Source organism: Coenobita brevimanus, chromosome 104, assembly GCF_032717465.1.
Source record: "Coenobita brevimanus isolate Jiangsu-jjx chromosome 104, ASM3271746v2, whole genome shotgun sequence".
Classification (NCBI taxonomy): Eukaryota; Metazoa; Arthropoda; class Malacostraca; order Decapoda; family Coenobitidae; genus Coenobita; species Coenobita brevimanus.
Genome location: NC_137057.1, coordinates 4039680 through 4111768, shown reverse-complemented (window position 1 = coordinate 4111768; position 72089 = coordinate 4039680).

The window sequence follows — 72089 nt, the reverse complement described above, 5'->3', positions numbered from 1 at the left end:
ATAGCAGTGCTTTAAGTACACAGAAATTAAAGAGTGAGATGAAAGTAAATTAACACAATCTACGTGTGAAAAAACAGGCCTGTGATACTTACAGGAAAAAAAAAAAATATGTATGCTGTACATATATACTAACGTAAGAACATCCACAACACCTGAGATAGTGCAGATATAGCAATGGCACTGGGATCGGTAGGATAACAATGATTCTCTTCAGTCCGTTAACGCCTATTATGTTGTATTCTTGGTAGTTTAAGTCACTTATTCAGTTGAGGATGAATATATATATATAATCAACAAAGGTTAGCGGGTAGACTATAGCACCAGTCGAAAAGGGCGGCACATCCACGATGGATGAAAAGTTGATGACAGTGAGAGCTGGAGCTTCCATTTTATCAGCCCTCGGAATTAGCTTCTGACCATCCCCTTCTCTTGAGCATTTTCAGTGTTTCAGTAACACAACATGCTCTCCAGTACAAGTTCCTTTATCTGTCAACACCAAATTTCATGCACAGTACACACAACACTTCCTTTTCAAAATTTTAAAAATGGCACAGAATAAGGAGGCCTCGGGGTCCCGAGGGGGGGGGGCGGGGACCATAAATGCCACCATCCGCCCCTCTCCCGGTGACAACTCAGCGAGATGCTTGGAATCACTGTATGACTAACTTCATTTATGCAACATTTGCGGTCTTTCCTCTAACTTTCTCTCTGTCGAACACCATCTCTCCTCCTCTTAACCTCATCTTCTCTTCCTGACAGAGACTCAGCTGTCTGAGGCAACAGAGAGTAAACCCTTTTCTGTTTCCTCCTACTTTCTCTAAACCTCTCTTCCTTTTATTCATCAATGATCTTCTAAGCTGTACTTCTAACCATGTCCACTCGTACACTGATGATTCCACCCTTCGCCTTTCCATTTGGTTCCCGCAACGTCCATCTCAGCTGTCACTGCAACAAGCAAGGGATGAGGCTATGGCACACCTAATGTCTGACTTGGCTCGTATCTCTGACTGGGGTAAAAATAATGTTGTTTTTAATGCATCAAAGACTTAGTTCTTACACCTATGAACCCGACAAAATCTTCCACAGTAGTACCCTCTACTGTATAATAATATCCAACTCAAGCCTTCATCATTCTTGAACATGCTTGGGGTTTCATTCACTGGGGATTTATCTTGGAAATATCATATTACATCTCTTGTAAAGTCTGCTTCCAAAAGATTAGGTGTGCTAAGCTGACTCCGTCCCTTTTTTTTACCCTTTCACAGTTGTTTACCATATACACGGGCTTTATTCGCCCCTGTGTAGAGTACAACTCTAATGTGTGGGGATTCTCCCCACATACAGCTCTTCTCAATAGGGTGGAGTTAAATGCTTTTCGTCTCATTAACTCTGCTCTTACTGGCTCCCTTCAACCTCTGTCTCTTCACCACACTGTTGCATCTTTATCTCTTGTCTATCATTACTTCCATGGTCATTGCTCCTCTGGACTGTCTGCTTGCATCGCTCCACCTCTACGACGGGTGCTTAGCTCCCGTCTAGCAATAAACTCATCCCTTTTATGTTCAAATCTCTAATGGAAGAGTTAACCGTTACTGCCAGTCCGTTATTTATGCAGCAGGTCAACTCTGGAATTGTCTCCCTCTGACTGTATTTCCTACTTCCTATCATCTCCAGTCTTTCAAGCGCAGTGTGTCGAGGCATATCGACATGAACGGATCTTGAATTTGGCTCTCTTTTGTATTGTTTTTTTTTTTTTTCTTGGAAGGAACTGTTATGCGGGCTGCTAGCCTTTGGTTCCTTCTTCCTTGCATACAAAAAAAAAAATCTTTGTTTCTATTTTAAACCAGTACCAGCGTCTTCTTCATTTCTCAGTTCTTCAGGTAGTCATATAACTGATCTTTTATCGGCCTCAGTGTCCAGGTTGGCTTCATTTCACTTACTAAACCAGTGATGTTTACGTTAACAGATTGATGCTTACGTTTCATTAACGGGTGGCAGCGCTTGTTTTTCTACTCTGTCTGTCTGTCTCTCTCTCTCTCTCTCTCTCTCTCTCTCTCTCTCTCTCTCATTCTAGCAGATTAATGCTTGCGCCTCCATCATTTCATTACATGGTTTAGTTAAGTAATGGGCTCTTGCACACATATACCACGTCTTTCTTGGGCAGTCGAGGTTGTGTCATCTCTCACCTAATTAACTAATATAATATAAAATCCACCATAACATGAGGCCTTCCTCGATATGTGAATGAGTTATGTGTATTTTTCAGCCCGTTATTATATGCTGAAAATCATCTTAGTCCACAATATCAACCCCTGCATGATCCAAATTAATGCTTTTGTTGTGTATATTTTCGTCAGATAATTACTCATCTTTGTTTGTATATATCTGCTGATTACGTCGGTCTGAAAGTAAGGGGCGGATGGGAAGACACCAGATTGCCAAGGCTTCTTTTTTATGCCCTTAATTTTCTACAAGGCGCGGTTCATTCACTTTCACCGTAATTTAATTTTCCTTGCACGTAATGATACATTCGCCACAGTTTTACGGCAGCCTCCCAGAGTTATGGGTGAAATTTAGCGTGCGTTTGAAGTTAAATTACTGCTGCACAATCCACGCACCATCTCAATTCAAGTTATTTATCCTTCTCTCATTTTATTATTCTTCCAATACAATGGTCCGTGTGTGTGTATGTGTGTGTGTGTGTGTGTTTAACCAAAATGCCTCGGCAGTTTTAACAATGTTTACGAATCTAGGCAGAAGAGTTGAGGGGAAAGCAATGAGTAAACCTCAGGCTTGGGTACAGGAGTTTAGCGAAAAGGAACGTCAACTTAACATTTTTTTTTTTTTTTTTTTTTTTGGGGGGGGGGGTCAAACATGGTGAAAGGATTAAAGATGAAGCAAGAAGGAACGCTTTCAGTTTTGAGGACAAACAGACAAAAGTAAAGATCGTGGAGGAAGGTCAAACCCCGACCCTTGTGTCTGTGTGAGATCAAAATAACTAAAACAGTTTTGAACTTATTTGGATTCAACTTAGTGGATATGATGACCAGTTGGTTTTTAAACCAACAGGCCACAGATAGAGATCATATGGTAGGCCATGTGAAACAGTTTGTACCTGATTTGGATCAACCTTTTTGGAAGGATTCAGATTAAGACAAGGAAAAGGAGATTCAGTTTTGAAAACAGTCAGTCAATGATCAGAGTTACAGAGAAAGGTCAAATATCAAGGTCACTGAGCAAAGTCAAGATTAGGTAATTAACCTAGGTGGAAGGCCGAAGGTTTAGGAAAGAATCAAGTAACTCTATTCAGAGTTGGAAGTCAAGGTCACAGGACAAAGTCATATAGTAGGCCGGGGTGAGTGTTGAACTCTCATGTGCTCCTTTTTGCTTTATTCTTGGTATAGACAGATTAATTTATTTTAGTTATGAGGAGACTTACCGAACTGAAAGGTATAGATATAGCCTACATTAATCTCTTCACTTGCAGATGTCTTTCTCAAGGTAAGTCTGTTGGTTGAAAGAACAAAAACAGGAAGACATCATAGTTTTAAAGAGAGAGAGGATTACTATGTTCTCAGAAACGAGCCATATCGACCCAGACAAGTGAGCATCCTGAACAGGAGCAGGTTTTAGCAGATATACTGTTTACAGTGACTGTGGCAAACAGAACCTGAGAACTCAGTGTAAGATAGAAGTGTTAATAGTTGGGAAACACAACAGTGAATTATAGACCCTGCATAAGTTAGACTACGGCAAAGTAACAATAACAATTGACATGTGTTAAGCAGAACTCTTTCTTCTTCGTCCTGGAAGTAGGGTCCTCTTTTGCTGATGACGATTTCTACATGTCATTGCTTCCTTCCATCAGGCAATTTGATTAAAGTGCAACAGAACTTTTTGTACTGAAGAGATTCATGAAGTCCAGTTCCAAAGGCCTTTCCTAAACCCAATATATTCGCTTACGAATAAAAAATACATATGAAATACGCGATTGTAGTGAATATATGAACTCGTAGCAGAAGTAGCATGTGGCGGTGACAGTGTGACTCGAGGCAGCAGGAATTGTTGGGTGTAAATTTGAGAGGACGTGCGTCTCAGCATTCTGTTGAGTCGTGTGGCTCTGCCTGTAGAACTGGGATGAGTGGAGGTTGAATTCCATTTTTACTTATTTTCTTGTCTTTCTCTTCGAGCATACTATTTTCAGCGGTCCTCATTTAGGTTTTTATTTCATTCTGTAAACCCCCTATCATTTTTTCCACAGTTTACCCAGTATTTTCCACTGCTCCTCAAACCTCATCTCTGTTTTAAAGAAACATGGGTTATCTGGACTTCACAATATATATAGTTCTGTCATTATATATATTTTTGTTTATTCGATTCCTCTTGCCAGAAATTTATTTTGATTGTTCGTTTTATTAGAAATTTAAATATTCATCTCCATTTCCAGTTCACAATCATGAATTTTTCCTCAACTTCTTAGCACTGTTCATTATTAATGGATTAAACAATAATGGGTTTGCATACAGTGATTATAATATTTTAAAGGACACACAAAAAATCAAACATATGACTGCAACAGAGCAGAGAAGAAAGCATTCATCTTTATAAAGGGTTTATGCTTCAGAACTAAAATGCAAAATATGTAAGTACTTCCAGAATGGTGGTGGTAAAAAAAAAAAAAAAAAAAAAAAGGGAAACGGTGAGTTAACTGAAGACAAATAATGAAAACACGAGAAACAAAAAGTGCATGTTTGAAAAGATGGAAATAGGAAGGAGGAAAAGATGTGAAAAATACGAAATCGTAATAAAAGAAACAGAACTTAGTTTATATATATATATATATTGTTACATAGCCTATGATTTCATCATCCTTTGTGTAATTCTAACGTACAGTATGCTGCATGTTTGATAACGAGCGTGTTCTACCTCACTCCCCCCTTCAACCCTTATAGTAGAGTAAGTCGTTCTTTCTGTTGTTCAGAGCAGGAGTGTCAACTCTTTGTCCCCTGTGGCTTCATTTGCGCGTCCTTCTTACAAGTTGTATCAAGCTCTGCCGGCCCCTATATAATGAGCTCAGTCTCTACATTAATTGCCACATAGATCTACTCCTCATTTTGTTCACATCTCTGTCCTCCCCTGTACAGTTGTTATTATTGTGAGTGCTCAGGAAGTCTCCAACCATCTAGCAGCTGTGTAATTTGAGTATAAGTGTTATTACATTTTTTCTTGTACTGTATAGCATAATGTGTTAATTTGTAGGCCTAGTGAGGTTTTTGTGATTAATGTGTTTTTATGTCAGTCATTTTTGATAATATTTTGTATCTGTAATAATTTATCTTGCATTAACTGAGCATTATCCAGTGTATTGTCATTTTATCAGGGCTGACTTAGATAAATTTACTCTTGCTAATTTCGTGTTAATAGAGGCTATTGCAGTTAACCATATATTTAACCTGTTTTTTGCCATTACATTATCCTTATGAGTCCTGAATGTTTTGTTGTTAGTTTGAGCATTAAACTTTAACTTGTAATTTTACCTCTTTTGTTTTGAACCTGGAACTTTACGGGACAGTAATGATTTTTAGTATTCTCAATTAAAGTGTACATTATCTTTCTCTGTTCCGCAACATAAATTTGGCGACCTCTTATCAGGATATTCAGGATATTATCATAAGGATATTGCTTGATATTTTGTGACTGTGATTTATTCATGATGTCAACTATTACCACACTTGATGAAGCCAAAGATTTTTTGTCAAATGTGCAAACAGTCTGTGATGTAGAAAACAGAACAAAGAATGAACTTTAAGCTTGTTGCTCAACAATTGGGAATTGTTGTTCGCTCTCATCATTCTAAAGATCAAATTGTTGACATGATTAATGAGAGCTTGTTTAATGTAACTCCTCCAAATGAGCAAACGCAGATTGAATTAGCTAAGTTACAGCTAGCCCTGCAGGAGGCCCGTGCTAAGGAGGCTGAGGCACAAGTTGAACTTGCTAGGATTCAGGCAGACCATGAGTATCGCATGAAACAATGTAGAACTGGATCATCTAGCTCTGATCATTCTGATGTGGCTAAAAATGTTAAACTTGTCCCTCCTTTTATTGAATCTGATTTAACAAAGTATTTTCAGTTGTTTGAGAGGGTAGCTACAGGTTTTAATTGGCCCAAAAATTATTGGCCAGTACTCCTTCAAACTGTTCTCACCGGTAAAGCTCAAGTAACTTATGCATCTTTGCCTCAGGATCAATCTGATAATTATGATGTAGTTAAGAGCTTGATTCTTAAGGCCTATGAGCTTGTTCCTGAAGCCTATAGAGTAAAATTTAGGACAACTTACAAGCAAGATAAGCAATCCCATGTTGAGTATGCAAAAATCAAAGAAGATCTGTTAGAGCAGTGGTTAAATTCTAAGAATGTGGATTCTGATTTTGACAAATTTAAGCAGATGATTTTGCTGGAGGACTTCAAAAAGTGTATTAGTAAAGATGTAAGCCTATATCTTGATGAGAAAAGAATAGATAATTTGTCTGATGCTGCAGTTTTAGCTGATGAATATGTTCTCACTCACAAGAGATATTCTAAAGAAAAAGGGAAACCTGAGAGTAAGTACGTTGCCTCTTCTCAGAGTACGGGTAACAGGAAAGAGAATAAAGATGATTTTTCTCAGGAAGTAAATACCAGCTTCACCTCTAGATTTCAGAAAAGTAAATGTACTTATTGTAGTAAGCTTGGTCATACTACGGAGAAATGTTTCAGGAGACAGAGTGATGTGAACAAAAAGGAGTCTTTAAATATTCAGTCAATTGGTCTAGTGTCCACCCTTGAGAGTTCCCAGAATTCTTTAACTGAGTTAACTGAACCTGCTTTGAGGGGTAACTTAAATTCTCATGATGGAGCTCCTCTTATGAGCAGTAACGTGGGTGACACTCTCAAGAGTTCATCTGCTAATTTCCTGTCTGATGGTTTTGTCAGTCCTCTGGACAGTAATGACAGGAAGTCAGTTAAAATATATCGTGATACAGGTGCTTGCCAATCCCTTATGTTGACCAGTGTTCTAGGCTCTAATGTTAATTCCTCTGATGAAACTATAATCTTACAAGGTGTAGGGAATAATTACTTCTCTGTCCCTCTGTGCAGAGTGAATTTAGAGTCTGGTTTTGTTAATGGTTCCGTTATGGTTGGGTTGGTTGAGACACTCCCAATGTCAGGTGTAACTTTCTTACTTGGAAATGATATTGGTGGAAGTCAAGTGTGTCCAGCTCCTCAGTTGTCTAGTGAGCAAGTGGCTGCGTCCCAGGATTTTGATGTCCCTGATGTGTTCCCTGCATGTGCTGTCACTAGGGCTAAGTCTAAAGTTACTGGTGACTTAAAGGATAATGATGATGATGATGTTATCCTAGCTGACACTTTTCTTGCTAATTTGGACCACTCACCAGATGAGGCAGTACCCCGTAGTGTTGATAATTTGTCTCGTCAAGAGTTGATTGAGTTGCAGGTTGCTGACCCTGAGTTGAAAGGTCTAGCTAACTCTGCTTCCAGTGAGAAAGAGTCAGCCGGTGCTTCTACTTGTTATTATATAAAATCAGGAGTACTTATGAGGAAGTGGAGACCCCCAACAGCATCAGCCGACTGTGAATGGGAGGTTGTACATCAAGTTGTCATCCCTCGTATTTGTAGGCAGGATATCATTAGAGTGGCTCATGATTCCAGTTTGGCAGGACACCTTGGAGTGAGGAAGACTGTGGCACGCATTTTGAAACACTTGTACTGGCCAGGTATCTTCAGGGATGTTTCCTGGTATTGTAAGTCTTGTCACACCTGTCAAGTTGTGGGGAAGTGTAATCAGACCGAAAAGGTTGCACCTCTAGTTCCCATTCCTCCTTTTGAGGCGCCATTCACCGGTGTGTTGGTGGATATTGTGGGCCCTCTTCCTAAGACTTCTTCAGGATTTTCTTATGTGTTGACCCTGATTGATATGGCTACTCGTTATCCTGAAGCCATTCCACTTAGAAATATCTCAGCAAAAAACGTGGTTAAGGAAATGCTAGGGTTCTTCACAAACTTTGGTCTGCCCAAGGAGGTACAGTCAGACCGGGGAAGAAATTTCATGTCAAATGTTTTCAAGCAGTCTCTGAAAGAGTTGGGCATCACCCAGATCACGTCTTCAGCTTACCATCCCCAGACCCAAGGAGCGTTGGAGAGATATCATCAAACACTCAAATCGATGCTCAAGAAATACTGTTTGGAACATCAGAAAGACTGGGATAAAGGTCTTCCATTCGTTGTGTTTGCCGCAAGAGAATCTCCAAATGAATCACTGGGCTTCTCACCTTTTGAACTAATGTTTGGCCATGAAGTGAGAGGACCCTTAAGCTACTCAAGGAATGCTGGCTGTCGGAGGAAGATGATGTCAACCTGCTGGAGTATGTGATGAAGTTCAAAGAACGGCTGTCCACTGCTTTACAGCTGGCGAGAGAGAATTTAGGAGCTGCTCAGGAGAAGATGAAGACTTGGTATGATAAGAAGTCCAGGTTACGCCACTTTCAGCCAGGAGATCAGGTTTTGATTCTGCTACCGGTGCATGGGCAACCTCTTCAAGCCTAGTTTAGTGGTCCTTATTTCGTGGAGAAGAAACTCAGTGATGTCAGCTATGTCATCGCCACACCAGATCGTAGAAAGAACAAGCAACCTTGTCACATCAACATGCTAAAGTTATATCACAGGCGGGACGAAAATAACCCAGTCTACACTGTAGCTGTTCCACCCGAGTCTGCAAGTGAAGTTCTCCCATGCAGCATGAGCCTGAGTGATAGTTTGGGGAAGAATCCTGATATCATGAATGATCTCCAGACTAAGCTTTCTCATCTACCTCCCGAGGAAAGGCAGGAGTTTTCGGCATTACTGCAGGAGTACCCGCAAGTGTTCCGTGCCACTCCAGGAAGAACCACTGTGTTGATGCATGATGTCGATGTTGGAGATGCAAAGCCAATTAAATTGCCTCCTTACCGTGTGAACCCAGTGAAAGTTCCTCTCATCCAGAATGAGCTTGGCTACCTGTTGGACCACAAGATGATTGAGCCCTGTCAGAGAGAGTGGAGATCTCCTGTCACTCTAGTCCCTAAGCCAGATGGGTCACAGAGGCTTTGCATCGACTACAGACGTGTTAATCAGATAACCAAAACAGACACTTACCCTCTCCCTCGTGTGGAAGATTGCATAGACAAGATCGGAAAGGCTAGGTACATAAGTAAGTTTGATTTGTTAAAGGGATACTGGCAAGTACCTATGACTGAACGTGCTAGGGAGATCTCATGTTTTGTAACACTAGGAAAGACTTTTGCATGTTCTGTAATGCCATATGGTATGAAGAATGCACCAGCCACTTTTCAGAAGCTCATGAATGTTGTAACAGAGGGTTTGGCAGGGTGTGTTGTTTATATTGATGATGTATTAATCTTCAGTGACAACTGGAAAGATCACCTATGCCATGTCAGTAAATTTCTTGAGCGTTTGGTTCATGCTAATCTTGTAGCTAATTTATCAAAGTGTGAGTTTGGTCAAGCTAAAGTTCAGTACCTTGGGTACGTAATTGGTGATAGACATGTTGCACCAGCAGCAGCTAAGGTTCAGGTTATAAGTGATCTTCCCAGATCTAAAAGTAGGAAAGAGCTACGAAGATTTTTGGGAATGGTAGGTTATTACAGGAGATTTGTTCTTAACTTTTCAATTCTTGTATCACCACTTACAGACCTACTGAAAAAGGGAGTTAAATTTGTCTGGACCGATAACTGTGAATCCTCTCTCAACAAACTTAAAGCTATCCTATTAAGTCAGCCAGTGCTCGCTACTCCAAATTTTGCTAAGCCTTTTAAGATGGCTGTTGATGCAAGTGATACAGGAGCTGGGGCTGTTTTGCTGCAAGAGGATGAACAGGGTATTGAACACCCTGTATCTTATTACAGTAAGAAGTTCACTCCACCTCAAAAGAACTACTCAACTATTGAGAAAGAGCTTTTGGCCTTGATTTTGGGTTTACAGCATTTTTCATTTTATTTGTGTTCTGGTTTTGACCCCATAGTCATTTATACCGATCATAACCCACTGAAATTCCTTAGTAAGTTTAAAGATAAAAATCAGAGATTGACAAGATGGAGTCTACTTCTTCAGGAGTATTCATTAGACATACAACATGTCAAGGGGAAAGAAAATGTTATTGCAGATTGCTTATCTAGACTTTAGACAGATTGTTTTAGATTAATAAGAAATTTCTTTTGTAAATTTCTTTTTCTTTGTGGGGAGGTGTTACATAGGCTATGATTTCATCATCCTTTGTGTAATTCTAACGTACCGTATGCTGCACGTTTGATCACGAGCGTGTTCTACCTTACTCCCCCCTTCAACCCTTATAGTAAAGTCGTTCTTTCTGTTGTTCAGAGCAGGATTGTCAACTCTTTGTCCCCTGTGGCTTCATTTGCGCGTCCTTCTTACAAGTTGTATCAAGCTCTGCCGGCCCCTATATAATGAGCTCAGTCTCTACATTAATTGCCACTTAGATCTACTCCTCATTTTGTTCACATCTCTGTCCTCCCCTGTACAGTTGTTATTATTGTGAGTGCTCAGGAAGTCTCCAACCATCTAGCAGCTGTGTAATTTGAGTATAAGTGTTATTACATTTTTTCTTGTACTGTATAGCATAATGTGTTGATTTGTAGGCCTAGTGAGGTTTTTGTGATTAATGTGTTTTTATGTCAGTCATTTTTTATAATATTTTGTATCTGTAATAATTTATCTTGCATTAACTGAGCATTATCCAGTGTATTGTCATTTTATCAGGGCTGACTTAGATAAATTTACTCTTGCTAATTTCGTGTTAATAGAGGCTATTGCAGTTAACCATATATTTAACCTGTTTTTTGCCATTACATTATCCTTATGAGTCCTGAATATTTTGTTGTTAGTTTGAGCATTAAACTTTAACTTGTAATTTTACCTAACTCTTTTGTTTTGAACCTGGAACTTTACGGGACAGTAATGATTTTTAGTATTCTCACTTAAAGTGTACATTATCTTTGTCTGTTCCGTAACAATATATATATATATATATATATATATATATATATATATATATATATATATATATATATATATATATATTATATATATATATATATATATATATATATATATATATATGTATATGTATATATATATATATATGAGTTGAAACAAAACGCGAATGAATCGCAACTACAAGTGAATATACTGTAGATCAGCTGCCTTTTACTGGACTGAATGATGTCATCTGTTGCCCGTACATAAACAAGTGTCTCGTTAACACAGTATAGTTTCCTTAAGGTTGTGGAGTGTTAAGAAAAGTTATGTAATACAGGGGAAATGAAATAAACAAAAAGTTTTGTTACATAATAGATAATTACCTCCGCCAAGGATGTTATGTTTTTGCCCGCGTTTGTTTGTCTTTTATCAGGATTACTCAAAAAGTTATGAACGGCTTTTGCTAAATTATTTTTGAGTGGTGGGGTATGGCCCACGGAATAATACATCAGATTTTAGAGCTGATCCGAATTATCATCCGGATCCAGGATTTTTTTAAAAGATTCTTTGCCATTGCGGTATTGTGGCAATTTCAAGATTTTTGCTTCTAAATCGATAAATAATGCCTGCAGCGATTGCACAAAAATAACAAGATAACATCTCCGCCTTGGCAAAGGTTTACAATCTCGGATTGTTCTTGTTAAAAATTTCGAAGCAGATATATACTAGGTAACTTTGCTACCAGCGTAGTGAACAGTAAGACAGATGTGAACACTGACAGATTATACTGAACTCCCGCAGCTGACTTAAATTAATTCCGCTCATGTGTATGTGATGAGTGAGTAAAGAGGAATATAAATTATATGAAAGAATGAAAAATGATAGGGTAATGGATCAGTTTAATTACCATCATCTTCCGAAACCATATCTTTAGCTAAAAACCTCAGGTCCACCCTTTTCCCCCTCTTCACCTACAGTACATATCACACTGTTCGCCGCCCTCAGGATACCCTCCATCCGTGCCACACAACCTTCCTTTGTATTTATTTCCAGTCAGTCCGTTCACCTCATCCACGGTCTTCCTATCCCCTTCCCCTCCACCTAACTCACAGAGACAGTGTAAGCCAATCTCGCATCATCCATATTGCCAAATAACTCACATCCAACACTTACCAGCACACAGAACCGGCACCATAACTCACTCGATCTTCCTTGTCTGTCTCTCTATTCGTTGTTCTTACATAACTCATATCCAATCTTACACTTGACTCGTGTCCTTCCAGCAAAGTCTAAGCTTCACGGTCATTCGTAGGAGGGAGGCTCAAACTGTACTGTCAGCAAACGATTTTTTACTTCCATGCTCGTCTCCCTGTTTTCTTTCGCTACCCTCAGTGAAGTACCTGCAGTCCTTATTTCCCGTTGTAACCTATTGTTAAGGAGCAAGATTTGCCAGTTAGGTAGCCGAGATTTTTCTCGACGTTTCCCGATATTTACCGTAGGTTCGGGTACGAGTCAGAGTTGCTAGTTTGTCTACTGTTTGTGAGCGTAGTTATTTCATAAGTTGTATATTAATTTTTGTGCTCTTTTTCTTTATAATGTCTCATTTAAGTGATTGCTTCTTAAATTATGTAATTTAAGTTCGTATGATAAATGATTTAGAGTGATATGTACTGTAGGACTGTTTTGGCTTGTTTTGGTTGTCTCTGAATTGGCAACTGTTGCCCGTCGAGAGCATACTCGAAGTTTCGCGTATAATGTAAGCTTATATAAAGATGGGGTAGAGATTATTACAAGTTTAGTTGGGTGTCAGGTCAATTTCAGTGAAGTGCAGTCGGTTTTGGTGTGGTGCAGTGTCAGTGTCAGTGAAGGTTGTATATTTTTGGTACTTGTGAAAACAGTGGCAAACAGTGGCGGGTTATTGAAGTTTGTGTATCACTGGAACTTGAGAAAACAGTGAAGTGTCAAGCATTAAGTGTAATAACTGTGAAGTGTTATCAAGCATTAAGTGTAATAACTGTGAAGTGTTGTCAAGCATTAAGTGTAATAGCAGTTAGTAAAGTGTGTATAGCTCCAGTGCTTGTGAGAACAGAGAAGTGTTGTCAAGCATTAAGTGTAATTGCAATGAGTAAAGTGTGTATAGCTCCAGTGCCTGTGTGATAACAGTTATGAGAAGTTGGAAAGCATTAAGTTGAATTAATTGGAAAATAAAGACAGTGAACTTAAAGGGGGGCAGTGTTTATTTTCGCCTCAGCTGATCTTGTGTACTGTACACCTTAAGGCTGACCATAGGAAGAACAGCTCACTGGGCAACGTCCTTCCTGTAATGTACTACTGCTGTTGGAACCTGTGGCAGTGGGGGAGAGGACGTAACACTATCGTGCATTATTTTTATCCTCAAAATATCAAGACTTAAATATCTGAAGAAGCCAATCGTCTCCATTTTATGACGTTTCAGATTTGCTTTGCATATGGTAACCGAATTCCTTTCCCATAGCGCGGGTAGAATCCTTATACTGCCAACACCGGGAAAGGAAGGTGTCCTTGGGGATGCCAGTGAAATGACTCTGCACCATTCACTTACCATTCAAGTCCTGCGACGGTCGGTTCCATTCCACACGAGAGCAAGTCCTTCTCTAAATACATCTCTCTCTCTCTCTCTCTCTCTCTCTCTCTCTCTCTCTCTCTCTCTCTCTCACCTCATTAATATGATCATTGCCCTCTTTAACCACATTCGCAGCACGTACCTCTCCTTCTCTTTCTTTCATTTTTAATACCACTCTTCCTTCAGTATTTTATCTTTCTACTCTCTTCTCAGACCTTTCCTCCGTTTCCCACGCCTGATAACTTTTTTTTTTTTTTCATATTTTTTGGTCCCTTCTTCGATCACTCCTTTGCTTATTCCTTATCAGTCTTCACTTTCTCTTTCACCTCAGCTGTTTCTGATTTCCATGCAGTTATTCCCCTTCCACTATATTATCCTCTCGCTTACTTATAATCCATGTTGTTACGAGTATTCTTTGTGATTTCGTTACCTTTTCTTCAGCTTCTCTCCATTATTCTTTTCCCTTCCCTTCCCTCATACACATCTTCATCCTCTGTCATTTATCTTTCTCACAGTTTTCTCCAACCAGTTTATATCACCTCTCATCACACCCTCTATTTTGCTACCCTTTTCATTGTTATTTCACCTTTACCCGCCTTCAGCATCCTCATCCTATACCTTCTAATTTTTCTGTTTCTATTATAGCCACTCCCCTTCCCCCTCCCATCCTGGGAGAAATAAAGCAAATAGGGTCCTAGGATTTATTTCGAGAAGCGTGAGCAATAGATCATCAAAAGTAATACTGAAACTTTATCTAGCATTAGTAAGGGCACATTTAGACTACGCAATACAATTTTGGTGTCCTTACTATAGAATGGATATTAACTCGTTAGAAAATGTACAGAGAAGAATGACAAAAATGATACATGACGTCCGGAACCTGTCATATGAAGACAGACTGAAAAGACTAAGTCTGCATTCGCTAGAGAGGCGTAGAGTAAGGGGAGACTTAATTGAGGTGTTTACGTGCATGAAGGGTATAAATAAGGGAGATATTAGCAAGGTACTTAAAGTGAGCAAACAGGATAGAACTAGAAATAATGGTTTCAAACTAGAAAAATTATTCCGTTTCAGTAAGGAAATAGGTAGAAATTGGTTTGGTAATAGAGTAGAAGACGAATGGAATAAGCTACCTAGTAAAGTAGTTGCTGCCTCTTCCATTGAGAGTTTCAAGCATAGGCTAGATAAGCATATGACAAATAAGGGGTGGATATAGAAAAAAGAAAATCCAATACTAATTCATAATTTTTCCTTTTCTGGTTACACTATGATAGTCTCTATTCTCCTTTCACACTTTCCTGTAAAATGTCCATCCCAGTTTTCTATACTGCGTGGTGTTCTTTCTGACTTTTTCCTGCCAGCTTCGGCTGGAGGGTTTGCAGGGAGGGGGAGAGCCTTCTTCTTTGCTCTCCTTATCTCATTCTAGAAGTTCAGTTACTCTTCTAGGAGCTGCCCAGCATGGGCCAACCGGCCTACTGCAGTTATCCTCTCTTCTTATGTGCTTATGTTCTTATGTTCCTGTCTTACTGTTGCCTCCTCAATTACTATTTCTCTTCTCCTATCACCCTATGCAGCTTCACCTCCTACTCATCCACGTCCACTCCACGTATCTCGCCGTAACCTACCAAAGACAAACTAAACTTGCCTCCAACTTCCCAAACTCGCTGCTTCCACGAACTTGGCCCATCTTGGAGGCAAACAGTCCAATGGTGAGGGTAAGAGGGAAGGGACTTCGTGTTCGCCCTTGTTGGAGCCTTTGCCTCACTTAACTCACCACTCAGTCTCTGCTTTTAGTGGCTTTACTGTCACTCTCCTTCACATGCTCCTGACAATATTATTAAAGTTTAGCTCACCTCGTCACACGTTATCCAATCACTAACCTCACTTGAGCTCATAATAACACTCTTGCTTCTCCACTTCACCACAGTTCTCCTTCCAGATTATACCATTGTCAGGCAGACACACTTGTGTGTAAATTAAAGGAAATGAAGGAGCTAGGAATGTAGCAAGTGAATGAAGAATGCAAAAGTGATTCCAGGCAGAGAAGAATGTGATAAAAAACAAGCTGAAATTATAGAATGAAACTAGTAGTAGTAGTAGTAGTAGTTGTTGTTGTTGCAGTAGTAGTAGTAGTAGTAGCAGTAGCAGCTGCAGCAGCAGCAGCAGTAGCAGCAGCAGCAGTAGTAGTAGTAGCAGTAGTAGTAGTGGTAGTTGTTGTTGTAGTTGTAGAAGTAATAGTATTAGTAGTAGTAGCAGTAGTAGTAGTAGTATCATTTTTATTATCATTATTTTTTTTTTTTATTATTATCGTAATTTTAAATTTTTATTGTTGTTATTGTTATTATTTGGTGGATCGGGGGCGATATCATGGTCCTTGAGAATCGCTTTACTTAATCGTTCCAGCTTATCCGTCAGCTCATTGTGAAAGCTTATTTCCGCGTCTTCTGGTTAGGGTGTGGATGAGGGTCGGTGTGTCGTTCTGTCATACCCACCTGCAGATATCGATGGCACAATCCTCTGGTCTGGTTCTGTGCACTGGTTTCCTTTGTGGCAACCGCAAGCAGTCGTACCTGTGTCACTAAGCTCATGAGGGTCAGTGATTATCACAGTGGCGACCTTGTGTTGCCTGACCCACACAAACACAGGCCACTCCAGCCATGTAATTCTGGAGGTGCCCAACTACTTGTCCTAAACACCTGCACAATTCATCCTGCAAATTGCTGTACTAACTCACCACTGTAGGCTGCTGATAACCTTATATTATGATGCACCGTGTATTATCTTCTTGTTGCCACAGCCAGACTATAATATATATATATATATATATATATATATATATATATATATATATATATATATTACAGAAAGTTCCCAAATCATGGAGTAATGCAATAGTTATTTTACTTTACAAGAAAGTTGACTCAAAAGATCTTAGTAACTATCGACCCATTAGCTTATTGTCAGTCATTTACAAACTCTTCACTAAAGTCCTTACGAACAGAATAACAACAAATTTGGGGGAAAACCAACCTCGTGAACAGGCAGGATTCCGAAGCGAGTATTCGACTACTGATCATCTACACACAATGCATCAGCTAATTGAGAAGACTACAGCAAATAATAAACCACTGTGCTTAGGGTTTGTTGATTACGAAAAGGCTTTCGTCTCAGTGGAGCACATAGCAATTATAAATTCATTGCGAGAGCAGGGAATGAATGAGAACATTGTAAAACTGCTCGAAAACATATATAATGAGGGAACTGCTACAGTTAAATTACATAAGGACTCAGAAAAAATTTAGATTGAGAAGGGCGTGCGTCAGGGAGATATACCGGTAGTTTCACCAAAAATTTTTACAGCATGCCTAGAAAGTATTTTCAGAAAGCTAGACTGGGAAAACAAAGGAGTAAACACAGATGGAGCAAAGCTAAACCATTTAAGATTTGCAGAGGACATTGTCCTAATCTCAGATACAGCAGAGGCATTGCAAGAAATGTTAAATGACCTGAACAGAGAAAGTCTCAAAGTAGGGCTAAAAATGAACCAGTGTCACATTATTGTTTAATCCACAATCACCAAAGAGCGTCATCACAATAAGCGAAGAAATTCTTGAAGAAGTCGAGGAGTACAATTACTTGGAGCAAATACTAAAATTAACAAAAGATCATGATAACGAAATAAAAAGACGCATTTTTATTGCATGGAAAGCTTTCGGTAAACAAAGAGACATTATAAAAAGTGGCTTGCCAGTTTGTATGAAACGAAAAGTTTATAACGAATGCATAATTCCAGCTATGATGTATGGTTGTGAGACCTGGAAACTGACCTGAGAGCAATGGAAAGGTCAGTGTTGGGAATATCTTTAAGAGACAGGAAAATATCAACTTGACTGAGAGAGAAGACTAAAGTTAAAGATATTATATAAGTTATATAAGAACAGAAATGGAGGTAGGCAGACCATGTAGCAAGGCTAAGGGATAACCGGTGGAGCAAGAGGCTGACTGACTGAACACCAAGAGATTGCAAGCGTAGCAGAATAAGGCCAGACAGGAGGTGGAGATATGAGACAGAGAAATTTGCAGGGAAAACGTGGCAAAGATTGGCTCAGTCAAGGAATTCTTGGAGAAGGTTGAGGAGGCCTTTCTTCAGCAGTGGACTTGTAATGGTTAATGATGATGATGAATATATATATATATATATATATATATATATATATATATATATATATATATATATATATTGTTACATAGCCTATGATTTCATCATCCTTTGTGTAATTTTAACGCTAGGTACATAAGTAAGTTTGATTTGTTAAAGGGATACTGGCAAGTACCTGTGACTGAGCGTGCTAGGGAGATCTTATGTTTTGTGGCACTGGGAAGGACTTTTGCATGTTCTGTAATGCCATATACAGATTGTTTTAGAGTAATAAGAAATTTCCTATGTAAATTTCTTTTTTCTTTGTGGGGAGGTGTAACATAGCCTATGATTTCATCATCCTTTGTGTAATTTTAACGCACAGTTGCTGCATGTTTGATCACGAGCGTGTTCTGCCTCAGTCCCCCCCTTCTACCGTTATAGTAGAGTAAGTCGTTCTCTCTGTTATTCAGAGCGGGATTTTCAGCTCTGTCCCCATGGCTTCATTTGCGCGTCCTTCTTACAAGTTGTATCAAGCTCTCCTGGCCCCTATATAATGAGCTCAGTCTCTGCATCATTGCCACTTAGATCTGCTCCTCATTTTGTTCACATCTCTGTCCTCCCCTGTACAGATATTATTATTGTGAGTGCTCAAGAAATCTCCAAACAACTAGCAGCTGTGTGTAATTTGAGTATAACTGTTGTTGCATTTTTTCTTGTACTGTGTAGCATAGGGTTGATTCTTAGGCTTAGTGAGGTCTTTGTGATTAATGTGGGGTTTTATATCAGTCATTTTAAGTAATATTTTGTATCTGTAATTATTTATCTTGCATTAACTGAGCATTACCCGGTGTATTTTCATTTATCAGGGCTGACTTAGATAAATTTACTCTTGCTAATTTCGTGTGAATAGAGGCTATTGCAGTTAACCATATATTTAACCTGTTTATTTGCCATTACATTATCCTTATGAGTCCTGAATGTTTTGTAGTTAGTTTGAGCATTAAACTTTAACTTGTAATTTTACCTAACTCTTTTGTTTTGAACCTGGAACTTTACGGGACAGTAGTGACTCTTCGTATTCTCACTTAAAGTGTACATTATCTTTCTCTGTTCCGTAACAATATATATATATATATATATATATATATATATATATATATATATATATATATATATATATATATAATTTTAAGGGGGATCCTGTATAGTAACCAGGCTAGAAAAATCTCCAACCCCCATTTAGTGTGATTATGTGATTTTTGGTACATTCTTGCTACCGCAAAACAATTTACTTTTTCAAGACGATTATATATTTTGTGCTTTAAGACTGTTATTTCCAGACGACATATTCCAACTTAGAGGCGAATCCTCAAACTGGAGGGGTTGGGTGCAGTCTTCACTTACCCTTTCATTGATAGACTGTATATTTAATACAGCCATACAATCATCTGATGATAGCCACATAAAATGAATTAGTGCAGTAAACAGTTAACACATGATTTTGTTCAGCACTGAGAAATTCTACAAAACTAAAGGGTAAGTGTGTGAGTACACATTAGCGGTGGTGCAGAGGGATGGGAAAGCTGCTCTGAGCTGCTTCCACTGGTGTTGGCTGTAAAGGACGTTTTTTGCATTCGGCTGTTCAGACACTTATCTTTGGATCAACAGAAGTCTACGATGAAAAACCGGCAAAGTTTTAACGTAGAATATAGATTATCGCATAGATTTTTTTGTTTTGCAAGGAAGAAGGAACCAAGGGCCTGAATCCAGCAAGATTGTTCACACACACACACACACACACACACACACACACACACACACACACACACACACAAGATAACAGAGCCAAATTTAAGAGTGTGACCTTAGGACTGAGGGAGTGAAAAAAAGAGGATGCCAGAGATCGAGTAGCGTGGAGAGACACCAATACAAACTAGGACTAAGACCGACGCATAAAGCATGTTGAAGTCTCTATAAACGAAGTGAATATTCCGCCGCACAACAGGGTGATTACATTCCAGACCATAAAATATCACAGTGGTCTTAAGGGTTAGAACTCCCCTCATAATATGACCTAATAATGCACTGCAATCCTTTAAGCCTTTGATAATTAGGACTTCGTAATGAACATGGAGATATATTCTTATGGGAGAGAGAGAGAGAGAGAGAGAGAGAGAGAGAGAGAAGAGTATTGTGTAATGAAGGTGCAGTGCGAGTATATTACAGCCTCAGCAGTAATGGTCTACTCAAGTTATTAGGCTGCAGTACATAGTAGGCTGTTGATCTGACCATAAGGTATTGATTCCGAACCTGAGTGTCAAAGGGGCTCGTCTGGTAATCTCATATTTGTTGGCTGCTTACGGTTAGTATCCTACCTGAAATAATTTACATTTTTTTCATGTGGGTAGTGGTGTTATTTTGACTCTGACTGGTGTTAGTCTGTTTATGTACCAGTTTTCAGCAGTCTCGTCGAATTAGAGACCAAGGCATTAAGCAAACTGAAATTCATGAAAGTCTACACGTTCAGTATAAGAAATTTCGGAGAAAATTACAAACCTGACATTTTCATGACTAAAGTAAAAAGCATTAGTTGCGATATTGTAGGTCTGAGCGAGATCCACAAAAAAAGACAGCAACCAGCTGTATAAATTCTGAAAGAAAAAGGTAGTGGTGTAGGATTTCTAATTAACAGAAATTTTGCCTAGAATATTCTTAAGTTCAGTATTGTCAGACAGCGCAACGTAGATTCTAATTAGACTACGCAAAAGGCACACTCTGAAACTAATACAAGTTTATACACTCATTTCTCAAAGCACAGATGAAGAAATAAAAACATTTTATGACATCTCCCAGATTCTGGAAATTAACAGCATACGTGGTAAACCCATGGGAGACTCCAGTGGAAAGTGTTGGCAAAATGAAAAATAAAGAAGCTAGTATAGGAAATTTCGAAGTAGAAGAGCGGACTGAAATAAGTGAAATGGAGTATATGTTGCTGAGATGTATAACAAGACAATAATGAACACATTCTTCCACAAAAGAACAGGGAGAAAATGGACCTGAGGAAGCCCAAAAAGAGAAATAAGAATGAAATCAACTTCTTTATAGCAGAAAAGAACAACACCACCACTAATGTTACAGTTACCAACAAAATAAGTACAGGAAGTGACCATAGAATGGTTGCACAAACTGATTCAATATCAGAAGTGAAAGAAAGTAGCTAATTTAAAATAAAAAGATATAGGCAGTAAAAGTAAGCGATAACAAAGCTGTTTTTCAGTTACAAAAAAGAACAGATTTTAGGCTCAGAGTTATACCGAGTGTGACACTGATGAGCTGAACGATGACTAAGAACAGTGTTTAGAGAATTTGTGGACGTAGTAGGGAAAGCGAATACAAACAAAGCCGCTCTCCCTAGAAAAAAAATTAGTGCTCCTCGAGTTCATGAAAAGAAGAAAGGAGACGAAAGTAAAAACAAAAGGAAGTGAAACAGTAAAAGCGGAATTATAAAACCTTACGGAAAGGAGACAGAGAGAAGAAAAAGGGAAAGAGAAACATGGATCAAAGAAACAAGCCATAAAAAAGGGAATTAGTCTGAAACAGGACCGAATAATTATGACACTATGAACAAATTATATCAATGCAAGATAAAAATGATGAAGTCCTCCAGTGTGGAGAAAAAGTTCTCATGTGAGGTGAAGATTTTTTTTCAAGAAATTGATGCATTAAAGACATCAGTACACAGTTTACTTCTCGGCTGACACAAGCGAAATACATGAGGCATCATCGGATTAAGTAAACCTTCCTCTTAGAATTAGAAAGCGGAGAGGCACCAGAAGAAAATGGAACAGTAGCGAATTTACTATCGGATGCAGGAGCAGAAGTTGAAAACCGACTCACCCACTTATTTCCCCAATGCATAAAGAAAGAATGTATCCAACCATTGTATAATGCAACAGTTATTTTGCTTTCCATGAAAGGCGACCCAAATGATCTTAGGGATTGTCGACTTATTAGCTTATTGTCAGTTTTTACAAACACTTCACTGAAGTCCTTATGAACAGAATAACAAATGATTTGCATGAAAACCAACCTCGTGAGCGGGTGGGATTGTAAAGCAAGTAATCGACTACTGAACATCTACACACAATGAATCAGTTAAATGAGGAGACTACAGTATATGACAAACCACTGTGCTTAGGTTTTCTGTAGTAGGCAAAGGTTTCTGCCTCAGTGGAGCACATAGTGATTATAAAGCCATTGCAGGAACAAGGAGTAAATGAGTGCATTATGAAACAACTCGAAAACATATAAAAATAGGGAGCTGCAGTAATTAAGATACACAAAGACTCAGAAAAAAATAATGATCAGGAGAGACCTGTGTCTAGGTTTTGCAATTTCACTAAAATTTTATTTAGTGCATTCCTTGAAAGTGTTTAAGACTGCAAGAGTGGGAGAGCAAAAGAGGACAAAACTTAAATCATTTAAGATTTGCTGATGACATTGTCTTGTTTTAGAAACAGCAGAGACATTGCAGGAAATACTAAATAACCTAAACTGAAAAAGTCTCAAAGAAAGGCTTACGGAATTCATGGGTAATTCAAATTCAGCAAAGAGCGCCATCAAAATAAATGAAGGAACTCTTGTAGACGTTGAGGAGTACAGCTGCTCTGGGCAAATACTAAAAAATAACGAAAGACCATAAAACGAAAAAAAAAAAGCAAAACTATTTACAATTAAATGGAAAGCTTTCGGTAAACACAGACATCATGAAAAGTTAGTTGCCAGTATTCATGAAACGAATAGTATATAACGAATCCATATTCCCAGCTATGACGTACGGATGTAAGACCTAGAAACTGAAAAAAAAAAACGATGGAAAACAAACTAATCCGTTGTAAAAGAGCAGTGGGAGGTTAGTTCTGGCAATATCTTTGAGAGACAGGAAGAGATCAACTTAGGTGAGAAAGTAGACTAAAAGGCATTGTCATTATAGAAGTTATGATAGAACTGATATGGAGGTGGACAAGTCATGTACCAAGGGAAAGGGTAACAGAGCAAGAGGCTTAATGACTGGACTCAAAGAGACTGCAAACGAAGCAGAAAAAGGTCAGACAGGAATTGGAGAGAAGAGATAGAGAAGTTCGAAAATCTAAGCCTGAGTGGGACTGGCTCAGTTAAGGGATATCATTCAGAACGTTGGGGGAGGCCTTTGTTCAGCAGTGGAGTTGCAGTGGCTGATGATGATGATGATGATTATAGAAAACAAGAAATTAGGGAATTCTTAGCAAAACATCCTATATTCATTTGTGTCCATATCTCAACCGTTAAGCAGCTATTATTACTGACGACGCCATGGGCGAAAATGGTCTCGCTCATCCCGTAAGTCATTAGTAACTGTAGCTCCATTCCCTCTTCTGTCATCTACCATCGTTGTGCCTTTTCTACCCGTTACACTCTGCATATATATATATATATATATATATATATATATATATATATATATATATATATATATATATATATATATATATATATATATATATATATAGTTATCATCATTATCAGCCGTTGAGGTCCACTGCAGGACCGGCCTATCCCTACCGAAGCAGGGACGATGCAGCCAATGTATCTCTACCCAGTGGCTTAGGGGGTCTGGTAGAGACTGTATGTAGGGTGAGAAGTGATTGTGAGTGTTATTGTAGTATTGTAGTGGCTTTGGATGTGTATGTAGTCTGTGAATCAAGTGTCATCGGCCCGCCTTAAGCCGATTGGGTGTAAGCATACTAGTATGCGACACTGGTTCAACCACAGCACCCCTTGTGTCCGCCAAAGCAGCAAGTGGCTTGGTGAACGCTTCCCAAAGTTTTTACAACTCTGGCGGGAGGCGAACCCGCGCTCACCAGCGTGCGAAACGCACACTCTACCACTGAGGCTTCATATATATATATATATATATATATATATATATATATATATATATATATATATATATATATATATATATACACACACCGGTGTGTGTGTGTGTGTGTGTGTGTGTGTGTGTTCATGGCGGCTGCACTATGCGTTTATGTAAACGTTTGAGCACCAAAACTGAAGCCAATACGAAACATAAACTTGTCACCTGGTAAAACATTGTGAGACACATGTCGGTACACAGAAAAGTGAACTAAATATATAGTTAGCCAGAGAAGCAGATATATGCCTTCGATGGGTGCACTGGCTGAAGGACGTACATTTTTTTCCACCTAAGACTTTTTTTTTTATCATTTTCGATATGCATGTGATCTGCTCATGTGTTTACATCAGAGTCAGTGTAATGGATGCAGAATTACTAAGTCAACAAATTAATAGGGAGGAGAGATCAAAGACGTTTACCACCTGTAGTCAGTCGACAGTGACAACTTTAATGTATTTTCTATGTATATTTAGATACTGATGTAGAAATAAGGAAGACACAGAAAGGTGGATCTGTGGTAGCCTTTACTCAGTCACATATATCTTGACGGTCATTTCTAGTTTGTTGATATCAGTCATTTCATCTCGAATCACTAGGGCCATCATTCTCTGTGTGCTCCCAAACCAGTGCCATTAGTAGGCCCTACCAAATCAAGGCTAACGAAACAAAATCCGGCCTATTCTGATGTAGCCATACCTAAAGATCACCAACAGGATTTTTATCTTACTAAAAAGCTGAAAGTCTACAAAGGTTGTTCATTGTAAAAAAAGGTAACAAAACAGTGTCAAGAACTGTTTATTTGATGCCTAGACACATTGCATTTATAAGAGATAAGATAATCCGAGGAGATAGAACGTTTCAGTGTTGACCAGATGCTCCTCTGAACTGCCTGTTTGCATACCCCCACCAGTGCGGCGGGAGCATAGCACCCGTCTGGCAGCAAACTCTCATCCATTTTTCTGTTTAACTCTCTAATCAAAGAGTTATTCATTACTCCCAGTCCTTCACGTGTGCGACAGGTCGACCTCTATCTGTATATCTGCCTTTGACCTCTAGTCTTTTAAACTCATTGTGTCCTGGCACCTCGAATTAACGGATCTTCAATTTGGCTCTCTCTCTCTTTTTTTTTTTTTTTTCTTGGAGCGAACAATCTTGCTGGCTCCCAGCTTTTGTTTGGTTCTTTCTTGCATAATAAGTTCAGAATGCTGAGAAAAAACGCTAATAATGTCGTGTGGGCTACTTGCTCGGGTTGAATTTTATAAGATCCTTACCCGCAACGTCCATCCCAGCAGTTACTTCAATGAACAAGGGATGAGGCTATGGCACACCTAATGTCTGACCTGGTTCGTATCTCTGACTGGGGTAAGAATAATCTTGTTGTTTTTAATGCATCAAAGACTCAGTTTTTACACCTATCAACCCGACAGAATCTTCCACTGGGGTACCCACTAATGTTTAATAACATCCAGCTCAATCCTGCATCATCCTTGAACATGCTTGGGGTTTCATTTCACTCGGGATTTATCTTGGAAAGATCGTATTACATCTCTAGTAAAATCAGCTTCCAGGAGAATGGGTGTGCTAAGCCGACTCCGTACCTTCTTTTTCCCTGCACAGTTGTTGACTTTAAACACGGGTTTTATTCGCCCCTGTGTAGAGTATAACTCACATGTGTGGGTAGGCTCCCCACATACAGCTTTTCTCAATAGCGTGGAGTCAAAGGCTTTTAGTCTCATTAACTCTACTTCTCTTAATGGCTCCCGTCAACCTCTGGCTCTTCGCCTCACTGTTGCATCTCTATCTATTTTCTTTCGCTACTTCCATGGTCATTGCTCCTCTGAACTGTCTGCTTGCATTCCTCCACCTCTACGACGGGCGCGTAGCACCAGTCTAGCAACAAATTCTCACCCTTTTCTGTCCAACTCACTCATGCAAGAGTTAACCATTACTCCCAGTCCTTCATTTATGCAACAGGTCAACTCTGGAACTGTCTCCCTCTCTCTGTATTTCCTACTTCCTATGATCTCCAGTCTTTCAAACGCAGTGTGTCCAGGTATCCCGAAATGAACAGATCTTGAATTTGGCTAACTTATGTTTTTTTTTTTTTTCTCTGGGAAGGAATTGTTTGCTGGCTCCTAGCCTTTGGTACCTTCTTACTCACCATAAAAAAATAAATAAATAATGGCGGGCCTGAGTCCGAATGCGGACCGCAGCGAGATTATATGTGGACCCCAGCGACTTACATTTGAGGACAGTATGCTGTTCTTATAAAGGAATCATGTTATATATATATATATATATATATATATATATATATATATATATATATATATATATAACAGCCAATGTGTCTCTACGAAGTGGCTTAGGCTGTCTGGTATATATATATATATATATATATATATATATATATATATATATATATATATATATATATATATATATATATATACTAGCAGAAAAGAAACCTTATCAAGCCACAAAAATACAAGTTTGGATGATTTTATTCCTTACCAAGCGGACACACACACACACACACACACACACACACACACACACACACACACACACACATACACACACAAATGTATATATATCTATATCTATCTATCTATCTATCTATCTATATATATATATATATATATATATATATATATATATATGTGTGTGTGTGTGTGTGTGTGTGTGTGTGTGTGTGTGTGTGTGTGTGTGTGTGTGTGTGTGTGCGTGTGTGTGTGTGTGTAGATAGATAGGCAGATAGACAGACAGACAGATAAATATGCGGACGTCTGCTATAAACGAATGTAATGTAAATGGACTCTCAAAGAAAGTAATTGAAGAACCGTGCGTTATAGGAAAATTCTCACTCCGTCTGTCATCATAAATATCACACTCTTGTACTTTCCCTGTTTCTCATAACACTATATTTTCACTTTCTCTCTCTCTCTCTCTCTCTCTCTCTCTCTCTCTCTCTCTCTCTCTCTCTCTCTCTCTCTCTCTCTCTCTCTCTCTCTCTCTCTCTGCCGCGCTCGCGACGCGACCCTGTCCTCTACTTCTCTTTTGAAAGTTTCTCAGCAGGTGTCATAAAAAAGTGAACACTGGGGAAGGAAGTGATTTAAGTAAGCCTAGGTGTGTTGGAAAAAGGAGGAATACAACAAAATACGTTGATAAGTAGACAGTGAATAAAACAGCAGGAGCAGCAATCAAAATTAGTGGTAGAGCATTGAAATGCTAATAAATATGGGAAAGTTTCCTGTTTGGGATAAATTGAGTCTCTCAGCTATATCATCTTTATTCTCGGGTTCACCATAACGCTCTTGATGAATGAAAAATAATAACTTATCGCGTAATTATTATTTTTAAAATGATGGTCGAAAGAGTGATAACCATTGTACTAGAAAGCGTTATTGTAGACAATCCAGAAAAGTAATGAAGATAACAGCGGCATTATAAGAGCTACAAGAACCTAATTAACATGTTACGTCAGTCGCCAAAGTGTCCACTTCAATATTGCAGAGATCATTATTGTTGCTGAAAACTGCGGGTTATTCTCTCAGGCGGAACAGCACCCCCTCGCACTTCGTAAGTTACTATTTGCTTGTCTTATTAGGAGATGGTGCCACATCACGTGACATACAGCCGAGTCGGAATGATCTTCGTCCTTCTGCCTCATGAATGACGTTTTCTGTGTTGTTCACAAGATTTGTTCCTCTCTCCCTTTATATTGTTTTTGTTTTCACTCCCATCTCCCCTTTCCCTGCCCTAGGCTTTTTATTTATTCCCTTTTCTTGGACCGATTCGGGGATATCCGACTGTCATGATTCATTTCCTCCGCCAAGGAGGTTATGTTTTCATCCCTGTCTGTTTATTGGTTGGTTGGTTGGTTTGTGAGCAAGATTTAACAAAAACTACTGGACGAATTTCCACGAAACTTGGTAGAAGAATGGGCCGTGGCCCAGAATAGACTCAATTAAATTTTGGTGCAGATTCGGATAAAGGTGCGGATCCAGGATTTTTATTTTAATTTTTTTCATTTTCTTTAACATTGGGAGATAGGGCTTTTTTCGACATTTTCGTAAATTTTTCAGTGAATATTGCATGGATCTTCATGAAGAAAATCAGGCATATTTAGGATGTTGGTATCTACGAATGTGTACAGTTTGGCGCGGATCCATATAAAATTCCGGATCTAGTGGATTTAAATATGCTTTTATAGGGGGGCAGTCTTTTTCCAGCTGCCGTGCACTAACTAATAAGGCTACTCCTGGTTCTTGGCGGAGGTATGCGCTCTATTGAGTGCCATTCTAGTTTATTTATTTATTTACTTATTTATTCTTTGCCAATAAAAGCTACACTATAGTTCCTTGGTTACCTTATGTTCGCCTGCCAGTTTGCCTGCCAGTATTGGCCAGCCTGTCTGCTAGTCAATATTTGCCTACGTTTATGCCTACCAGTATTCATCTACCTTCCTGTTGGACACAATTCGCCCATCTGTTTGCCTGCCACAGTTCACCTCTGTATACGCCTGCCAGTATTCACCCATTATCTACCTGCTAGTCTCTCTCTCTTACATTCCGTTTATTTCTTCTTATTCCTATCCTATTCGCTCTTACTTTCATGTATTTAATTCCCTTAGTTCCTGATTACCATGTCAAACATATTTATTCATCGTATTCAAAATCATCTTCTTCAGCGTCTTTCTCCTCCTCCTCGTCCTCCTCCTCCCTATCATCATCATCACCATCATTATCATTATCATCATCATCATCATCACTCTCATCACCATCTTCATCATCATAATCATCATCAGTCTGTAGTAGTCCGTTGTACAATATAAGCCTCTCCTAAATTTCTACAATTTGGTATGCCTATTCCATCTTAACGTGACAAGTTTGAGAAATTCTTCAGTTTGTTTCTATAAATACCTCTTGTTATTCCGCCTTTGTGTGCCCAGAAAACACGTGGCAAGCCCATATTCATTAAGAACAAACTAAATTTCGTAGAACTGTATTCTACCTAAGCCAAAAATAATTCATCTAATTTTCCATATGATGATTCACTCATATAACATTCATATTTCTAAACAGACTCCTTCACTCATGTGACATCATTTTATTACATTCCTGCTGCTGTTAACGACTTTAATGAACCCAGGTAAGGCCTTCCTTAATCGATGGGTCAGCGAAGACCATATCTAACCCTGCAGCTCAAGAAGTGTGAAGACAGAAGGAAGAATAATAAAGACGTTACCCTACTGAAGGGGAAGCCTCTACAGATCCCTCTTCGTATTTCCTCTACCTTCAACACCTCTCTCTCTCTCTCTCTCTCTCTCTCTCTCTCTCTCTCTCTCTCTCTCTCTCTCTCTCTCTCCATATGTTTGCATGTTTTCCTCTCTTACTTGGTATTAATGGGTATCGACCTCGACAAAAACAAGAGTATCTACACACACACACACACACACACACACACACACACACACACACACACACACACACACACACACACACACACACACACACGCACGCACACAACTCTGATATCAGTGAGCTTTATGGAAAATACTGTGGAAAAGCATGAAGCGACACTGTTTAATAAATAGCTCGCAGCTACGAAAGGGAATGAAAAACTGGAACACCAACATTATTCATTATTTTAATTTTACGCTGAATTGGACAAAAAAAAGAAATTTGCGCATTTTGAAAACTGTGGAATATATAGCCGTGTGTAATTGTTCATCAGCGTGCAGCCTGGAACTGAACACGGCAGACACTTGACTGCTTACCTTTTACGTGTAACCTGGCTTTGCTTAACCACTTCAGGCCGAGGATGTAAGCATTATTATGATTATTCTTGCTCCTTTCAGACTGACGTATCCACCTTCAGATAAGTTCTTCGATATGGAGGGCCTCGATGCCAGATATACCCTTTTTTTTTTTTTTTTTTTTTTTTTTAGGCCATTCACTACTAAGGGACTCTTTCTAAGCTGATTATAATATGACGTACTCCTTGTGAATGGGTTAATGAATTCCGAATAAATTCAGTCTCTTACCTTCTAGATCCCTAATTCATTTTCCAAATGCTTCGTTCAGCCTCTGGGAGACTTTATAGAGCAAAGGTGGATTAACACCCAAGCTCGGGCATCAATATGACTAGGCGATCTCTGTATGCGAACATTTTTCTCAAAACTGCTTGTTTTCAAACCATCATATCTCAGTATCTACACCTCGAACATTCAATGAAAAATCAGAATACTCATCAATCCTTCGTCTCTCCACTTTAAGTGTCCACAGGTGGCTAGGTGGACGCGTTGTGGAGCAAGGAGGTGAAGAATAGGAGCAATTATTGAGACGGCATGGTGATGAGTGCACAAGGGTGACGGGCGGGCTGGCCACACAGGTCAGGGCGGCCCTGTCAGGAAAGAACTGCCCCCCTCTCACACCCCAGTGCCCCACTAGACCTTCCCATTCCTCCACTGTTGCATGAATGAATTGTCACACGATGTACGTGTATGCGCGGCTCCCTTCACAGCCTGTTCCCAAGGCCCTGTAGCCCTCCTATATGCCATACACTTCTACATGTCACCACTTCGGCGCTAACACTCACCGTCCATACTGAATACATGCTAGGGCTGTCTCATACAGGACTGGTATATTGGTATTAGCGGAGGTATCTTTACATGTCGGCGGTCTTCTGGTAGATCAGTAAAGTCTGATTTTATGATATTCAAATTCTTAAACTGTTCCCTACCCCAGCGGGGATTTGAACCTGGGTCCGGTAGCACTGCATGCCGTGAAAGATCACTTTTACTTTCACTTGTGCACTTTTCTGTACCCATGCCACAAAAGGTCACTTTCATTTTTACTCAAGTTCGATTTTTATACTCGTATATTCCTTATAATTTAACACCTTACGTATATGGCACTTACTTGGCTTAGTTCTTACTTCACTATATGAATGGCACTAATTTCTATTATTTTATGTCACAACACTTACATACTCTGCTGGGTCATTTTCATTTTTATCAGAGTTCGTTTTTAATACCCGCAGTTTTCCTTATATTCTAACATCATATAGGAATGACGTTTGTTTCTAGATGGTTATTTTGGTCATAACACTTATTTTTACTAGCGCAGTTTTCCTTATCTTTTACATTTACGGTTTTTGCACGTTTCTTTTTAAAATCCTACATCACTAAATGAATGCCTGTCCTTACTTTCTTAAAAACACATTCTCAACCTCAAGGTTTTACTTATTATTATATACCACTTTTTTCTATTTTTATGTACAGATTTACACTTTATACACGTCCCAACACACCCGTGAAGTACCAGGCCGGGGCACTGCTGGTGGTGGTGAGACGGTGGTGACACGTGGGAGCCGTGAAGGAGAATTGGGACAGTAATGTGGCGTTTATAATGTTCCACCTGACTTTTGGCCGTTTTGCCTTTCTTCTTAAAGTCCGACGCCTCAGAGTACAGTCCCGAAGCTTCAGCAGGGAAAAGGAAGTCCTCGGGCTCTGGAGGGTCACCAGGGTCACTTTCGATTGGTGGTAAGGAGCTATGTGAGGAGGCAGCAACAGCTGAGTTACCGGAAGTGGGCCACAAGCGAAACAGGCATTGCAAAATCAGAACTCCTTGTCCTTACCCCTTTTGTTTCCCGATGAAGGCTGGAATCGTCGCGCACCCTCTTCCCATATGCCTGTGTCACGCTCTGGGTACCTCAAATGGGAATGACTTCAAATGCTGCTGGAACACATGAAAAGTCTATGTCCGTCACCCGAGGCGCCTTGAATACCTGTTTTTATGTGTCATTATCTGTCAGCTGAGCTTAGGGGGTTAAATTTCAGCAAACGCTCTGGTCGAAAAACTTCTCTGATATGGAGTGTAATTACAGGTAGAATGAATAAACTGAGAAAAAAAATGTTATCGTGTTTAAGCCATTCAGGAAATAATATTGACAACGTTAACTTGAAAGCAGGTAACTGAATGGCGTAACATTAATTAAGTTAATGGTGTAGAGACTGTCTGTATATGCTGACCACATTGTGGGTATGGTTAACTCCATTCAGCCAGATTGAGCAGGCATGGCTTTAGGGACGGGGACACACATCTCCCCTGTTCTTGGCAGGTCAATGTTTACGTATAATAAAAACAATGTTTTTTTTTTTTTATAAATGAACTAAATATCTTACTATATTTGTATTTGGTTGTATTATTGTACTCCAAAGATTAATACAAGTAAAAGAAAATTGTATTGGGACATTTTTCTCACATAAATCCGTGAATCATGCTTCCTTCTTTTCTGAAGTGCTTGAACCGGCCCAGCAGGAGTATGCGTTTATCTTCTACTCCAGCTACTACACTATCAGTTTTATGTAACTTATGATGCCCTTTAGTACTCAGCATGTTAGCACAGACACTATGCAACCCTTGCAGTTGCACTAATCATTCATGTTAGCACAGACACTATGCAATCCTTGCAGTTGCACTAATCATTCATGTTAGCACAGACACTATGCAATCCTTGCAGTTGCACTAGTCATTCATGTTAGCACAGGCACTATGCAACCCTTGCAGTTGCACTAATCATTCATGTTAGCACAGACACTATGCAACCCTTGCAGTTACACTAATCATTCATGTTAGCACAGGCACTATGCAACCCTTCGAGTTGCACTAATCATTCATAAACTTAACATAATCATTATGTCACACGAGTAAGCAATGATATATGCCATAATGAAGTGTGGATGAGCGTGGATGAAGAGGATAGACACGCATGTACGTGAACAGCTGACAGACTCGGGAAACCAGTTTTTGAGATGATAACTAGCCTCTTGTGGCCACATACTGTATACTTCACACTCTCCATTGAACTGGAGTCTGGTCATGGCGTACAGATAATTATGTGACCCAAAACGCATTTGGAGACAAGATAATTTAATGAGGCGACGCTGGATACTGTAAGCTGTTGTCGGAAATTATTATAGTACAATTTAAAAAAAAATTTGGAAAAGAATAAGAGCTGAAGAAAATAGTAATATACTGAAAACACGAAAGGTACAAAGGAAAACACAAATAATCGATACTAGTAGAAGGGAGATGTTAAATTTTGGGAATGTGAGCTGGTATTGACAGACAACATAGCAGTAGCAGCTCTTTTTGCTGATCTAATCGTGTGACAGGTAGAATGACTGTGATGAAAAGAATGTCCTCATCAGACACTGTTTGTAAATGGAAGGATTGTAGTTATTATGCTAGTAGTACAAAATCCCATGCTATTGCGCTTTGAGCATGGTTGTTCCCAGACGAGGTATCGAATCAGGGCGGGTAAATTACCTATGTGCCATCGAGCAGTAGATTTTTTAATGTTAAGAGTTTATCTGAAACTCAGATATTGGGCTCTGGATTTGAGTTGATGCTTGAGTCTGTAGCTCATTAGCACAAATAATTATCAGGAAGACTTAGTACTTGGCCAGTGTAATGTTGGCTGTTGTCAGCGTAGGGTAAAATGTAGAATAAACTATACAATTTAAAAAATGAAAAACAGAGATGAAACTCAGGAGATTGTGGGAAAAGTTGCAGGAGGACTTAACGATGACAAGATATAACAAAAACAAAAGAAACTTAATGAGACAGAGAAAGGCGATCAGTTCATGAGGAGATGTTTGTTGTTATGGAAATAAAAAAAAAAAGAAAAGATGAGAGGGAGGACGTTATAGAGATTGAAAAATATGAGATGGAATTATATTTTCTGTTCTGTCCCTTCATATCTTTACACATCTAAATCATTTTGGATATATCTGCAGTCCTTGTGGATAATAGCACTTCCCACCGTTTTCATGCCATCTACCATGGAAGTGAGTCCGTGTCCTAAGACACTAGTAGTGAAAAGAATTTGTTCCAGAAGTGACCCTAGGCACACCACTAGATACAACAAGCCACTCTAAAGATTTTCCATTGCTTAATACTCGATATGTTAGCCATTGACCGATATACGAACAAGATGTATTAGTGAGGCCAATAACTTTAAACGTACATTTAGGTAAGGATGGTTAAATCGAATCAACCTCTCCGTATTAACTGATTTTCTAAATAAAGTGGAAGAGAACTTGTAGTCAGCATCTTTGACTGTCTTGAGCACTATGCATTACTTAACATTACATTTGCCCCTCTGCTCATGATTTTATTGTAACACAGAACAAACACCACAAAAGGTCTTAGCTCTTATTAAAGCAATAAAACAAATAGACAAGAAATTATCAAAGGCACCATTTTGTACACACGATAAATCTGTTATTTAAATTAATCCTGATTCAGGGATGCATATCAACATTTGCGGTGTGTACACAATTACTGTTCTAATAATTTCCTGCTCTCCCCCCGGAGGAACTAGGGGACGGGTATTGTTTTCACTCGGTTTGTCTGTTTGTTTGTATATTTGTCTGTCTGTCTGTCTGTTAACAACTTTACGCGAAAACTACAAGTGTGATACTGACTAAAAGTACAGGGATGATGGGCTGGACCTTCTATTGACATGATTAAATTTTGTGCCAAATTGGGCCAAAACACAGACTGTAGACCCCCAAAATGTAAAATGTAAAAATCGTTTTTTCGCCATAACTTCTTTCAATTTCGTCATATCGACATGAAACTAAAACCTAAAGGTGCATCTTTCAGATCTGTGTCATATAACATGTCTCATTACATCAGTGGGATCACCCCCCAGTTAGCGGTAGCGGGGTCAGTGTCAGGTAGGTCGGGCCTAAAATTTCAAATGGGCATAAAATAGTCAATATTCACCCGACTTACTTCAAATTTGATATGTGACATCTTTGCTAGATATCCTGTTGTATTTATACGTCATCATTAATATGACTGCCGGGGAGTGGTTTGCTGTGCCTTGGCACCACTTCTTGTTTCTTTAATATCTGAATGGCGAATTTAATAAGGATTAAAACTGCCTGTAGTGTTTTTTGTCAGTTACTGTAAAATCATGCGTAGAGGAAAAAATACTTCATAGGATTTTATGTTAGACTGACCAAAGTATGTTTGCAAGTCTCTGCTTTTGACTAAACCACGCATGTGTGTTCCATGACTATATTTGCTTTTGTTTTGTGACTTGTGAGCGTCAGTCCTGTGCATGAGCGCTGTGTCACACGAGACAAAAATTATACAACATTTTTGCCGTTACTGTGAGCTGAGTGACCAACAGTCAGCGGGATTCAGCTTTAGGAGATTACTGCTGCAATGATTACTGAAATGAGCTTAATATAAAGATTTAACAGTGGATAAAATACTCCATTACAGCACGAGTTAAGTACAATCAGTCTATCATCATTTTCGGCAACGCACCGTATACCACTGCGCGAGATTTATCTTCTGTGTGTGTGTGTGTGTGTGTGTGTGTGTGTGTGTGTGTGTGTGTGTGTGTGCGCTTAACTTCTGAGCTGTTTGATGGATCTGAATGAAACTTCCTAGCTGAGTTCGTTAGGTTCCTGGGAAGGTCTTCCATTATGGGCAATGCTCGAACCAAATTAAAAAATTTTAGAAATCGTGAAAGGATTTATAATTTCCAATCTGCCCTCTTGCGGTTTCTACCTGTGCCTTAACCTCTAGCTTCCATTCTGATCGTTCTATAGCTGCCATTGTAGACGGTCATCGTTCTTCTCCTAAATCTATCAATACGGGTGTTCCTCAGGGCTCTCTCCTGTCAACAACTCTCCCCCATCTATTCAGCAGTGACCTCCTAAGCTGTACATACTAACCCTAACCACCCATATGCAGATGACTCCACCCTTCACCTTTCCATCCACGTCTCGCAGCGTCCATCTCAGCAGTTACTTCAACAAACAAGGGATAAGGCTTTGGCACATCTAATGTCTGACTTTGCTCATATCTCTGATTGGGGTAAAAGTAATCTTGTTGTTTACAATGCTTAAAAACTCAGTTATTATATGTTTCAACCTGTCAAAATCTTCCGCAGGAGTCTTCTCTAAATTTTAGCAATATCCAGTTCAATCTTGCATCATCTTTGGACATACATGAGGTTTCATTCTCTCGGGATTTATCGTGGAAAGCTCATATTGTCACTCTTGTAAAATTTGCTTTCAAGAGATGAGGTGTGCTAGCCGACTCCGTGTCTTCTTTACCCCTGCACAGTTGTTGAAGTTATACAGGGGTCTCACTCGACTCTCATGTATAGGAAGGCTCTCCACGTACAGCCATTCTTAACAAAATTTAGTCAAAGGCTTTTCCTCTCATTAACTCTCCTCCTACTGCCGCGCTTCAACTTCTGCCCCTTCTCCACATTGTCTCATCTTTATTTATGTTTTATCACTATTTCTACGGTCACTGCTCCTCTGAACTGTTTGCTTGCATCCCTCCAAAAATTCGGCGGGCGCGTAAAATCGGTCTATCAGCAGCCTTTCATCCCTTTTCTGTCCAGCCCACTAACGCAAGAGTAACCGTTACTCCCTGTGTTTCATATATGTAACAGGTCAGCTCTAACACTGTCTTCCACTCTTTGTATTTCCTACTACCTATGACCTACAGGTTTTTAAAACCGATGTGTCCAGGCATCTCGAAATGAGCGAATCTTGAATTGGCTCTCTGTAATCTTGCTTTTTTTTTTTTTTTTTTTTTTTTTTAGAGGGAACAATCTTCCGGGCTTCTAGCCTTTCGTTCCTTCTTCCTTACATAAAAAAAATTATGCCCTCGGTATCTTACTCCATATTGCACACTGGACTTTCATCCGTAATGCCATTTTTGGGGAGTGTGAGTCCCCAGTGATTCTTGGGGAAAAGCCCCCTCCTAAAAATTAAAATGATCTGAAATAATAGAAGAACACATGGATCTCAACAGAACTTTTAAGATCAGTCCATCTTTTTTTTTTTCGTTATGCTGTCTTCCGCTATATAACAATTTCCGTCAATATTTTTAAGGGGTCAGGCCCATCCAAAACATATGAAGGATGCAAAATAAGGGAAGGAGGACAGATATGACGTGTTGTACAAACGACTGTGTGTGCTCGCCACACTCTCTCTCTCTCTCTCTCTCTCTCTCTCTCTCTCTCTCTCTCTCTCTCATTCTTTCTCTTTTTTCTGCTCCTTTTTCGCTGTTCATTCTTCTCGCACTTTTTCTCTCTTTCGTCGTCCTCGTTACCCTTGAATATATACTCCTCAGGCAGCGTTTCCTTTAATTGGGACTGATACATTACAATATCGTGTTACTATGCCCTTGAAGCAAACGTAGGTATGGACCTTATGTTTTGTTTTCCATTAACACAAGACGGATCTTATATTACGTTAATTTTTGTCAGAGGATCATCAGTCTTTATTTTCGTGTTTCTTGCTTCCATCTTCATTCCAGTTGTTCATCTGATGTGCTCGCACCATTAGCATGGCGTGCAGCTTGAGGTGGGTTTGGCGAGCATGTTAACCTAATCCTTGGTCTCGTTGTGCATTACGTCTTGAAGATGCTTATCGCAGTGGAAATTAAGGAACGTTGATTACAGGAAATGGATGAAAGATACGAGGCATAGCAGAAGATGAGAAATGACTAAAGAAAGGAGCAGATAATACTGTGGTAGTAAGCCAGCCGTTGATGACAAAGGTTGAATTAGGCTCTTGGTAAAGCGGAAACAAAATATTTCTTACTGTAGACTAAAAACTATACTCGGAAGGTAAGGTTGATGAAACATGATGGGTTTCAATGAATGCTGAGTGTGATGGAAAATTGGATTACTTTTAGATGGCCATGCATATGTGTGAATGTGCGAGTGTATGTGCGCGCACGCGGGTGTGTGTGTGTGTGTGTGTGTGTGTGTGTGTGTGTGTGTGTGTGTGTGTGTGTGTGTTGCTATTGATCATTTTTGTTTGTTGTTTGTTTGTTATTATTATTGTTGTTGTTGATGTTAGTTGTTTGTTGTTGTTGGTTGTTTTTCTTTGTTGTTAGTTGTTTTTGTTTGTTGTTATTGTTTGTTCTTGAGTTAGTTGTTTGTTTTGTTGTTTGGTGTTGTTTCTTGTTTGTTGTCATTGTTTGTTATTTCTTGTTTGTTGTCGTTGTTTGTTGTTTTTGTTTGTTATTGTTTGTTGTTTGTTGTTTTTGGTTGTTATTGTTTGTTGTTGTTGTTTGTTGTTTGTGTTGCTGTTTGTTAGTGTTATTGTTTCCTGTTTGGTTATCTGCATTGTTGTTTGTTGTTGAGGATGCTGCAAATTTAACAACAAACGAAGTATCTGGAACAGACACTGTCCTTGGTCCAGGTGAAACTGCACAATTAGACACCACCAGATCCTGTTTTAGAAATCTGCCACTAGGTTCGCTTCCGTCGCCCAGTTCTGATGCGGGGTAGGCATTGAAAAAGTAGCCAGTGCTTAATTTCTTTTTAATTTTGACACAAAGTAAAACACCCCAAAACATATTTTACTCATAAAATTACTCAGATGGCATGATATGGTACAAAGAAATTACAGTGTGGGAGCATTTTGATAATATATAATGTATTATAGGTGTCATTTTGTAAACACAGCTTTCGTCAGTTTACTCATCTCTGTAAACATAACATAGAGACGAAATCTAGGAAGTTTTACTAGACCCATCCATAAAGCAGAATAACAGTGATTAAAATATTTGTCATTCGTTAGTATCCACAAAAGAAAATAGATATGTAGCCGCAGGTTCGATGCCCTGCCTGACGTATGACTTTTCATATCAATACGGACCTGTTAGACGTCTTGATCATCTTAGTAACCAAAGTCTAACATAAAGAATTATCTTAAAGGTTTCCCTGGCTCCATTGCACACTCTATCAAGTTTACACTTCAACTCCTCGTACTCTGCTCTGGTATAGTGTCGTACCGCACTGCCGTGTGTTTGGATTAACATGGCTGATTCACCAACTAAGCAATCGTTTAGGTACGTTATTTTCAGTAGAACGGCTTCCTTCCTTAAAATATGCTAGAACATACACATGAGAAGTCCTGAAGGTACTCTCCTTTTACTAACTGCACACGATTTATTCAGATGTATGTAAATAGACAGCACACTATTTTAGTGCCCAGGCCAAGATTCTCTGAAAGCCTGGTTATCTTTTTGTTTACAGGTATATATATGCACTTGATTGAATAGGAAAAAAGATTCCTTTAAATAGCAATATTATTATATTAGTATTAGGTACAATTTCACAGGTCTTTAAAACACCGCAAAAATATTTAACCGAGGCTGGGCGACGTTAAACCACCTGGTGTAAGACCTCGGAAACAGGGTTTGGTGAAGCCTCTAATTGAGACGCGAAATTATGATACCGAATAAAAATATTGGAAAACCGACACTCCTGGCATCTGTGAACCACGGACAGTACATGTAATGGGCTCATGTAATTATGGATTTTTATTTCCTGAAACTCATCCAAGTCTGCTAACGAGGCATAAAGAAACACCTGCGTGATATATATATTTATTTATCTATCTATCTATCTATCTATAGCCCGACGCCCTAATCCAGCAAAGGGTGGCTGCAGACAAAACGCCTCCGAGTCGCTCTGTCACCCACCATTTGACTACCCTCTCCCCAACTCACCCCCCCCCTCCCTCATATACCTCTCAACTCCATCCCTCCACCTCACCCTCAGTCTACCTCTCCCTCTCCCTCCCTCCACCTCACCTACATACACCCTCTTAGTCAGTCTTTCATTCTCGATTCTCTTCACATGTCCAAACCACCTCAGTGTATTTCTCCTAATCTTCTCAGCCACATCCACATCCACCCCACAGCGTTCCTTCACTTCTTCATTCGTCAACCTGTCCCTCCATGTCACTCCACATGCTCCTCTCAAGTAACTCATTTCCACTGCTCTCACTCTTGACTTGTTCCCCTCTTGCAAGGTCCATGCCTCGCTTTCATACATCAGGGTAGGGATCACAATACTATCATGCAGTGACTTCTTAACTTCCATACTCACCTCCCTATTTCTCATCACTGATTTCAGTGTACCAACAACCTTCCTTCCCTGCTGTACCCTTTCACGCACTTCATCCCCCAAAGTTCCATCCTTACTCATCACACTACCCAAGTACTTGAATGCACTCACATTCTCCATATCCTCACCATCCAACCTCACTGCACACTCTGTGACTTCATTCCTCTCAAACACCATAACTTTACTTTTGTTTACATTAACTTTCAGATTCCTCCTCCTACACACTGTCCCAAATTCATTCACCAAACCTTGCAACTCCCATTCATCTTCACTCAACATTACTGTATCATCAGCAAACAGCAACACCAGAAGCTTCCAAATCACACCCTCATTCATTAGAGCCACCCCTACAACTACTGCCATGCTCCTACTTCATTTCTTCAGTCATTCGATTCTGTCATATACAAATAGATATGGCTTCCCGTTAAACTGAAAAACTATTTCATTGCACTGTTATGTGTAAGTTTGGTTGCATTTGATCTCTTCGGTCTGAATGCCTATTCAAATAGTACCTTAATATATATATATATATATATATATATATATATATATATATATATATATATATATATATATATATATATATATAAAAAGTACTATTAGAATAGGCATTCAGACCGAAGAGATCAAACGCAACCAAACTTACATATAATAGTGCAATGAAATAGTTTTCCAGTTTAACGTGAAGCCATATCTATTTGTATATGACAGAACCGAATGACTGAAGAAATGAAGTAGGAGCATGGCGGTAGTTGTTAAAGCATTATTGATATTTGGGTCTTTACTAGATTGGAACTACCTGCTTAGAAAGCGTTTTGGGCGTGATGTGAATTCTATTGGATACTCATGATTAACACTCTCACTACTATTACCCTATTTCCAGTCGCTTCTTATCAGCAGGAGAAAGACTTTCCACACTAGAAGGTTGGATATAGTCTTCATTAAATACTTGAGGAACTGACTGTCCTTATAAGCCAAATAGCATTGTCTGATCGCAACAAATTATAAACCACCAATGACATTCTCTGGCTCAAGGAGCTGAAGAACTTATTACGAAGACAGTTCCTGGTGAATGCTCCAGCATGAATTCCCTTTGTCGCACTTCGTGTATTCGAGAACAACGAAACATACAATACATGCATTATTAGATATAAATTATTCCTGTTGATTGTTTAAATAAATGAGTACAAAATCAAACACTGACCCAGAAACCAACGCAATGGCTGAGAATTGCATAAGCATCTGACCTGGGTTTGGGTTATTGGCCATCGTGCCAAAGTTTTAGCTCATTCGGTAGCTAACGTTCATTCTGAAACCAGCAGTACTGGCACTAGCGTTTCAGTCAAAATGGATTTTTTTTTTTTTTATGCGAGGACGAAGGAACCAAAGGCCATGAGCCCGCAATAAGAGTTCCCTCCAAGGAAAAACAAAATACAATCAAGAGCCAAATTCAAAATCCATTCATTTCGACATGCCTGGACACACTGCGTTTGAAAGACTGGAGATCATAGGCAGCAGGAAATATAGACAGAGGGAGACAGTTCCAGAGTTGACCTGTTGCATATATGAAGGACTGAGAGTAACGGTTAACTCTTGCATTAGAGAGTTGGACAGAAAAGGGATGAGAGTTTGCTGTTAGACGGGTGCTACGCGCCCGTCATAGAGGTGGAGGAATGCATGCAGACAGTTCAGAGGAGCAATGACCATTAAAGTAGCGATAGAAAAGAGATAAAGATCCAGCAGTGCGGCGATTAGACAAAGGATAAAGGTAGTCAGTAAGAGGAGGAGAATTAATGAGATGAAAAGCCTCTGACTCCACCCTATTGAGAAGAGCTGTATGTAGTGAGCCTCCCCACACATGAGAGTTGTACTCCACACAGAGGCGGATAAAACCCCTGTATAGAGTCAACAATTGTGCAGGGGTAAAGAAAGAACGGAGTCGGCTTAGCACACCCAATCTCTTGGAAGCAGATTTTACAAGAGATGTAATATGATCTTTCCAAGATAAGTCTCGAGTAAATGAAAACCTAAGCATGTTCAAGAATGATGCAGGATTAAGCTTAATATTATTAAACATTAGTGGGTATACCTGTGGAAGATTTTGACGGGTTGATAGGTGTAAGAACTGAGTCTTAGATGCATTAAAAACAACAAGGTTATTTTTAGCCCAGTCAGAGATACGAGCCAAGTCAGACATCAGGTGTGCCATAGCCTAATTCCTTGTTTGTTGAAGTAACTGCTGAGATGGGCGTTGCGGGAACCGAATGCAAAAGGTGAAAGGTGGCGTCATCAGCGTATGAGTGGATAGGGTTAAATGTACAGCTTAGAAGGTTATTGATGAATAAAAGGAAGAGAGTTGGTGACAGGACAGAGCCCTGAGGAACACCACTGTTTATAGATCTAGGATAAGAGCAATGGCCACCTACAACAGCGGCTATAGAACGACCGGAAAGGAAGCTAGCGATGAAGGCACAGATATAAGGATAGAAACCGTAAGAGGGCAGTTTGGAAATTAAAGATTTATGCCAGACTCGATCGAAAGCCTTTGAGATGTCAAGTGCAATGCCAAAGCTTTCACCAAAGTCCCGAAAGGAGGATGACCAGGAGTCTGAAAGGTAGGTGAGAAGACCGCCAGTGGAGCGTCCCTGACGGAACCTGTACTGACGATCAGAAAGAAGGTTGTGATAGGAAAGATGGCTTAAAATTTTTCTATTGAGAATTGACTCGAAAACTTTTGAAATACAGGACGTTAAAGCAATTGGACGATAGTTGGAGGGTTGGGAGTGGTCACCCTTCTTTGAGACTGGCTGAATGTGAAGAAGGAAAGGTACAAGTTGACAGACAAAGGTGAAAGAGTTTGCCTGGGCAGGGTGTAAGCACAGATGCACAGTTTTTGAGAACAACAGGAGGGACTCCATCAAGCCCATATGCCTTGTTAGTATTGAGGCCAGTGATGGCAGAAAATACATCAGCTGAAGAAATTTTAATGTCAGCCATGAGGAAGTCAGAGGCGGGAAGTGATAGAGGAACAGCACCAGAATCGACTAAGGTGGAACTGGAGGAGAAAGTCTGTGTGAAGAGATCTGCTTTATCAGTAGAAGAAATAGCTACAGAACCATCAGAGTAGAAAAGAGGAGGGAAGGATGATGAGGTAAAGTTGTTAGAAAGGTTTTTGGCAAGGTGCCAGAAGGAGCAGGAAGAATTCGAGTTGGAGAGTTGGGAGCATTTAGTACGGATGAAAGTATTTTTAGCAGAGCGAAGAACAGACTTATCACGATTCCGGGCAGAAACGTATAAAAGATGTGATTCAGGGGTAGGTTGGCTCCGGTACCTTTTGTAGGCCCTCTCCTTGTTGCAGACAGCATTAAAACAAGCATGATTAAACCAAGGCTTTCTTGCGTTAGTCAAAGGATATGAGAAAGGAATGTATGCTTCCATGCCCGAGAGAATAACCTCCGTAATGCGCAAGGCACGCTCAGATGGCTCCCGGCCATTGAAGCAATAATCATTCCAGGGAAAATCAAAGAAGTACTGCCTGAGGGCATCCCAGTCCGCTGCTCCAAAATGCCACAGACGACGTTTCCCTGGAGGGTCCACAGGCTGTACCGGAGTGATAGGACAGGTTAAGGTGATAAGGTTGTGATTGGAGGAGCCCAGCGGAGAGAAAAGTTTAACAGTGTAAGCAGAAGGATTAGTTGTAAGGAAGAGGTCAAGTATGTTGGAGCTCTCTCCAAGGCGGTCTGGGATATGGGTAGGGTGCTGTACAAGCTGCTCTAGGTCATTAAGGATAGAAAAGATGTAGGCTTGTTCACCAGGTGGATCAGTGAAAGGAGAGGAGAGCCAAAGGTGGTGGTGAACATTGAAATCTCCTAGAATGGAGATTTCAGAGAAAGGAGAAATGGATAGAATGTGTTCCATCGTAGAAGTAAGATAGTTGAAGAATTTTTGATAGTAAGTAGAATTAGGAGATAATTAAACAGCACCAATATATTTAGTCAGAAAATGACAGGAAAGCCGAACCCAGAGTGTAGAGAATTCAGAAGAATCGAGTTCAGGAACACGAGAGCAAGATAAGTCGTTGCGTATATATACACAACAGCCAACTTTGGCTTTGAAATGAGTATAGAGAAGGTAGGAGGATACAGAAAAGGGTTTGCTGTCAGTTGCCTCAGACAGCTGAGTCTCAGTTAGAAAAAGAAGGTGAGGTTTAGAGGAGGAGAGTTGGTGCTAAACAGAGCGAAAGTTAGAGGAGAGGCCGCGAATGTTGCAGAAATGAAGAAGAGAGTCAGACAGTGGTTCCAGGCACCTCGAGTCGTCACCGGGAAAGGGGCGGAAGGTGGGGGCATTTATGCCCCCCCCCCCCTGGGGACTCCGAGGCTGGGTGATAAGACACCATGATTTTTTTTTTTTTTTTTTTTTTTTTGGTAAAGGAAGTGTAGTGTGTGATGTGCATGTAGTTTGGTGTAGATAGTTAGAGAAATTTGTGTTGGAGAGCATGATGGCCTACTCTCTGTGTAACTGAGACACTGAAAAAGTTCAGCAAAGGGGAATGGTCAAGAACAGTCCTGAGGGCCGATGAAACGGGAGCTCCAGCACTCCCTGTCATCAGCTTTCCATCCACCTCGGGAGTACTGCCCTGCTCAATGGAGAAAACTATGTAGAAATGGATCAGAATGCAGTAAATGAAGTTGGTGATTGAAAGAGAATTTGAGATTATTCTATGTAAATTCGTAAAAAATACCTCCGCTAATACCAATACACCAGCCCTGTATGAGACAGCCCTAGCATGTATTCAATATGGAAAGTGGGTGTTAGCGCCGAAGTGGTGACATGTAGAGGTGTATGGTGTGAAAGAGGACTACTGGACCTTGGGAGCAGGCTGTGAAGCCTATGCCCAGAGTCGGACACACACACACACACACACACACACACATATATATATATATATATATATATATATATATATATATATATATATATATATATATATATATATATATATATATATATAAATATATATATATATATATATATATATATATATATATAAATATATATATATACAGTATATATATATATATATATATATATATATATATATATATATATATATATATATATATATATATATATATATATATATATATATATATATATATATATATATATATATATTTAACCCATTGGATCCCAGGGGTGCTGGGCGAGGCATTGCACTGGCAGGGCACAAAGCGTACCGACCTCCGCCTATCGGCTCATAGTCGCGAAGCTCATAGGTCCCTACCCGGGGGTTCCCTACTTTATAAAGACTTGAAAAATCCCAGTTCTGTCCAATACTCCGGACACCGGGTTCCAATGGGATTTAGGCTATATATATATATATATATATATATATATATATATATATATATATATATATATATATATATATATATATATATATATATATAAAGGTGAAGTGTGGGGCAATCAGTCTGAAGTTATTTTCAGTTCATCAGACGATGTGAAATGAGGAGAGACTGCAGAGAAGTAATACTGTGTGTGTGTGTGTGTGTGTGTGTGTGTGTGTGTGTGTGTGTGTGTGTGTGTGTGAGAGAGAGAGAGAGAGAGAGAGAGAGAGAGCATTTGCTACTACCTGTATACTACATCATGTCACTCTACATCATGTCATATGGCTCCTTACACAAATATAGCATATCACAGTAATTCTGTACTGCACTTGACTAAATATATATTCCATTCACAATACTGGAGTGTCTCTGGTAAGTGTTATTCCACTTGAAACCAAGTAATCACAGTACAGTACCTGTACATGAGTAAACACTTTTTACAGAGTATGAAATGTAACTAATACACAATAAAAGGAGGAAGTCAAGGGATCGTAATCATGTGTAGAAGATAAAGATTACAGGACTACAGAACTAATCAGAAGTAAATTCACGGAAACACATTCTGCACGATTTATAGCTAAACAAAGTAATACTGATGGACACTTAGAAACAGACCCGTAAAGCTGATGTGTAACAGTATATGTGTGGAGGATGTGTTTCGGAACAGGATGACATAGCTCTGCTATAGATCATTACTAGAAAGTATGTTCTTACAACCATACTTAACTAATTAGCCTCCCAGATATTTGTATATCCTTTATTGTTCCACAAGAAAATATATCTTTAGCCTACGTTACTGTTATTTTATCAACATGTAAAGCAGGCGTGGGACAAGGTGACGACTTAGCTTAATGCTTAACAATTTACAGAGGGTGATTAAGGTAAATTCTGTATATTTTATTTTTATTCAAGTCTTCCTCTAGAAAACTGCCTTTTAGAAATCCATGTAACAGCCAGAAAAAAAAAAAAAGATGACCGAACAGAAACACGAGTCTAACTATATATCCATAACCAGACGACTTAATCCCGAAATGGCTGGCCTCAAGCAAATAACCTCCATGTCGCCAAGTCCCCAGCCATTTCGCTGCCCCTCTCCCCAGCTTACACCCACTTCTCTCATATATCTCTTGACTCCATCCCTCCATCTCATCATCGGTCTCCCCCTTCCTCTCCCCGCCCTCCACCTTACTCATATACACTCTCCTCGTTAATTTCTCGTTCTTCATCCTCCCCATATGGCCAAACCACCTCAATGTGTTTCTCCTATTGCCTTCCATCACATCCACATCCACACCACGACACTCCTTCACTTCTTTATGTCAGTCTGTCCCTACATGCCCCTCTCAAGTAACATTTTCATTGCTGTCACTCTTGGCTTGTGTCCTTGCAACAAGGTCCAAGCTTCGCTTCAATACGTTAGAGTGGGGATCACAGTACTATCATGCAGCGACTTGTAACTTCCATGATCACATTCCTATTTCTTATCACTGCTTTCAGTGAACTAACAATCTTTCTTCCCTGCTGTACCCTTTCAAGCACTTCATCCTCCAACTTTCCATCCTTACTCATCACACTACCTAAGTACTTAAATGCACTCATATTTTCCATTTCCTCACTACCCAGCCTCATTGTACATGCGGTGACTTAATTTCTCTTGAAGACCAAAATTTTACTCTTCCCTACATTAGCCTTTAGATTTACTTTCTTACATACTCTCCCAGACTCATTCACCATGCCTTGCAGTTCCTCTTGATCTTCACTGAGCAATAAAGTATCATCAGCAAACAACAGAACAGGAATTTTGCAAATGCTAACAATACTCATTTGGGCCCCTCCAAAATGCACCGCCCTACCTTGTATCTGTTTCATAACTCCATTCATATACAAATTCAACAATCATGGAGACATGGCGCATCCCTGTTTCAGTCCAACATTCATACATAAAAATTCACTCAGTTATCATACGCACTGCAGCCCTTCGCCCTCATGCATACCCTCCATGGCATTCAGCAGCTTCCCACTGACTTTATGTATCTTAATCATTTTACACATTTCTTGTCCATCCACTCTGTCATATGATTTCCCCAAATCCGTGAAGAAAGCATGCAACTTCTCTCTCTTCTCTAGAATTTTCTCCAACAAACACCTTAGGATGAATATCTGATATACAGTACACACCCTCTTCCATTCCTGAAACCTCCCGGTTCTTCTTCAACTAATTCCTCTGTTATTTCTCTAACTCTGTCATTATGTATCCTACCATACACTTTACCTTTACCCTGAGAAGACCAAAGCTCCTGCTATTACCGCACACATCTTTTTCCCACTTCCCTTCGTACAGGGGAATAATTATGCCTGACTTTCAATCCTTTGGGACTTTACCTCCCTCACAGGCCAATCTGCACATCTTCCATATCCATTCTTTTACCATCTTTCCCCCATGCTTCAGCATTTCATCACACACTGCATTAATTCCTGGGACTTTCCCCATTTTGACTTCCATCTTTTCTTCCACTGCTTCCACACCCTACTGATCTCTTCTTCCCTTCTCATCTCCCTCCTTCTTCCACCCATTCTCTAGCAACTTATACTAATTTTATTTTCATTCTCTATGTTTAGCAGTTCCTTAATATATTCTGTCTACCTACTCTTTCTCCCTTCTCGACCAGCAGTCCGTCATTTTTATCTTTCACTCCCCTACCACCTTCTTTATCACCCTGTCTTACCCTCGTAACCTCCTTCCAGAACATTTTCTTACGTTCCTTTCACATTACTTTCAAGCTATTTCTAGACTCTTCGTCCACTCTGTTCTTCCTCTCACTTATAATCTTTTCACCTCTCTCCTCGTCACTACATATAACTCTATTTCGTCTTTTAGTTTTCATGCCTGTGCCTCCCATGCACTCAGTCTACAATTTCTTTTTTTTGCGCCACAGTTTGTCCCACCTCTTCATTCCACTATACTGCTCCTTGCTTCCCCTTTCGTCCTCTCTTCACCCAACACACCACCTGAATGCTTTTTAGATTTCTTCATACACTTTCCACCTCCCCAATCTGTTCCAAATCATATTTAGCCAATCGTTCCTCCACTTCTTATATTCTGCCTTTTTTTTTTTTTTTTTCATCCTCTTGCAACATTTCTGCTCAGTTTGTATGGACTGCTTCCTCCTGCCCTTTTTTTCCTATTGGTCCACCGCATTTATACTTTGACTCTCATCACTACTGATGTGGTGGTCAGAATCCACATCCTCAGCCACTGAGTGTTCTCACATCCAACACATATCTCATTCTCTCATCCACACACGAGTGAAGACAGTTTATTAGGCTAAGGAGATGCTTAATCAGAGAAACATTTGGTTTTTCCGTGATAATATGAGGGGTTGGTTACCTGTCGAAAGGGTCCAAAGCGCCGCCTATGTTCAAAACAGTTTTATTGCATAAAACCACAGTACAACTCTTCCTTTATGCACGGTTAATGGTTTAAAGCCAGTTTCTATACTGGAAGTAAGGGTTATAGTCCGGTGAAAATAAAACTACGAATGAGCCGTATCAACAGCCACCACCATCAGCCCGGTCAGCCTGCATGTAAGAAGGGTACACTAGCCTATTCCGTCAAGTGAGCGAGACGTGTGGTGGGATGGGTTGAGTAGGAGGTGGTGGGGAGGTTACGTTATTTCCAGAGGGGGGTAAGACGGGTTATAAAAGTTCATCATCATCATCATATTCATCTTCAATAATAATACCTTTATTATTATTAACTATATTACAGTTATTGTTATTATTCATGAAACGGAGTGGCTGTCAAAGCATAAAAACAGTAATAATGACTGGACTGACAGTAACATACAGACGGATTATACAGCTTCATCAGCAGCAGCACTGAAGGTTCCATAACAGCATCTTCATCTTCGATAATAATACCATTATTATTATTAATAATAATATTACTATGTTTTACACCAGTGTTAGCATGGTTATTAACATGTAACGCCATTCTTCATCCAATATTGTACCAGAAAATGCACTCAAGGTTCCAGTTTAGCATCTTCATTGTCAATAATAATTATTATTAATATTATTATTATTATTATCATTATTATTAACATGTACCACCATTCTTGAACCAATATTGTGCCAGAAAATACACTCATAGTTCAGTAATAGCAGAAAAAAACACCGAGATTTAATATTCTGATTGCATTATTATCATTAATAATAATAAACAAAAATTTCTAAACCAATAACCACTAAAGCATTGTCATAGTCAAAAAGTAGACATATCAAGCTTCAATTAAAAAAAAAAAAAAAAGGTGCTAGCCCATCAATTAGCTGAGTTATACTCATGTGAATATTGCCGAACTTTGAGTGCATTTTCTGGTAAACTTTACTTGTGGCGTGTTGGACCCTTTCTACGGGTAACGCTTCATATGTCAGCAGACTTTTTTACCATGATACCTGCCATATTGGCGTTTATCTCCGTGCATGTAATTATTGTTACTGTATACAAGCACTGCAATTGTTCTACGTCCATACTAGTGCCTAATTTAGCAAAAATAAATGTAGCTTTACTTTTAATATTTTTGCATTAAAAATCTGTTGTTCTAAGTTGTAAATACATGATCACCAAATCCATACCAAACTTTCTATAAGAGCTTCCAAGCCTAAATGTAGATTTTATGGCGGAAGGTAAACTCAGATTCATAATTTAATCATTTGTATAATGAATATTATTGGAATGAACATTTCAGATTAATTCTCTATCTTATAATTTTAATCAGTGCAGTACTATCCTCTAAGAAGTCTCAATTTATGGAGTCACAGTTGATCATTCACGAGTCAAGTTCCACGTACAACATCGATTTCTCTGGTCTCCTGTGATAAGCTCTTTTATCGTCTTGGGTGTTGTTTGGAATAAACATTTCTATTCTCTGATATCTTTATATTAGTCTGCCGGGTGTGTTTTTTTTTCCCCCTTGATTTTCACTTCTATTTATGCTTAATCCTATTAAACCCTTCACTCATATTATTTAGTTTTCCATTTTATTCTTTCTATTCATACACCGTATTATTCAAAGGACAGACCTCTAGTTGGAAAGGAGTTAATGTCAATCATACCTAAATAATCCAGAGCTAATATTCTCTCCCAGGTTTAATGTAATGGCCTGGGATTTGCGCACGTCAACTAAAAACATATTTCCCAAAATTCAAGAAGTTAAAGTATTGGTCACCACTCATCATTTGCTCCCTCATTTTCTTCGACATTTGGTGGACACATTGAATCAAACTGTCATGCTCCTCTCTTCGACTGTAGTTTCACTTGTCGCCTCCATCTACTGCTGTATTGCCTCCTGGTATCCATTTAATGTGGAAGAGAAAATTAGCGTCATTCACCTGCCTCTCTCTCTCTCTCTCTCTCTCTCTCTCTCTCTCTCTGAAAAGGTTAATTGTTTCGCCGGAGTTTTTTAAATTGTTGACAGCCATATTGTGAAATCAGTAACCCCGTGATAATCCTACGGCTCAGCACAACACAACTGCTCTCACAATAACCAACATGATATCTGTCCAGCGAAAATACTGGTGCAAACAACAAAGCCTTTCATTAACACCTGTGTTATCCTTGTTTTATGATTCCACTTCCAGCCTCGGCTCTTTGAATACACACACACACACATTTTTTATATATATATATATATATATATATATATATATATATATATATATATATATATATATATATATATATATATTGGAGAAACACACATTACACGCCTGTGTACAAATGTTTTTTACGCTCCAGGCCGGTTATCGAACTCAAGACTTTTAGACAAATCAGGCACTGTTATCACTACACCATGACATGATAAACGCTAAGCCACCTGAATTCAATGACGAACCAGGTAAATCCATTATGGGAGGATATATTTCAATCACAGCTCATCAGAACTACTCCCTGACTTTTATCTAGAAGTCTCGGGTTCGATTCCCAGCCAGGAGCGTAAAAAACACTTGTACACACGCGCATAATGTGTGTCTCTCCAACATATAAAAAGATGCTCGTGTTGTGTCTTTGATACATTAAAACTGCTCTGTCACTTGCCGAGTTGCGTGGGGCTGAGCAGTAATCCTAATATGCTGTGATTGAAATATATCCTCTCAAAATGGATTTACCTGGTTCGTCATAGAATTCAGGTGACTCAGATTTTATCATGCCATGGTGTAGTGGCAACAGTGCCTGACTTTTTATCTAGACGACTCGGGTTCGATTCCCGGCCCGGAGGATTAAAAACATTTATATATATATATATATATATATATATATATATATATATATATATATATATATATATATATATATATATAGACAGATATAGATGTATCATATATACTATATATCTATCTATCTATCTATCTATAGCCCGACGCCCTAATCCCGCAAAGGGTGGCCGCAGACAAAACGCCTCCAAGTCACTCTGTCACCCACCATTTGACTCCCCTCCCCCAACTCACCCCCTCCCTCATATACCTCTCAACTCCATCCCTCCACCTCATCCTCGGTCTTCCCCCTCCCTCTCCCTCCCTCCACCTCACCTACATACACCCTCTTAGTCAGTCTTTCATTCTCCATCCTCTCCACATGTCCAAACCACCTCAGTGTATTTCTCCTAATCTTTTCAACCACATCCACATCTACCCCACAACGTTCCTTCACTTCTTCATTCGTCAACCTGTCCCTCCATGTCACTCCACATGCTCCTCTCAAGTAACTCATTTCCACTGCTCTCACTCTTGACTTGTTCCCCTCTTGCAAGGTCCACGCCTCGCTTCCATACGTCAGGGTAGGGATCACAATACCATCATGCAGTGACTTCTTAACTTCCATACTCACCTCCCTATTTCTCATCACTGCTTTCAGTGTACCAACAACCTTCCTTCCCTGCTGTACCCTTTCACGTACTTCATCCCCCAAAGTTCCATCCTTACTCATCACACTACCCAAGTACTTGAATGCACTCACATTCTCCATATCCTCACCATCCAACCTCACTGCACACTCTGTGACTTCATTCCTCTCAAACACCATAACTTTACTTTTGTTTACATTAACTTTCAGCTTCCTCCTCCTACACACTGTCCCAAATTCATTCACCAAACCTTGCAACTCCCATTCATCTTCACTCAACAATACTGTATCATCAGCAAACAGCAACACCGGAAGCTTCCAAATCACACCCTCATTCATTAGGGCCACCCCCACATCCACTGCCCTACCTTGTACCTCCTTTACGACCCCATCCATATATATATTAAACAGCCATGGAGACATTACATACCCCTGTTTCAGTCCCACATTGAGATCAAAGAACTCACTCAGCTCACCATCCACTCGCACCGTGGCCCTAGCTCCCTCGTACATACTCTTCACAGCACTCAACAATTTCCCCTCCACTCCATATATTCTTAATACCTTCCACATACCTTTCCTATCTATTCTGTCATAAGCTTTCTCCAAGTCCATGAAGGCAGCATACACTTTCCTTCCCTTCTCTAGATACTTCTCCACTAAACATCTTAGAACAAATATCTGATCTACACACCCTTTTCCCTTCCTAAATCCCCCTTGTTCTTCTCCAACTAGCTCCTCTGTCATATGCCTAACCCTATCAATGAGTATTCTACCATATATTTTACCAGTCACACTAAGAAGGCAAATACCCCTATGGTTACCACATACTTCTCTCTCCCCTTTTCCTTTGTACAGAGGAACAATTGTACCTGATTTCCAGTCCTCTGGAACCCTTCCCTCTTCCCAAGCCAATCTACACAACTTCCATATCCACTCCACAACAATCTCACCCCCATACCTAAGCATTTCACCACACACTCCATCAATTCCTGGGGCCTTTCCCAGCTTAATCTTCTTCATCGCTTCCACTACTTCCGACCTACTGATCTCTTCCTCCCTCCTCTCATTTCTTCTCCCAGCCATTCCCCAACCACTTATACTCACACTGCTCTCACTATCTACATTCAACAAATACTCAAAGTGCTCCTTCCATCTCCTCAATTTCTCTCTCTTCTCCACCAACAATCTGTTATTCCTATCTTTCACTCTCCTACTATTTCCCCTTTCACACTGCCTTACTTTCTTTACCTCCTTCCAAAACAATTTCTTACTCTCCCTCCATTTCACACTCAGATTCCTCCCAAACTCTTCATCCACTTTCTTCTTACTCTCCTTCACCAGTCTCTTAACCTCCCTTCTCCTGCTCATATATACCTCTCTCTTCTCTCTCTCATCTTCTCCCCTACCTCTACTCGCCAACCATTCACCATATGCCTTCTTCTTTTGTTCCACAGCTCGTTTCACCTCATCATTCCACCATGCTGTCCCTTGCACACCCTTGCATCTCCTCCTCACTCCACAAAAGGCCTCACACGCTGCGCTTATCTCTTCCGCGAATATCTTACATACGTCTTCCACCCCTTCCATCTGCTCTAGCTCATACCTTCCCAATCTTTCTTCCACTATGCTCTTATACTCTGTCCTCTTCTCACTATCTTGCAATTTCTCCACTCTTCTCACAGGAGCTGCTTCCTCCTGTCTTCCCCTTCGCTTCCTCAACCACTTTCTTTGCAGCTCTACCTTGGCCATCACTAAGTGATGGTCTGAGACTCCATTCCCCCACCCTCTCCACACCCTTGCATCCAACACTTGTCTTCTCATTCGCTCATCCACACACACGTAGTCTATCATTGCCTTTCGTTCAACAAGTTCACCATCCATCCTCCTCATTACTCTCCATGTATACCGGTGGATCATCTTATGACGAAAGTAGGTGTTGGCTATTGCCAACCCCTTACCAGCACAGATGTACAGTATATATATATATATATATATATATATATATATATATATATATATATATATATATATATATATATATATATATATATATATATATATATATATATATCATAATAGATCTATCATATATATATATATATATATATATATATATATATATATATATATATATATATAAAGATAAACACCAACGTAATCAGGAACATCTTTAATAAATTGGTGACGTTTCGTCAACTCGTTTGTCATTTTCAAACCTATAGAAAATACAATAAAATCAAAGTAAACACCATGTCTATGATAAAAATACGAAAACTAAAGTAAATTGCTGTGAAGCCTTAGGCCATCCCATAAGCGAATCAGATTTTTCTGTTGTCCACGCTTGTCGTGACGAGGTAACACGCCTCCTGGCTGAATCACTCCTCACTCACCACCTACAGCCCACACTGGGCACACATGACTGCTCCACTCCCCTTCTCTGTTTTTAAGGTTTGACTTATGTATTGTCTTATTACATGTATTTCTGTTTAAATTTTCCTTGTACTTAGCAGCATCCCACCAACGTTAGCTATGTATAATTCATTTCCTCATCTTATCATAATAATTCTTCACTTGTATTTTATTAGACATGGTGTTTTACTTTGTTTTTTTACTTTCGTTTTCGTATTTTTATCATAGACATGGTGTTTACTTTGATTTTATTGTATTTTCTATAGGTTTGAAAATGACAAACGAGTTGTCGAAACGTCACCAATTTATTAAAGATGTTCCTGATTACGTTGGTGTTTATCTTCATATTGAGACTACGCTTCCATGGTGAATCTATTGCATCTGTATATATATATATATATATATATATATATATATATATATATATATATATATATATATATATATATATATATATATACAATAGTCGCGGCGCATTACTCTGAGATTGTTATTATCGTGCCCTGGCAACCTACCATTCAAAAGTGCGTCTGATTTCATGTATAATATGAGATACATGTGATTCGTGTCTAATATGTTCGTTTAATAGTGTTCGTGCATAATATATTCGTGCATAATAATATGATTCGTATATAATATGATACGAAATCGGACGCACTTTTGATTGGTAGGTTGCCAGGGTACGATAATGACAACCTCAGAGTCATTCGCCGCGACTATAGTGGGGGTACCCGGCGTTGCCGGGCCAAAAAGGCGAGCACGCCAATCCTATCTGTTGTAGTTAAATCTTTCTTCCTACTCCAGAAAGACCATGTACCTCTTATACGTCTGAAGATCGATTACGGTATGAGAGGTCCAGGAACTTTGTATTTCAGCTTTCTCAGACTAACGCACAGTATTTGTGCGCACTTGTTTACTATTAACGGTGATCTCAATAACCTCCAGCCAGTGAGCTCAAAAGACCTCGGATATCAACCTCACATAGCCTATGTCCGAACTGGAGGTCATGTGGTTCTCCAGGCCCAATATTGGGCTGAAGGGGTACCTGGCGTTGCCATGGCCAAAAGGGCGAACCCTCTACCGGTAAACTCGAATGACCCATATCCTTGGACCACCCTGATTTAAAATGTATGTGGGTCTGGTGGCCTCTGGTCCATAGGTTGGGCGTGATTGAAGGACAAACAAACAATCAAACATCGCGGCTCATATATATATATATATATATATATATATATATATATATATATATATATATATATATATATATATATATATATATATATATATACACACACGTGTGTGTGAGTGTGTGTGTGTGTGTGTGTGTGTGTGTGCGTTTGTAGAAAAGAGTAAAGTTATTGTAATCGAGAGAGAAGGTGACTCCCAGTGTGATGTTGCAGTGAATGGAGAGAGACTGGAATTGGTGAGAGAGTTCAAATACCTGGGTACAGGGATAGAAGAGAGAGGAAAATGTGCCAAAAGAAGCGCAAAGCAGAGTGACACAAAGAAGGAAAGTAGCTGGTGGTACGAAGGCCTTGACAAGAGACAGAAGCTTGAATGTTGCAGCTGCGTGAGGCTTATATGAAGGAGTATTAGTGCCAGCTTTAACATGTGGATGTGAGACTGTGGTGTGGCATGAAAATTAAAAGTGGGTAGTGAGAGCAGTGGAAATGGGACTGCTGAGGAATGTATGTGGAGTGCAGAGAGTGGATATTATACAAAATAATGTGATTTGTAAAAGGTGCAGAGTGAGGAAGGCTGTGGACACCAGAATCTAAGAGTGTGTACTGAGATAGTATGGTCATGTGAAGAGAACAGATAACAATAGAACTATGAGAAAGATATACAGTATATGAGCGAATGTGAAGCTCTCAGGAGGCGCGGTAGGCCAAGGGGAAAGTGAAGGGATATGGTAGATGAGTCTGTGAGAAAGAGAGGTATGGAAGCCGGTGAAACTAAGGAACTGGCAAGAGACTGAACTGGCTAGACGAATGTTGCAAGAAGTGCATGATCAGGGATTTGGCGCCCTTTTTTACCGTGACAGCGTCCGGATTGGCTTTACCGGATACGTTTATGTGAAGCTACAGAATGTGGTGAAAGTTTTTGGCATATCAGATGGAGCCAGGATTCCGAGGGCTTGAATGACGAGTGAATGGAAGCATTGCCCATTGGATTAAGCAAACTTTGGCTGTCTGGATGTTGCTTACTCCTCACCCTGCCCTAGGGTGGGAAAGGAGGTCCGAATGATGATGATGATATACTGAGTAAACCCTCAAAGATCCGGACTTCGAGATTCGGACTTCAAAGATCCGGATTTTGCGAAGATCCAGACCATTTCTTGGCAAATTTTCTATTTAAAACATAGGCTACAAGATACACAATTTATTAATGAAAATTTACAAAAAAAATATTTGTACATATTATTATACTATCCTATTAATTTTATACTGTATTATATTTAATTTAAATTTTATTGGTTCTCCGGTATCCTTTTGTGAGGCGCGCACATGTGAATGGGGGGGGGGGGAACGCGGCCTTGAGGGGACAATGAGCTGAGGCAGTTGACCGAGTGTGAGTCGCAGGAACACATTGACCGACTGAAAACACAGTTTTCTTTCTTTACTCTTCCACCATGGCTCCAAAGCGCAAACATACGGTGCTAACCATAGGTGAAAAACTTGAATTACTAGAAAAATTAGAAAAAGGTGTACCAGTGTCTCGGTTAAGTGAGGAATATGGTATTGCCAAACAAACAATCAGCGATATAAAGAGAAACAAAGCCAAGCTTCGTTGTTTTGCTGCCAAGGCAGGTGGAAGTGGAAGTGGAAGTGCAGGTCCCAGTTCCCAAGTCAGAGGCACCCCCACTAGAACCCGAGGATGAACAACAGAAAGTGACAATTTGGCAAGGTGAGTATAAAAAATGTTTGTTTTTATTTTGCATTAAGTTATACCTAAACCAGCATAAGTTTTCTTTCATATGAGCAAATTTATATAATTTCTGGAAGATCCGGATTATTCGAGAATCGGACAGGGTTATAGCCCCAATTAGTCCTGATCTTTGAGGGTTTGCTATATATATATATATATATATATATATATATATATATATATATATATATATATATATATATATATATAATCCTGTGGTAGGATAATCCTGTGATAGATTCTGATGGATCGAAAAATGTAAGAAATGTCTGGAGTTAAGTAAAAATTAAAATATAATGATATCAGGAACTCAAAATCTGTGGCTTAATCAAACAGAACAAAAACATAAATGCAGTCTTTGCAGCCCACACTGAAAGCATCTTAATGTCAATTACATACTACAAACATATGATAAATCGAACTGTTTTCTGCTGTCAGTATGAACTTTATTGGCAAACTGCCGGCGAAGCAACATAAACACAAATTTCAATCAGCTGAATGAACACTCATCACCCGGAAACTCGGGATCACAATGAACCATCAAAGGGGAACACAACACAATATTTGCAACCTGCAAATGCTCTTAACTTCACCACGGAATACGTCATTACATTTATGAACTGTCAGGCTATACAAACCTCATTCATCATGATTAATGATTAACATATGCCTAAAGAATTGCATATGTTTATTAATGCATGTTCTGCCTATATGCATATCTGTTAACCTGTCTGTCTATCTGTCCATCTATGCAACTCGCGCACACACACACACACACACACACATATATATATATATATATATATATATATATATATATATATATATATATATATACACACACAGTATTTTTTTCCTGTGTAGAGTATAACTCCCATGTTTGGGTAGGCTCCTCACGTACAGCTCTTCTCAACAAGGTGGGACAAAGGTCTCATTAACTCTCCTCCTCTTACTGACTCCCTTCAACTTCTGTATATTCGCTGTACTGTTGCATCTTTATCTCTTTTCTATCACTACTTCAATGGTCACTGCTCCTCTTAGCTGTCTGTGTGTATCCCTTCACCACTACGGCAAGAGAGTAGAATCCATCTACAAGCAAACTCGAATCCCTTTTCTGCCAAGCTCTCTAATGTAAGAGCTAACCGCTACTCGGTATTCTTCATGAACTCAACATGCCAGCTCTGGAACTGTACATCTTTGTAATTCCTACTACCTATTGCCTCCAGTCTTTTAAACTCATTTTATCCAGGCATCTCAAAATGAATGGATCTTGAACTTGGCTCCATATTACCCTGATTTTTTTTTTTTTCCTTGGAGGGAACAATTTGTGGGCTTCAAACCTTTGGTTCCTTCTTCCTTTCATTAAAAAAATATATTACTACAGTCCGTACTACAGCTGTCGTCTATCTTACCTGTGATTCATTCTATTTCTTCCACCTTTTCTTGGTGTTCTTCAAGTCTTTTTATATCTGAAGCAAATTTCTCTTCTGTATCTTACCTACCAGAAGCTGAAGGAAAATATACGTATGGGCCTGTTCCACGACCCATCACTACTGATAATCATTAACAAAAATTTGTACTTTTCTCCGTTTTCTCTTTCTTCTTTCCGTTTGCTCAGTCTTACCTCTCTCTCTCTCTCTCTCTCTCTCTCTCTCTCTCTCTCTCTCTCTCATACGTTTTGTTCACTTTCCCAGATTTACATAAAAATGTATCCCCATCAAAAAATTATCCTTAGTTTTTTCCAACCTCCGTTTGGAAACACTGGACAAAGTGCCTGATAAGAATTTTTTATCAATATAATTGTCTCCCGATAAAAAATAAAAACGTTTTATCATCATCCTTTTGGGCACACTAGACCATTGGATCTCAAACTGGGAGGAAGGCTAGTGTAAGTATTAAATCAGAGTGTGTCTGCCTTACATTCAGATGAGGGGGCCATGTGTTGAAGCTTGTCGCCTTGCTTCTTCTCGCTTCTGTGTATACTTGCTATGTTTCGACACCGCTGGACCAGTGAACGTGAAAGAAAAAAAAATGGCTAAGTAGCAACAATTTTTATGCAGTATGCAGGAGTGAACTTATTGTCAAGCAAACCATAAAAGCCCTATTCGCCTATATAGAAGGGATTCTTCTAACAGACTTAGGACTGTGTACGGGGTGCGAGTCTCCCTCGCCTCTTCGAATCTCCCTCTCGACCACTACCCCAGTTGGCTCCCGAAAATGTAAGTTTGTGAGAAACATCTACTGGTTTCTGTACAGCATTCGTGTTACTTGCGAGATATTCAATTGATTTGGTGTTGTGAAATTGGCTTGTATACTTTTTTTTTTTATTTATCTATCCACCTAGAGATATATTTAGATATATATATAGTTTTATAGTTTATGTATTCCTCCACTCTGCCGTCCCAGCCCACTGGTGGTCTCCCTATCACACCTCTACCTTTGATATTGCTCTCACATATTATCTTAAAAATTTCATTTATGTTTATTTTCTCATTCATTCATTCATTTGTTTTTACCATTGGCAACTTTAAAAAACAACAACATTGATTTAAAATATTTGACGAAATTTAATTGATTCACTTTCACCAAACGATGTGAATTAAAGCCAATACTGAAAACAAAATCACAACGTTACTTGGATATTAAATCAAACGGCTTTCATCAAACCCGATTTCAATACAGATTTGGCAGCTTTGACATGAAATTTATGACAAACAATGTGAAATTATAATGAAGGGGAGAGCTGGCTACAAATTAAAAAGTGTACAGTATTTGGTTTTTGCTTCTTTCTTATAATTATAGATGTTTCTAAATGATTTCGCATTCATATGTAATATATTTCTTTTGTTGAGTTTGACACTTTTTTTGTCTATTTTGACATCAACATTTACTGTTTACTGTCAAAATGTGTGAGTGTGAAAATGATGCGGTATTGATTTACTATGGGTATTGAAAGTATAATGCTGTATCTGGCAATTTCACATAATATTTCACACTGTTTTCTTACAATTTTACCATGATTTTACATATCCTTTGCATAAGTAAAGGTGACGATGGAACCTGGCTTTGGCATGTGGAGAATTCGGATAATTTAAAAGTTACTATGATGCCAGACGAATTTTGCTTCAGTTGCATTAGTGGTAACATCTGCATTATTAACTCGACAATTACTTTAATGAATCTTATTCTTGCTTATCAAAAATAAAGAATAACGAATAAATGAATGCGGTATTGTTTGCAAAAAATTACATACTGAAAATCGGTGACGTCATACTGCATAAATTTTAATTCACTTGGGTGTAGTTAATAATAAATCATACTATTTTGGTGAAAGTCGTTTGATGGTGGTAATATATATATTTTTTTTCACATGATTTTAAATCAATGGAGCGAATTAATTAACTTTAGTGCAAGTGGCCACATAACTTTAAAGTTTATCGTTCCTCTGTTTTTATGTTTGGCTTTTTTTTTTTTTTTTTTTTAAGATTTGTGATGGCTGCCAGTGTTGCTTAGAAACGGAAGTACAATGTTGAATACATAACTACTGATTTACATTAATCCTCGCTGATGGCATCGAGGAACCTCAGTGCGGGCTGTATTTCAAAGTGCTTGGGAATGAATCTAAGAGACCTAGTAAGCTGAAACATCATCTGACGACAATCCACCCTCAGTATGCGGAGAAAGACCCAAGTTTCTTCAAGCGCCATGAACAGAGTTTGGAAAAGCAGAGACTAGATGGGGGTGGTATTTTCCAACAACAGAACTTAAGTGTAGTAGAGGCATCATACGAGGTTTCCCTTGAAATAGCAAGGACTGGTGAATCTGTAATAAAGCCGTGTACTGTAAATATGGTCAAGGAGGCTCTTGGAGAGTCAAACGCATATAAGATTCAGCAGATTTCCTTGTCACACAACACAGTGAAACGGATAATCGGTGAAATGTCCGCTGACATGGAACAAATGATACAGGAGATTAAATTGTCTCCAACTGCTGTGTTTGCAGTATAGATGGATGAGTCAGCAGATGTGAGTTCTTGTCCAGAGGTACTTGTGTTTGTTAGGTATGTATTCATGCATGACATCAAAGATGTTCTGTTCTGAACACAACTTGAAACTTCCTCAAAAGCTTTAGATGAAAGGAAAAGTAGAATTTTCTCTCCACAGCTGACGGAATAGCTAGATAAAACTGTTGTGGAGTCTGTACTGATGGGGCACCAGCGATGCTGGAATTAAAATCGGGGCTACAGAAGCATGTCGGGGAAGTAGCTCTGAATACGAAAGTGGTTCTTTGTATGATCCATCATTTTGCACTGGAGTCAAAAACCCTCCCTGATGCTGTTTGCAAAATTCTGAAGACAGTGGTGAAATGTGTCAGTTTTGTGGAAACACGAGATTAAACTCTCGCCTTTTCCAGAAACTCTGAACACATGGATTAAGGGCATCAATCCCTCCCCTTTTATTCCAGGGTGCGATGGCTTTCCAAGGGCGATGTTGTGAACAGAGTATTTGAGCTTCGGAGAGAACTTGAACTTTTCCTGGAAATGAAAGGGAAGGCTGATCAATAGTCTCTTCAACCAGGCTTTGTGGGAGTCCCATCTTGCATACCTGGCAGACGTTTTGAGCAGCTAAATAGGTTGAATCTCAAGCTACAAAGCAAGGCAAGAAAAGTATTTCACCTCATGGACTGTATATGTGCATTTCTTGCTAAACTCCAAAACTGGCAGAGGAAAGTGAGTGCAGAAAATGTTGCCATGTTTGAGAATCTTTCAACTGTTCATGACGAGTTTGAAGAGGATCACTTATTTGACCCATGACTTAAAAGTGAAATAATTCAGCATTTGAAATCCCTGGAAAGTGAACTGAAAAGATACTTCCCAGAATTTAAGGAATAAGAAGGGAAATTGGTGAGGAATCCTTCCTCTTACACTCTTGATATCGCTGCCATGCCTGATGATGCTCAAGACGAATTCCTTGACCTCAAGAATGATTTTGTTGCCAGAGACCTTTATGAAGAGATATCCCTGACTGTGTTCTGGTGCTCCCTGTATCATATTCAAAATTTTGTGAAATTCCACTAAGAGTTCTATTGTCATTCTGCAATTTATTTATGTAAATCTGGTTTCTCCACCCTTCCACACACAAAAAGTAAAAGCCGAAACCGGTTGGATGTGGACCCAGATATGAGATGTGCGTTATCAGTGAGTCTCTCTCGAATCAGTCGGATTGACTGAAATTAGTGTCATCCATCCCACTGATATGTAACAAACTATGCAGTCTGCTTGATGGCTGTAGGCATTAAAATAAGAGGAGAGCACCAAAACGGTTTTTTCCATCATTATTTGTTAGGATCTTGATAGAAAACTGAAGAGCGACCACGAGGATGTTAAGATCCCCACAAATTTGGAATGAAGTAAAAAAGTTTAAGAAACACTGTCCTTTACCCTCTCCTCTTATGTGTCTTCTACCATTCTTGCTCCGCGCTCCGCCTTCACCACCTGTCCCTCCTCGTATGCCTCTGTGTCCTGTCTTCTTCCCCTTGTGGTCTTCATCCTGACATAGCTTTCACCATTTCACCTAAGGGACACCATTTATAGTTCATTTCTGGTATTTCCATGTGATTTTCTGCACCATGGTATTTTGTTTTTTTCAAACTGGACGCGTTAGCTATAACCTTCATTAACACTCTCCTTCCATCCTGAGTAGCACCTGCACTTCTCTAAGCCGAGAAAAGTCTTCCACTGTTGTTCGAACTGGAGTAAAAACATCACCCGATTGTGAGTTACTTTGCTGAGGGTGTGTGATTGGCCCACCTGGCAATAATGAAGAGAGTCTCTCTAGAGAGGCAAGTTGTCAAATCAGTCTGGTATGACCCTAATTCCATTAATTCCTTTCTTTATCCTAGCGTTATTATGCACGGTGACAAGTTTATTTCTAAACTTTGTGTAGGTTACCTGATGTTTTGAATAAAGTTTGTTTTTTGGTGGTTGGATTTGTTTAAATACTTGCTCCTTTGTACTGTACAGTCCAGGAAATTAATAGCGTTACACTCCCCATGTTTCACATTGGGCCGCAGTGAGGAAGATTTGTGGCAAAGTTCACGGCATCATGCACACCGAAAATACGATTATGAACCGTCGGATTTAGTTTTATTATTTTTCAACAAAGAGCGCTCATGGTTGAGTTTTCTATTTGTTTTTTAGTTTCTGTACAGTATGTGTGTGTGTGTGTGTGTGTGTGAGAGAGAGAGAGAGAGAGAGAGAGAGAGAGCTATGGGGGGTATTGAGTGACGGGGAAATAATAATCCGCTTCAAGGTATTATTTTTATAGAATCGCCAATGGTTATGCACTGTACACGGCACATCACCAACTTTTTGGAGTATTACACACATACACACACAAACACACACACACACACACACACACACACACACACACACACACACACACACACACGGACAAACTCACGATTAGACAAAAAAAAAAAAAACTCTCACAACCATGCTCGCTCTGTTAACAATTAGCGAAACTTCTGTAAATCCGGTGGTTCAGAATTCCAGTTCGTATCTTCGGTGTACAGGACTTCCTAAACTTACCAGAGGTATTCATCACTGGGGCAGAATCTAAGACAGGGAGATTGTAACGCAATTAATTTCCTTGACTGTGTATTGCGAGGAAACCATTCACATAATTATTCCCAGCTTGCCGTTACCCTTATTACCTATGGAACATTTTTTTTCACTTATTATTGCTAAAAATTTATGATTTTATCTAGCTTTACGGAATCCTTTCATAGTGGCGTAGTGTACTGGAGGTTATTATTTCTTCATCCTTCACTAAGGGAGTTTTACCCAAAGATATGACTAGAGATAACACATTAAGTGAAGATTGCATCACCGTACTTGCGATGTTAAAGGCAAATAAACTGGGCAGAAATAGTGATCTTTAGCACCATTTTCCATCTTTGGCAGTGAACAGTAAAGACGCAGCAATCACACCGTCCTCCACAGACACAAGAGGAGAGAATTTACGACCTTGGTCATTAACAATTTTACTCTGTTTTTCGCAACTGTGCCAAAACCTTGTGAGATTCTGCTAAATACAGTCGAACTACCGCCGTCATGCCATCACACACTACCTTCCCAGGACACTTGAAACCGTCCTGCCAACTCACTGCCAACACATACAACAGCTAATAACATTGTCTATAACTGCCTGGACGTGTCCATTCTCATCCTTCCACTACCTTGTTAGTGAATATCCATCCACGCTGCACTGAAACTCACGCAATTACTATGCAGATTAGTGCAACACACACACACACACACACACACACACACACACACACACACACACACACACACACACACACACACACACACACACACACACACACACACACACACACACACACACACACACAGTTGATTACATCTAGATATTCATAAATGCCATAAAAGTGACGCTGGTGACACTGCAGCGGTTGTTGGCCATTCCCTTATCATCCTTTTTGTCTGACTCATATTTACCCGAGTCCCAAAACGTCAAGTAAATTTGAGCAACATGACCGTGTCTTCTTCCTGCTCTAGTGTTTTTCTTGCTGGAGAAGCTTTGAAATAAAAACTTCATTGCATTCAAACCATTAAGTCTATAACACTCATTTCCATATGTATGTTTTTATGACCCTTCCTCACGACCCTACCACAATTTTACCTCATTGCACCCATTTCTGTGATCCCCATCCCAATTTCTGCACCTCCTAACACAGTCCTACTTGGAGGATATTTTCCAACAAACTCTAACTGCACTTTAACCACCAATACTTCAACGCCATCCCCACTGCCCATCAAAATTCCAGCCCGTCCCAATCATTCCTTTACTCACGACATCCATTTTTTTTTTTTTAACCATCGTATGACGGGTCCATGGCGCGGCGCAGGTCATGCAGTCGTCGAATGCTCATGTTTATTTACACCCACGCACAAAAGTGAGACGGTGTTGTGTTTGATCAGTCTGTCTCTCCATCTGTCCTTCTGTCTGTCTGTTTGCTAACATGATTAGGAAAAACTACTGGATGGAGCTGCACACACACACACACACACACACACACACACACACACACACACACACACACACACACACACACACACACACACACACAAGGGATATTGTTTGAAGAGCTGCATAGGAACATGTAATCAATATTTGGCCAAAAAAAGGCAATTGGTCACAGGGCAATAGGTAGGTTAATTTATTTCTTTATCCAATTTTGACCAAACTACTGTAAAAGGAACAGCTGAAGAACAGGAAATGGTGAAGTGATCGAGTTTTTTGAACAGCTGGTCTAAGGCATGAGGCGCAGGGCAGGGTCAAATGGCCAGCCCTTTAACTCATTGACCAAAGATAAAATTACCGAATTTTTCAGTACAATAGGTCAGAGGTCAAGGTCAGAGAGGAACAAACTGAAACAATTTCTGGTCTGATTTGAACCAGTCTTGTTGGATGCGTTGAGCGTCACTTAAAGGATGGGGTAAATCGATTTTGAAAACAATCAGTCAAAGGTCAAGACAGAAGGCAGGGGCCATTGGTTCGACCTGGAAACTCTTCCACACGTTCAGAGGACGCCTGTCGGGTCCAAGCACGTTTCCCATCAGTTTCAAAGGGTAATTACGAATCGCGCCATAAACAGTAAGTCAGAAGTGAAGGTATTATTGCATTACGTATACCTTATTATTTCCATGTTTTCATTACCATCAGTCTATCTATCTATATACCTAGGCTGCTTCCTCCAAAGAAAGGGAGGTAGCCGAGACAGGACGACACACTCCCAATTTACTCATCCACAAATACACATTCATTCGCATCTTAGCCCCAAGGGGAGAAGGGATACATCCTCACCGCACCACACCGCACGAGGGTCAGTTGCACAGTGCAATCAGCAACACCTGCAGCAGGGCCCGACAGCAGGGCTGGTTTAGCCCTGCTACATCGTAATGGTCCCATCCCTTTACCCGCACCTGGCCTGATCAGCTGATCAGACCAGATGCGGGAGAATATCCCCTCGGGGCTGCGTCATTACCATATTGCAGAAAATTACAAGTTGCTCACAGTGTGTGTGGACGGGGATTTAGACTGACTGTCCGGCATGGGCCTTGCACTCTCTATTTTGTCTTGTTCATTGTCTGTTTGTGCATGCCCAAGCCATGTGCATGTCCGCTTAAGCACACTTTGCCTTCTCGATTTTTTTTTTTTTTTTCACTGTTGAAGAGCCATGAATTATACATGCTTTATTTCTAGTACCAAACCCCAGCTCATTCAAGTATTCCTTCTAATGAGCCATCCCTAACAACTACTGTTCATGATACCAGCTTCACACACAAATCTAAAACTCTGTCCCTTACTGCTTTCACCTGTTTCACTTATTTTGAACTTTATATTTTTTTTTACTTTACCACCAATTGAGAACACTTGCCTTTATATCTATCTATCTGTCTATCTGTCTATCTATCTTGATACGGTCTCTCTCTCTATCTCTCTCCAATATATATATATATATATATATATATATATATATATATATATATATATATATATATATACACACACAATATATCATCTCATCAGCCGTTTGAGTGTCCACTGCAGGACCGGCCTATCCCGACCGAAGTGGTGACGGTACAGCCAATATACAGAATCTCCACCAAGTGGCTTAGGCTGTCTGGTAGAGATTGTATGTAGGGTGAGAAGTGCTTGTAAGTGTAATTGTAGTGTTGGAGTGGCATTGGATATGTGTGTAGTCTGTGAACCAAGTGTAATCGGCCTGCGCAAGCCGACTAGGTGCAAGCATACTTTATGGTATGCGACACAGGTTCAACCACAGCACCCCTTATGTCCGCCTAGCATTACGTGGCCATATATACTGTGTATATATATATATATATATATATATATATATATATATATATATATATATATATATATATATAGCTTGTGTGAGTGACTACTGTACAATAATTTATGAAATGTATTCCCCTGTATCTAGAACCAGTATAGAGCAAAATTTATGGGAAGGGAAACAATAGTGACGGTTTATGAATTGTATGGAAAGAAAATATCCATTATTTTGCAGATTTAATATGGTGGTAGTAAAACATGTGTCAGAGTAAATGAATGTTTCAGTAATTAATTACACAGGTCTGCACGATGAATATTACTCAAAAATGTGCATTAAAATTGAAAATATATATATACAACTGTAAATACTAAATATGAGTACAAAAAAAAAAACAATACCAATAATAAATTACAGACTTCTATATACAAAACCGCTTTTTTTTTTTTTCTTTAAAACTGCGCCTGAAACTTCCTCTTAATTTTTGGTGGATTCTCGCAGTGCAACGCCCAGCAGTAGTCAGCCATCATGTTGATATTCCATTTAACATTTCCGTGATGTCCTGATGAAATACATCACCTTGCTTCCACTCAAAACCCCCACATATTCTGGGAAGTTGTCCAAATGAGTATTCAGGAAGTCTACTTTGAGACTCCTGTTACATGGCAGGTTCTTGAACATTTCAAGAATCCTGCTTACAGCGACTCTGTAGGCTGAGTCTTATTGTTACCTTAAACGTCATTAATGACATCTTTCAAAGCAATCCATGCTTGTTTTTCAACAGCTAGAGGAGAGTTTACAAAACTTACATCCTTTAGTTTCCTTCTATTAGCTCGGACAAATATACCTTCTTTGAGCTTGGCATCCGACAATCCTGGAAAACTCTTGCCAAAGCTTGAACGGGTTGCTTCATTAGGCCAAGTTTTGTTCGCAGAGAGGGGATATGAACATTCTTTTGAATCACCCAAACATTCTCACGTAATTTTTTGTCCCAGGTGAAAGTTGTCTCCTACCTAACCACTGTTTCCGAGGTCAATACGATCCCTGGCGCAGTTATCCCATTCAGACAAAAGAACATGGAACTTTTGTGTAGCCCGACTATTGTCCGAGCGGCATTCAAAGTGTTTTTAGTCTTCACAAATCACCCATTTGTGGTTTTTGTAGTTAATCTTGTTTAAAACCATAAGTAAGTTTCCATAATTTTCTTGAACGGCACTGAATGAACTAAAAGAACTTAAAGAATAAGTGTCACCATGGCCTTAAGATTTCTTTTCGAAGGATCCATGAACAGTCTCCACTCACCAACACCGTAAATGACATCAAACTTATCTGTTAATGCAGCGGGATCTATGCAATAATCTATATCATGATCTTCCTCGAAATATAGGAGAAAATGGTTCTCTTTCTTTCTTTCCAGGAACCTAACAAACTCATCTGGGAAATTTTTTTCACATGCCTCAAATAGCCTAGGAGGAGTTAAAACACACACACACACACACACACACACACACACACACACACACACACACACACACACACACACACACACACACACACACACACACACAACCTAAATCTAGTGCTAAGGTATAAGGTGCGGTGCAGATAGTGATATCATTCTGCTTCGAAGGAGTGGTAAAGTCAAAGCTTTGTGGGAGGAAAGAAGGCACGGAGCCGGCTTAGCACACATAACCTCTTGGAAGCAAATTATGCAGATAAGGTAATATGATCTCGCCGTGACAGATCGCTAGAGAATGCAACCCCAAGTATGTTTAGAGATTTTTTTTTTTTTTAATGCAAGGAAAAAGGAACCAAACGCCAGAAGCATACAAGATTGTTCCCTCAAAAAAAAAAAAAAAAAAAAAAAAAAAATTCGGTGAGCCAAATTCAAGATCTGTACATTTCGAGATGCCTATGAAAGACTGGAGGTCATAGACAGAATAAAATACAGAAAAAGGAAGGAAATTCCAAAGTTACATGTAGCATACATGAAGGCATGAGAGTCACGGTTAACTATTGCATTAGAGAGTTTGACACAAAAGAGATGGGAGCTTATTGCTAGACGGGTTCTACACATCCACCCTAGTGGTGGAGGGATGCAAGCAGGCAGTTCAGAGGAGCTGTGACCACTGAAGTAGCGATAAAAAAGAGATAAACTTGCAACAATGAGGCAAAGACACTGAGGTTGAAGGGACCAGTAAGAGGAGGAGAGTTGATAAAACAAAAAGCCTTTGACTCCACCGTGTTGAGAAGAGCTCTATGCGGGGAGCGTCCCCACACATGAGAGTTGTACTCTAGCCGTTTTTTTTTTTTTTTTTTTTGGGGGGGGGACCTGTGTAGAGTCAACAACTGTGCAGGGATAAAGAAGGAATGGAGTAGGCTTAGTACACCTAATCTCTTGGAAGCAGATTTTACAATAGAGGTGTTATGATCTTTCCAAGATAAAGCCCATGAGAATGAACCCTCAAGCATGTTTAAAGATGATGCAAGATCTAGCTGAATATTTTTCAAAATTAGAGGATACCCCTGCAAAAGATTTTGATGGGCTAAAAGTTGTATGACCTGACTTTTTGAAGCATTAAATACAAAAAAACAACTTTTACTCCGGTTAGAGATGTGAGCCAAGTCAGACATTAGGTGTGCCACGGCTTCAAACCTTGTTTGTTGAAGCAACTGCTGAGATAGACGATGTGGGAAAAAATGAAAAGGTGAAGGGTGGAGTGATCAGCATATGAGTGGATAGGGTTACATGTACAGCTAAGGTGGTTCATGAACAGAAGAAAGAGAGTTGGTGATATGACAGAGCCCTGAGGAACACCGCTATTAATAGCTCTAGGAGAAGAAAAGTAGCTGTCTACAGCAACAACTACAGATAGACCAGAATGGAAGCTAGAGATGAAGGCACAGACAGATGGATAGAAACCTTAAGGGGACAGTTTGGAAACGAAAGATTAATGCCAGACTCTATCGAAAACCTTTGAGATGTCAGGTACAACGGCAAAGCTCTCGCTAAAGTCCCGAAAGAAGTCTAACTAGAAGTCTCAAAGTTAAGTGAGATCATCGCCAGTGGCCCATCCCTGGCAGAACCCATACTGATGATCAGAAAGAAAGTTTTGATAGGAAAGGTGCGTAGTATTTTTTATTAGTAGTAGATTCAAAAATGCTTGAAATACAGGGTGTTAAAGCAATTGGGTGATATAGAGGGTTGGGAATGGTCACCCTTCTTTGGGACAGGCTAAATGAGAGCAAACTTTCAGCAAGAAGGAAAGGTACAACTTGACAGACAGAGGTGAAAGAGTTTGCCCAGGCAGTTTGTAAGCAAAGAAGAACAGTTCTTGAGGAAATCAGGAGGGACTCCATCAGGCCCATATGCCTTGTTAGTATGAAAGCCAGCGACGTCAAAAAACACATCAATGGAAAAAAATTTAGTATGAACCATGAGAAAGAGGGGGGGGGGAGTGACGGAGGAACAACACCGTAATCGTCTAAGGTGGAATTGGAGGAAAGTGTCTGAGCAAAGAGTTCTGCTTTGTCAGTGGAAAAAAAAAGCTACGTAGCCATCAGGGAGAAAAAGAGGAGGGAAGGAAGATAAGGTAAAGTTGTTAGAAAGGTTTTTGGCAAGGTGCCAGAAGGAGTGGGAGAAATTTGAATTGGAGAGTTCAGAGCATTTAGCATGAATGAAATTATTTTTAGCACAGCAAAAGAACAGGCTGAGCCAGATGCCATGTAGATACATAAAAGAGATGAGATTTAGGGGTGGTTTGGCACTATTACCTCTTGTAGACCTTCTCCATGTTGCAGACATTAGAACAAGCATGATTAAACCAAGTTTTTATTTTTTATTTTTTTGCACTAGTCGCAGAATAAAAGAAAGAAAAGTATGCTTCCATGCCTGAGAGAATAAACTCTGTAATGAGTGAGGCACACCCAGATGGCTCTAGGCCATGGAAGAATAATCATTCCAAGGAAACTCAAAGAAGTACTGCCTGAGGGTTTCCCCAACAGCACCACCAGAGTGCCACAGCCGCCTCTTCCTGGGAGGAACCACTGGCCCTACTGGAGTGATAGAACAGGTCAGTGTGATAGGGTGGTGATGAGAGAAGTCCAACGGAGAGAAAAGATTAATGGCTTAAGGAGAAGGATTAGTTGTGAAGAAGAGGTCAGGTATGTTGGAGTTCTCTCCAAGGCAGTCAGGGATATGGGTATGGTGCTATAGAAGGTGCTGTAGGTCATCAAGAATAGAAAAGCTATATGCTTGTTCAGCAGGTGGATCAGTGAAGGGAGAGGGGAGCCAAAAGAGGTGGTGAAAGTTGAAATCACCTACAATGGAGATTTCAGAGAAAGGAGAAACTGATTGGATGTGTTTCATCTTATAAGTAAAATTGTCGAAGAATTTTTCATAGTGAGTAGAATGAGGGGTTAAGTAAACAGTGGAGACATATTTAGTCAGAGAATGACAGCACAGCCGAAGATAGAGAGTAGAGAAATCAGAAGATTCAAGTTCAGGAACACAGGAGCAAGATATGTTGTTGCGTACATATACACAACAGCCACCTTTGGCTTTGAAATGAGTATAGAGAAATTAAGAAGATACAGAGAAGTGTTCGTTATCAGTCGTTTCAGACAATTGAGTCTCTGTGAGGAGGAGAGGAGGAGGTTTAGAGGAGGGGAGACAGTGGTCAGTAGAGAGAAAGTTAAAGGAAAGGCAGTGAATGTTGCAGAAATGAAGAAGAAGGGAGAGGAGTGGATGGTGGGGCTTTAATGCCCCTTTCCCCCACGCACTCCACGACTCGGTGTTGAAACGCCATTTTTAACAGAACTTTAAACAAGA